This window comes from Mustela putorius, unplaced genomic scaffold, assembly GCF_011764305.1.
Source record: "Mustela putorius furo isolate JIRA1106 unplaced genomic scaffold, ASM1176430v1.1 tig00003942_pilon_pilon_pilon, whole genome shotgun sequence".
In the NCBI taxonomy this organism is placed as follows: domain Eukaryota; kingdom Metazoa; phylum Chordata; class Mammalia; order Carnivora; family Mustelidae; genus Mustela; species Mustela putorius.
Window position 1 is genome coordinate 1,816,261 of NW_025422087.1, and position 72,089 is coordinate 1,888,349.

General features: G+C 42.1%; 2 pseudogenes; both read right to left on the minus strand.

Moving 5' to 3' along the window:
* Positions 1-12,646: 12,646 nt before the first annotated feature.
* Positions 12,647-14,484, minus strand: LOC123389014 (annotated as a pseudogene).
* A 3-nt stretch (positions 14,485-14,487) lies between these two features.
* On the minus strand, positions 14,488-51,070 carry LOC123389042 (annotated as a pseudogene).
* Positions 51,071-72,089: the final 21,019 nt, after the last annotated feature.

Here is a 72,089-nt window from a genome sequence, read left to right on the forward strand (position 1 = left end):
ATATATCAAAGTCCCCTAATTCTTCAGCCTGCCTCAGCAGACCCCTTTCTGGATGGCATTCTGTTGGGTGGTCTTTCTAGTCTTCTTAGGAAATGCCACACCCCAACTCTATCCATCCATCCATCCATCCATCTGTCCATCCATCCATCCAACCATCCACCCACAATGCATTCAGGCTTCCTTCTAGAGTCAATTAACCCATGAGAGGGAAAACTGCAAAATCTGAGCCATCCCCTCGCATAGGATCCTACAACTGTACCTGACAGAAGAATCTGTCTCTCTTTCTCCAGGCGGCCAATCTGGTGTGGAAGTTGTTGGCCACTTTCATTTGCAGTTCTGGAGTCTGAGAGACAGAGAAGGTGGATCTGAGAGAGACAGATGAAGCAAATCACAGAGGGAAGCTGAGACAAGGACCAGAGGGTTGACAGTCCCACTCCCACATGATTCCACCTCCAGTTTTATTTCTTGGGATCCTCATCAACCTGCTCTTGGCTTCCATGGATAGCCTAGAATTCATGGGTTTCCCAGGTCATGGTGGGGTTCCATTCTTTGCAGCTTGAAAAGTCCTGGTGAACTCCGGTCTCAGCACAAGGTCTTTTGGTGGCCCCTTTGCCCTGACATTGGGACCCAGCCCTGTAGCAGGGATTGGGGCTCTGTTATAGGGTTCCCAGATGCGCTGAGCTAACGATTTGCCTTTTCTTACCCTAGACATGTGGCTTGATCTTACCACTTCCAGCTGGCTTCGCTGGGGGTGACCGCTGGGCCTTGGCCTCCACTGTTGGGTGCTCAGCCTCTAGGCTCTGCCCACCTGTGGGAACACCAACTCTTTGTCTAGTCCTACCTCACCTACTTCTGTGTCCCATGAACCTCACACTCTACTACCTCAAACCTACTTTTAGCACCTGGTTTTGGATCAGTTTCCCCAGGTGTTTCTGGAAAGTCTCTCCACTGTCCAGACCATGATATAAATCTGGGGGTCAAAGTCTTGTGCAGTCCAAAAATCAACAATCTGCCTCTCTGTGTTTTATGTTTCTTTACAATTAGGAGGAAGTTTGTTACTCAGTCCTTGAAACGGTAATAGAGGATCATAAGGAGTACCAAAGGCCTGGCAATGTTAAAGAAATGGGTGGAAACACTGAGCTCAACCCACCATAGACCCACAGTAGACCCAAGGGGCAGCAGCTCTGCTGAGTTCCATCTAATGCAAAGGCTCCATCCAGTGCACCTGCTGTGGGATCCAGGATAGTGTCTCCCCTTCGGCCAGAGGGCGGGGGCAGCATAAATAAGCCTGGAAACTCAGCAAGGCACTGATGGGACAGAAAGGGGAGGAGCCCCGGGTTCCCGGTTCTGCCTCGAAGTGACCATAGCTCCTCTGTCTCATTGCAACCCAGAGAATTGGAGCCAGCCTGACCCAGAGGAGGCAGGCATCCTAATATTGGCAAAACCTAAACCATGGAGGTAAAGAAATGGCACTTGTTTTAACTTTTTATTTGGATGTAATGTCAAATTTACTGAAAAATTGCAAACATAAGAATAGAACAAAAAGGGGCACCTGGGTGGCTCAGTGGGTTAAAGTCCCTGCCTTCAGCTCAGGTGGTCATCCTAGGGTCCTGGAGTCAAGGCCCGCATTGGGTTCTCTGTTCAATGGGGGGCCTGCTTCCTCCCTGCCTGCATACTTGTGATCTCTCTCTCTCTCTGTCAAATAAATACATAAAATCTTTAAAAAAAAAAAAAGAACAGAACAAAGAACATTTTATAAACCTATGTAGATTCACCTGTTAACATTTAACCCACCTGTTGTACTGTCTCTTTTCTTTGTCCCCCAGCCTCCTTCTATTGCTTTCTCTCAATTTTTTGCTGAACCACTTGGGAGTAAGTGATATACATCAAGGAACTTGGCTCCTAGATACTTCTATGTGTGTTTTCTAAGAACATGGATTTTCTTTTACATAAAACCAGAGTCATCAACTTTGTGCATTGATGTTGATTCATACTTTTAACTTAATCTACTGTTCATTCCCCAAATTTTGTCCGCTGACTGAATAATGGGCTGTATGACACTTCTTGCACTCCCGGACAGACTCCAGCTGAGGGACAGATTTTATATTTAGCTGTTGTGTCTCTTTAGCTTCCTTTAATCTAGAATGTCTCCTCAGCCTTTACCTTTTATGACAGCAACATTTTTAAAGAAGTCAATTCCTCAGGGTACCTGGGTGACTCAAATGGGTAAGCATCTCCATTTGGCGCAGGTCCTGATCCCAGGGTCCTGGGGTCAAGCCCAGCGTCAGACTCCCAGCTCAGCAGGGAGTCTGCTTCTCCCTCTGCCTCCACCTCTCCCCCACTGCTCATGCTCTTTCCCTGTCTCTCTCCAATGAATAAATAAAATCTAAAAAAAAGAAAGAAAGAAAGAAAGAAAATGCAATTCCTCATCATTGCCTCCCTCCCCACCTTTTAAATAGAATGCCACTCATTTTGGGTTTGTTCAGTGTTTCTTCATGATTAGATCGAGGTTATACACCCTCCCTTGGAGACAGTGTACGTGACAGGAGGTCCTTGAAGTCTCACGGCTGAAGGCACGTGAGTTCTGTCTGCTCCAAGCGGGGATGCTAAATCTGATCTCTTGGACATGGTGCTGCCTGAGTTAGCCACAGGCTAATGACTATATTTAAACAAAAAGGCTTTTTGAATGCTTGTATATTTGTGGCGTATCAGGAGACCTTCTAAACTATACACACACAGGCCAGCGTACCTTATTCTTTGCCCCCTAAAACTTCTTCTTGGCAATGCTGTGCACCCATGAGCTTTGTGGTTTTCTGATCCTGCATGGTCAGGGGTGACTTGCAGAGGACAGACCCTCTGGAATGACTTTCTTCATAAAGGGCTGCCATGAAGGATATGAGCTCCGGGGCACCTTGAAAGCTGTGGATTATGAATTGGGTCACAGCCCAGGACTGGTCTTCCAGAGAGCCGACAGCGTCTAGCTTCAAGTTGTGGGTCTAGATCCCATCAGAAAGCCGCCCCTCGGCTCGTTCTTGAATCACCGTGCCCTGCCCCCGTCTCTGCCCAGCGCCCTGTCTCTCTGGACACTCCGAGGCCCATGACCAGACGCTGCAGCTGCGGCCACCTCTGCTCACACTGGGGCAGGAAAGCCCAGCCTCTCATGGCCCTGCTTGAGGCCAGGCACGCCGGGCACCCGGAGAGCTGCCTGCCTCCTCTCCCTCTGCAAACGGTCTGACCCAACTGGACCCACATTCACAACCTCGGCTGCAAGGAGTCTGTCACGCTCCAGCCTCTGCTGTCCTGGGGGGCACCGTGGCAGGAGGGTGGAGTGGGTGCTGAGCGCTGGTCTATCCCCTCCCCCTGACTCCCTGGGCTTCTTAAGTTGCTTAGGCAGCAACCCTCCAAGAATTCGGATATGCCTCTGTCCCACGGTGCTGCTCTCCTTGAGCAAATCAAAGCAAATCCTTCTTGTAGGGAAATTTCTGAGTGTCAGAAGGGAGCTGGCTTTGCAATCTTCCTCACTGCTCTGGCCCTGGGGGCAGCTTCGCACTAGATGTTACATATGTAGCTTTTGATTTTGCACTCCTGCTGAGCTCACTGTTGGGGAGGGTAAAGCTAACCGGAAAATCCAGGGTGGGTAGATGAAAGTATCCTTCTTCCAAGTTCCTTGAACTCCCAGTTTCAGGCTTATTGCTGCACATGAGAATATCGAAAAAACCATCTCTGGGAGATGACGGGATGCCCCACAGGTCTGCAGGTGAGGATGGAAGAGTTACAATGTCCATCAACAGTAGACCCAGGGAGGGTGGAAGGCATCTGGCTCTGCATCAAAGCCTGGGATTGGGCTGGGGGTTACGGTGGCAGAAGCATTTCTGGGGCTCTGGAATGGACTGCACAATAGTGCAGAGGGGCGGCAGGGGGGGGAGCCATCGGACCACACAGGAATGCCCCTGCTGACAGATTTCTCAAGGGCCAGCCTCTGCCTTTTTGGAATTCTCCAGACCAGCTTCTGGTCTCCGCCCTTCCTCATCTGTCTTCTGCCTCTCACCATCTGCACCACCATCCTCCTGCATGTTGGTGAGAAAGGGATTCACCCCAGTCACGTCAACCTGTGCCAGCCGCAGTCCACAGTTCTGGAGCGGCACAGGTCTTGAGGCTAACCATCGTCGTGGTCATCACCAAGACGAACAATGCTTCTCCTGGAATGACTCTGACCTTCAGGCAGGCAGCCAATAGGAATTTTTGCAGGGTACAACACACGTAGCCCTTGCTGGCCTTCTCTTAGAAGTTCTGTTCCACCTATTTATTTCTTGTCTTCCTTTCCAAAGTATGATCAGTTACCCCGTCTTCCAACTCTGTTGTGCTTGAAGGCGACAAGTATCACCGTACAATAGAATCGAGTCGATTTTTACCCTAGGCTAGTTCTCTTCTCAGGTCATGAACAAATGAACCTCAGTGAGACAGGAGTTGGGTAGAGTTTAACCTTTGCAGGTTCTTTTCATTACATACGACAGTGTTTGGGGTGGATTCACTGGAGGGTGGTTAATGCCTGGAGAAAGGACCATTGCTCCAGCTCCTTCTTTCCCTGAGCAATCGGGGAGAGGTGACAGAACTCCCAGCCCTGTAGCTTGGGAAGCTGGTAGGAGGCACAGGTTTTAGTGCAGAAGGTTCTCATATAGCCTCAGAAGGGTTGAGTTTGATGTGACGTAGTAACGTCATAGAGCAAAGCCCAGGAAGCTACTATGTCTACAAGTCTGTCACTTGGGATGGGGCTGAACTGGAGATGGTGATTGGCATTTTAAAAAGGAGGTGGATCTTCATGTCACCATGGCAATAGCAAGGAGGGCTCCAGTATGGGGGGTTGGGTGGGGGAAGTCTGTGACTTCCATTAGATGGCAGGTTGGAGCTGCCTTCTCTCGAAGCAGGTTTGAACCCTGGCTGGGCTGTTTGAGCCAGCCACTTAACTGCACAACCTGTAAATGCAGGGGAAACCAAACCTTAAACCATAAACTGCAAATAGGAGCTGTTATTGTTATTATAATTGATTTTGAACTTTTTATGGCTTCACTTAACACCAAATGCACTATAAGTGGGTAATAAATATTAAACAGAAAACCCTTAATGGCATGACAATACATTTTCGGAGGAATATTACTTAATGCATCCGTTGCTAGTCTTTGCGTGGGGCTGGAGTGGCCCTCCTCCTCAGGAACTCTCCGGCAAAAATTCAGGGACACTGAGGAGTCTGGAAAAGAGAGCTGAGTCATTGCCCTCAGTTTCACCCTTTCAAGTTCTTATCTAGGGAAAAACCAGGCGTGGAAAGAGAAAGGAAATGAATAATTACAAGGAATTGAAGAGATGCAAATTTCCCTTGGCTGCCAAGCTGCTGGTGGATCAAGATGTCTCTTTACAGAGGATTTTCATCCGGTTTAATTTGCTTTACTTTCAAGTGAAGAAAGGAGAGGATGTCGGAACACAGGAAACCATAAAGAGACAAACCCAAGGAATAAGAGGAAAAGAAAGAAAAACTTCTTGCTACTAAAAATACAAGTTACTGCTGTTCTATCAGCAAAAAGAAACTGCACAAAATTACCATGGGAAGAAATCCTTTAGGGGAACCCCGGTGGCCACGGGGAAGTGTGTCCTTAGGTCCCCTGTCATGTGAATTCTACCTTTGCACCCCCACTTCCCCTAAGCCCATCTTAGGACTGTTTCAAATGACTACCCACTATCAGACAAGCCCCATATCATTGGCTAAAAGCCTGTAAATAAGAAAAAACAAGTTCCCTTTTCTCTTTCACCAACTTGTTCTGAGCCAGGCGCTGTGCTGGGCTCTATGCACCGGCATTTGAGTGTCTGGGTCGAGCTCACCTAGTTCTTCCCCAGGACAGAGGGCTGTCCGACTTGCCCACAGGACCCATGAAGTGCCCTGCAAAGAGTCTGTTGGTGGGGGTCTCTTGAAGAGGGCCTCCCAGAGGTGAGAGAGCTGCTATTCAAGTTTTGAATAGGCTTCCTCTGGGAAGCCTTCCTTGGCCTCGCAGTGCCCAGTATCTAAGACAGAGCACCCTATATTTCCTATCAGAGCATTTACCACGCTGGCTGTCCACTGTCCCCCAGCAGCCTGTGAGCTCCATAAGTTCAAGGGCTGCCCTGATTTTGTTCACCATTGTATCCCTGGGGCAGACCCCCAATGCCTGCTAAGTAGTTGGGACTGGAGATGTAGCTGCTGGATAAGTGAATGAATGGGTCAGGGTCGGGAGAGGAGGAGTGTGTCCTAGAACTACTGAGATCTATCACCTGTCATCTTCCTGCCCCCCTGAACATAGCCTCAGTAGAAGATGGTACAATGAAATAACCAATGGGAACAGAAAGAAGTGCCCCTTACAATTCAGAGGATGGTCTCAACAGGCTCCATGGGTCCAGCAATTTCAGCAGCCACAGGAAGGGGCACCTGTGTGCTCATCATCATTGGATTTCATTTAGGTTTCTTCTGTGGCTTCAGTTTTGTGCATCCCCAAGGCTCTGGGGCAAGGATCATGGGCCTCGTGTTCCCATTCCACTGAAGTAGGCCATGATAAAGGGCAGGAGTTGGCCAACACCAGGCCATAGCTGGGGTGCTGATCATGAGCACATGAGGGTCCCTGATGGAGAGGGAACACCCTCATAGACCATTCCTTGGAAATGCCAAGGGATGCTGTTTGGGGGGGCTTAACATAAGACTTAGCTGGCACGGCCTGGAGAAACCCAGATCTAACAATTATTTCTAATTTTTCAAGGTAGGCTTTCCTTTATTAACCTCATTCTGCTAGTGAGGAAATGGAGCGGAAAAGGCTAGGTTGCTCGCCCTGGGTCATAGAGGTGATGTCCGACTCAGGGTCTGGTGCTGGGCCCCTCACTGGCTGCCTCTGTCAGTGCTGCTGGTGCAGCTGCCCAGGTTCCACTTAGCCTCGTGGCCCCGAAAGAAAACCTGGCCTGGGGGAGACATAGGGGAAATGGGAGAGCCCGCCAAGGAGGCAACTGCATCAACTGAGGGCTGTGTCCTGGGAAGAGAGTACCATCATCGCCCAGAGGTGGAATTTGTTCTGGAAAGCAGACGCTGTCGGCTGGCCCTGGCATTGTAGGCTGTGGGCAAGGTCTTGGTCAGAGGAGAGTATCTGGCCACTGGCAAGGCAAATAGGGCATCCATCTCACACACCAAAGGAGATTTGTGCCAGCTTCTCCCTTGCACAGAAATGGGGAAAGCGAAGGAACGATTTCAGTAATAAGCATCCCGGCTTCAGGTATTACCAACAGAAGCCATAAAATGGGTGCTTGGATGAGTTATCAGGGCACAAAGAGGCAAAAACCCAATTTAGGAGATGATCAAGTGGAATAAATCCAAAGTAATTGGCGTGCTGAGCCTTAACCACTGTAAAGGGAAATCATAACAGATCTTTGTTAAAAAATATGTGGAAGATAAACAAGTTGACTTACCAGCTGGGGAAATCATGATTACTTTTCCAGAGAGCTGCAGTCAAGGCCTGTGCCTTCAGTGTACTGGATTTAATAAATATTTGCTCAGAGTCCTTAGGTTTTGCGTGTTTGTGATGCTCCCGAGCCTATGGCGGGCTGTGGATGGGCTCAGCCTCAGGCGTCCCCTTGGCTGGTTAACACCCCGGTCTCGTATTCATATTGTTCAGCTTGAAAATGCGAATAAGGTCAGTGATGTTCAGGAGGAGCAGGGGTGAACGAGACATCTCTCACGGAAAGACATGGATTTGGGGCGCATGACTCCAGCCTTTCAAGGACAAGGTCACGGACAGGTCTTCTGGGCCCTCGTCAAATGCTGGGGTCAATGGAGGAAAGCCACTGCCAGAGATTCCTGTTTGGTAACAGTCAGAGAGAAACCACTTTGCACGTCTGCTTAAAACCTCACTGTGTTCCATTTAAGAGGTTATGTTCTGGGTTGAAAGAGATACACCATTCTGTTCAGTCGTTTCTTGGCCGCATACAAAACAGCCTCATCCCCGCCGTGGAGAGAACACTCAGAGGCAGGAGCTAGCAAGAAAGGTTCGCACGGGAGGGAAGAACAGCTCCCTTCCGGAATGCTGTCAAGTGTTCTGTTAAGGGTTTTCAGGACACTGTCCCCGGGTTGGGGGGTGGGGTGAGGGGTGTTAGGATTACCTTAGACTGACATATGACAATGCCGCAGCTCAGAGAGGTTAAGTACCTTGTCCAAAGCGACACAGCCAACGATTAGCAGAGCTGGGATGGCGCTGATCCCTCCGCCCTTCTCCCGAGCAGGGGGGGCTTCAGAGCCAAGTCACTGGGGAAACAGGTCACATCCAGTCCTGGAGTTTTCTTCTTTATGGTGCTCTGCTTCTTTCCAGAGAAGGAAGAGTTTCGGAAGTTTGCTGTGATTCCCAGGGCTCCAAGAGCGTCCCTCGGACAAAGCGCAGGTAGTGGTACATGCAGACATCGGTGTCACCAAAGGTGTTGAGGCGAACCCCTAGCTCACTTCTTTCTTTCTTTTTTTTAAGATTTTATTTATTTATTTATTTATTTGACAGAGAGAGAGAGATCACAAGTAGGCAGAGAGTCAGGCAGAGAGAGGAGGAAGCAGGCTCCCCACTGAGCAGAGAGCCTGACGTGGGTCTCCATCCCAAGACCCCGAGATCATGACCCTAGCTGAAGGCAGAGGCTTTAACTCACTGAGCCACCCAGGCGCCCCCTATCATGCCTTTCTTATTGAGTGTCAAGATAGCTTAAGACTCATTTTAACAAAGTCTTTAAAAATATCCCACCTTTTGGAGACATATCAAATGGTAAGAAAAAATTATTAATCATACAAAATATCATCACATTGTACATCTGAATCCGTAATATTGCATAGTGAGAAGTAGAAATTACAACACATGCACAGAACAAAAAAGCTATTCGAGCCCCAAGTTCATGACTAAACAGTCGTCTTGTCTTTTCCATTTGCTCTATTGTTTGCTGCTGCCTTCCACAGCTATTTATTTTAATCCAGTCCTCTAAAGAGATATTAAGAAACTTTAGAACTTCCGTTGTGCCCTTTGCCTTGACACAAGCAAAACAAGTTTATTTTCTTATGCTATGATAGATTGATTTTCCCATTATTCGAGTTTGCTTTTCATGAGGGGCATGGGAGGCACAGAATGTTGCAGGATGTACAGTTTAGCCATTTGGGTTTCATCTGTATCTCCGGGACCACACCACATAGGCATGTTAATTAAATCATGCTGCAGTTTCAGAACAGAATTCTAACAAAGCCTCGACCAGAAGGAGGATGAGCGGTGGCTGTGGAGATGGAGACAGGGGTGGGGGGGTAGGGTGGTCTCAGAAACAGAGGCAGGAGGTGGCGGAGGGGGCACAGACGGAGGAGGGGCCGTGAGGATGGAGAGGACACTGGGGATGACACTGCAGAGGGAAGGTGAAACTGTGATAAAGATCTGGGGATATTCTTACCCACCTGCCCACCTTTCCAATCTCCTGCCCAATGAGCTGTGACCCACCCAGGGCTCTGATGGCTCTGCCCACCCCACTTCTGCAGGAAGGGGAAGTGGGCTCAGAGCTAAGCTTCCTCAAAGGGCTTCCTCAGCATCCAGTCAAGCCCAAATCCTCAGACCCTCTTTCCTACCTGCAAATCTGACAGCTTTCCACCCTAACTGCCTCCTGGTAACTCCAGGCTCCCCTCCCCCATCTCCAGGGCCACTATCCCAGGGCTCCTTCCAGATGCATCCCACGCACCTCACCCCCATCAGCAGGAGGCCTGGGGAACGGGAACTGGGGTCCTTCTGACACCAGAGCTCCAGTATGTATGTTGGGTCTGTTCTGGGGACCAGAAATAAAGGAAGCTTTGAGGCCCCGGGAGGAGATCAGTTATTTGTGATGCTGAGGACAGGAAAAAATACCATGGGGAGTGCTTTCCACTTGACCTTCCAGCCTGCCTGAGCCCCAAGAGGCTGCTACCCCCTTTAGAATGCCCTGTGACTCATCTTTTGACCCTTCTGGTCCCCACTGTGCTCCCCGCTGGAGAGCTCAAGGGTACTTCCTGTCCTTACCATTCTCACTTGGAACTTCATCACAGGCTGCCTTGGGACATCTCTCATATTGTTCTTTTTAGCTTTTCCATGATGACTTTTCCCATGGGATGTTCAAAACTCTTTCCCATGGGATGTCTGATCTCCACTCCTTAGAGGAAAAGGAGCCCTGGGCACTGGGTGGCAGTCTGGGCATGCTGGGGGTGTGGCAATGATTGGGTCAGCCTGTTGCTTCCTGTCCTCTCCTACGAAGTTAAGATGTATGGTAACAGAAGATACTGATGATAGAAGAACTGCTTTTGTTTTGAGGAAGAAGAATTAGGCACTCTTTCAAAGATAATAGATTCAAAATCGTATTTTTCCTTAATTATTTGGACACTGCTTTAAACGTGAATTATCTCATTTTTGTAATCCTTTATGCCATTTTGCACAGTACACACTCATCAACCATAGGGAAAAATGGTGTTAACAGCATGAACATGGACACAGGTGTCCTTGGAAGGTGGGGGTAATGGTCCACAATGGCCAGAAGCTAGATATGTGTCATTTCCTCTCTGTCACTGCTCAAGTACTTTAACTACTCAGAGTATCTCGTCCTTGTTCTGCAGATGTGACAAGTTGTTTCATGCAACCTCCTGTTACTGTCCCTTGGCACCAAAAAATAACGCATTCAGCTATCATATTATTCATTGAATATTTACTGGAAACCTACCACTCGGTGCAAGCACTAGGCCGGAAGCCTAAGTACAAAGTCATGAAATGCAGCTACAGGGGCACCTGGGTGGCTCAGTCATTAAGTGTCTGCCTTTGGATCAGGTCATGATCCCAGGATCCTGGGATCGAGACCCACACTGGGCTCTTTGCTCGATGGGATGCCTGGTTTTCCCTCTCCCACTCCCCTTGCTTGTGCTCCCTCTCCCATTATGTCTCTGTCAAATAAATAAATAAAATCTTAAAAAAAAAAAAAAGAATGAAGTGCGGTTACAGCCACAAGCAGTGGTCCTTCCACCAGGGGTGACAACTAGCTCCGTGACATGGGTCAAGTGTCCCAGAAATGCTGCAGGTGTAGAAGAGGCCTCAGAGTGGGCAGCCCGGGGGCTGAACAGAGCATATGACTTGGGTCCTGAAAAATGAGTTAGTGATCTTTTAGGAGATAAAAATATTGCAGGCACAGGGAATAGTTCCGGCGAAGGCAGGAAGGCCCGCAAGAACCTGGCATATATGGAGAATAGCAGAATGTTCTGCTGAATGGGCCTTCAGCCCCACTGTGTGAGGTGGTGTGTAAACCTGTGTGAGTGTGTGTGTTGGAGGGGATGATAAGGCTGGAGAGGTGGTCAAGAATCTTTTAGTTTTTAAGATTTTATTTATTTATTTGACAGAGAGAGAGAGAAAGATTAACAGCAAGAGAGGGAATACAAGCAGGGGGAGTGGGAGAGGGAGAAGCAGGCTTCCCGCTGAGCAGGGAGCCCAATGCAGGACTCAATCCCAGGACCCTGGGATCATGATCTAAGCTGAAGGCAGATGCTTAACCAGAGCCACCCAGGCACTCTGAGGTAGTAAAGAATCTTGATGCCATGCCTCATTTATATTTTATCTGGCAGCTAAGGGGAACACAGCTGAGGTTTTTCAACCTATGGAAATAAATGATTAGGGTTGGTTTTTGTCAGGTTGTTCTGGTGTAAAGAAAGAATTAGAGGGGTGTCAGTCCAGAGGCCAAGAAACCGGTCTCACCTCCACTTGCCTGCCAGTCTAGGCAAGAGAGCTATACAGGCCTGGACTTTGGCAGAGTGATGCTTCAGAGAAAAACAGGAGAGAGAATTGATCAGATTCGAGGGTCAGGGAGAAAGAGCAGGAAGGAGAAATTGGGGGGTGGGGGAGGGGAGAAGGAACACAGAGAGAGGGAGACTCTTAAGCAGGTTCCATGCCCAGCACGGAGCCCAATACAGGTTCCAATGTGGGGCTCAATCCCACTACCCTGAAATCATGACCGGAGCCAAAATCAAGAGTCCAACTCTTAAGGGACTGAGCCACCCCGGCACCCCGGGAAGGAGAATGTTTAAGCAACTCTAGGTAGGGTGTACTTACTGACATGAGGAATTTCTGTTTTCTAATGCAGGTAGAGAGGGTAGACTTCCATTTGCACCATAAATAAAACAGCCATTCATGTTTCCAACTTGTTAACACCAGCATACTATGAACCCCTTTCCTTGAAAATCACATGGTATCAATTTCATGCCGGTGGCAAAGTGCCCTAGTTGACAGACATCCTGCAGTTGCTCAAATCTTTTCTCCTCCACATTCTTTCTTCCACAACAGATTCCCTCTACATCAGCCCCCCCTAGTACCACAAGACACGGAGAGGAGTTCAGACTGAGGGCAAGCATGGAGCCGTTCTGGGCTCTAGTGCAAGTCTGATTTCTATAAAAAGGCATTTAGAAAACAAGGAGCAATGTTGCCATTTTGCCTTTAATGGAAAAGTGGCTAGTGGTTACAGTAAAAAAAAAATCATTTTATTTAAAAAAAATCTCTACCAACTTCTAGGCAATCACTGGGTTTTCAGAAATACACGTATACTTGAAAACCAATAGTCTGTATAAAAATAAACTTTGAATGTGCAATTAAAAAGGGAGGTGCCCTGTCCTTTTCAGGTGCACAAATGCACAGTAAAAAGGAGGCAAGTTGGTGTGAGATGGGTTTACCCCAGTGCAGAGGGGGATTTCACTTTGGAAGACAAAGCCTGTTTGAAGTGCCCTTGAGGTCTTGCATGTTGGGAGAGCGCGGCTGGGGAATGATGGAGGCCCTCCTCCTCTCCCCGCTGAGGCTGTGCAGCTTGCTCACCTCTTTACAGAGATGCTGAAACACATCACAGACGTCCTCATAGTTTTCACTGGTGGAAATTTCAAGGAACAGGCTGCCCAGTTCATTGGCCAGTTGAATGCCATCATGCGTTTGCACCTGACGGGCATGGAGAAGGTCTCCCTTGTTGCCCATGATGATGACAGGGGCCCTAGAGTCAGGGTGGACCTTCCGGATGTGGTGGTAAAGGGGGCAGATGGACTGGTAGCTGTCGTAGTCTGTGATGGAGTAGACCAGCAGAAAGCCTTCTGCCCACTGCACGCACTTGGACAGGGAATCAACTATTTGGGTCAGGTTGTCTTGGACCTGAGAAAGATCAAAATGAGTCTGGATCAAGGAAGCCCTCAGTGGGAGAGGACTCAAAATAACATCAGAAAAACACTTGCAAAAACGCGCTCAAAAGAGAAATCTTAAATACAGTTTGTAGATGCTACCTAACTTCTGCAGGAGGAGGCTTTGGATGCAGGAAGAGCAAGCTCCCTGCCTGGGTTATTTTATGGCTGTTGCCAATGCATTATCCTTAAACCCCCGCTTGGCGGATATTCTGTGGCAAGCCCTGGCTGACTGCAGAATGACTTCACTGAGAACTTTCAAAGAAGAATGGCACAATCTTTAGGGAACTGAAAATAAAACTTTGAAAATAAGCCAAGATAAATATCTTGGCTCTCCCATCAAAAAACTAAGCTCTAAGACCCTACATGAATCCATTTCCCTTTCAGTTTGTAGAATCTCTTAATCTAACACCTATTTCCTCTCCCAGGGCCTGAGCTTTGATAAAGGAAAGAGGCTGCATGAGGCTGGCTGAGGACTTTGAGGGGTGAAGAGCCCAAGCTCTGGAGAGAGAGTCCTGGGTGTGAACCTCTGTCAACCTTTTCCAGCTACTTGACTGGCGGCAAGTTTCTTAATCTTTCTAAGACTTAAGTTATCTCATGCATCAAACAGGAATAACAATGACAACACTTACCTTACAGGGCTATTAAGATTCAATACTACAATCCCAAGCACTTAGCATTGTGCCTGGCAGCTCTCACATCCATTCATCAAATATTTACTGAGACCTTACTCTGAACACAAGGCACTGTTATGGCGGCCGCCAGGAATGTACAGTAAATGCAACAGGCCCCCCACACCCACCCTTTCACGGAGTTTGCATAAATATCGTGTTAGGTAGACATAAGTGCTGCAGAGGAAAAATAGAGCAGAGCCATCTAATGACAGGACTGGACTCAAGGGGTGTGTGTGGAATGGATGTTCAGAGCCAGCTGTCATCTCCTTGTGTTGAACTGGATGACTCTGGTCTGGTCCCTGTCATTAGAGTAACAAAACAGAGCTATCAGCGGCGAGATGGTCAAAGGGATGCTTCAGTCGAGATCTGGCTGGTACATGCCCAGTTAGTAAACAAGTATTTCAGTTTCTGTGCGCCACACAGCCTCTGTCACAGTGACTCAACACTGCCACCGGGGCTCACAGGCAGCCACGGAGGGGGTGCAAACAGAAGAATGCAGCCACGTTCCAGGGAGACTTGATTTACGAGAGAGGACAAAGATTGGGTTTGGAGCTGACCTCTGGTCAAGATCGTGTCCATCACAATTAACATGAATCATATTATCTGATCTCCCAAGACTCACTTTAATCTTCCATCATAATAAGCAGGAGTTCCCAAGACGATGGTTTTAATGAAGAAAGGCTGATTGGTGTGGTTCTCTTCATATACACCAACAATACTAAAGCCCCAACTTCCCAAGTAGCTTCTTCGTAAAACAATATCATGGCAGCTATGAAGGGCACTATCACAAACACAAAAGGTCAAGAAAAAGTTAGTGGGGCGGCTTTTATAGCCTGTTCACCTTTGCTTCATTCCATACTTACCCTTATCACTGCTGGGAAACAAAAAAGGGCTTTTTTATTTCCTTCTGAACACATTATTCTGACAGCCCATTTTCCAGCACAGACTCAGTCCTACGTAGACTGGAATTTGTCCAACACTGTCCCGCCTTCTTTTCCCAAATGAACACACACACACACACACACACACACACACACACAGCTAAACACACCTGGTTACAAGTCACACCACAGAAAGTCGTATAAAATGGCTCTGTGCCTGCGTTTTCTCTCTGCACTGTCAACAATGTCCTCAATTTGGATATCCACCTGTATCTACAGAGTTTGTATCTACAAAAAGGTGGTACACAAGGGATCTAGTCCTGCTAATCTCAGCACTTAAATGAAAGAAAGATAGAAAACGTTCTTTCTTCTTCATCTACGTGAGGAGTTATTTGTTGTTTTTTCCTCTTTCACTTACAATGCACTCATTTTAAGGGAGATTGATTGACAAAATAGAGAACTCAATCTAGAAAACACTAATGAAAATCATCTTTCTTTCTCCATACAGCTTTTTTTTTTTTTTTTTACTTTTTTTTAACCAGGGACTCTGAAATGCTTCAGTTAAAATGCCACTGTCAGTTGGCAAATATGACATCAGAGCTCAATTAATAAAAACTTAAAAATAGAAGAAAACCCCACCTAAAGGATACAGAAAAAATATCTCCTTGTAAGATCGAAGTATTTTTCATTTTTAGATGAAACTGGACCTAGTCATCTAAGGTAAGGTTTCCTGTTTTTAATCTATTAAAAAGACTTCTTAATAAAGCCAATTCTTTAAGCGATATATGAAATGTTAGAACTTTTAATCTGGTCCAGTTTCTTAGCTCATCAATAAGAAAGGACTTTTAAAAAGTCTTCTGGCATAGAGCAGGGTCCCAGGGTCCCCTGGTATTTTAGAGACGATATAGGTTATTTTCATTATTCTGAATCTTCTGCAAAAAACAAACAACAAAACAGCACAACACAAAACAAATAATTGTTTTGTCTGGTACACCACAAGCCAACTGCAGAGAAAGACCCTCCCTTTTGAGAAAGAGCAGAGCTGCTACCCTGTGTGTTGTGCGACCTGCTGGAAAGAGCCGCCGGTACCCACAGAGCAGTGGCCCTCCCAATACCTGGTTGTGTATACTGGTCTGCACACAACACACAACCCCCAGGAGTCCACAGAATAGTGACCTTGGACTGATAGACACCCTTTCGATACAGGCAGACCCCCCAAATAGATTTCATTATCCCGTGTACTGTTCATCTGAAATATCATTGTTCTTTGTGATTCACCTGAAAATGCTCCGAACATAAGCGGTAAAGAGCTGACTGCAGAGCTGGCCCGGAACACCAGGTAACAAGAACTAAAGGAGCGCCAGCAGTGGTGTGCGCATGCTCAGCCCCTGCGCAGCCCAGGAGACCACTTCTCCCCCACTGGTGTGGGACCGGGCCTTTCTGACATGCTGGGTTTCAAGTGACAGGTCAGTGTATCAGGCTGAGTACTCAAGAGGATAAATGAGTTCCCTCTGCTGGCTGAGCCCTCACCATTAGGTAGAATGGCCATGGTTTCATAGCAACCATTCCAATCTATGCCTACAGGGCCCTGAGATACGAATTCTGTTACTGTTTCAGGCCTTTTTGGTCTTTTTCACTACCACAAGGACAAGTCAGTAAGTTAGATGATAGACAAATGAATTCCATTCATCCTGGTTTTTTCTGCTATTCTTTACATGAAAGTACTTTTAATATATATAATATATATATATATTATATATATTAATATATATATGAAGTATAAATATATATATATAAAGTGATATATATATATCACACAGCACTATACAAATGCTAGTTATTACAAATTACATCCAAATGAAGCTAGATGTCTCAGAAACTGGCATTCTTATTGTTTATTTTTATTTAAAAAAATCGGTCATTTTCCTACTTGGCTCAGAATCAGAATGTTTCATCATAGTTCAGTTTTAGGTTTCCTCTAAAGTGATCTAGAAACAAAGACAGTAATACACATTCTTCCAACTTCAATACCGAAGTATATACAACACTCATCAGGAGCTGAAACACTTTCATGACCAGACAATGACCAACTACAGAATGTCCTGGTGGGTTACAGTCCCGAAGGTGGTGAGAAGACCTACTCTCGGACACCAGTGGTTTGGCTGAAAGAGTCTCTCATGTCCAATAAAAACTGAGTTCTGACATCCTGCTTTTTTAGAGAGAGGTAACAAGATTAAGAAACGGGTTTTAGAAAAGCTTCTCAAAAGGCCCCACACTTTGACCTGTTTTATTCTGGTGAAAAATGCACACGAAGTCTAAGCATGTACACGTGTGGTAAATGACAGCTTTTCTAAAGCAAGAGCATGAACATCCAAATCTCATGGCTGGTCCACTTGAGAACCTTCTTAATAGTCATGGACAGAATGGCTTTATTCATTTTTATAAACAGATACACCAAGTCTTTTTAGCTTAGTTATTACTATTAAATTTACCTTTAATAAGGTAAAGGGTTTATTTTTTAAGAATGTTTTAATTTTTTAAAAATTAAAAAAAAATCTTTTTTACAAACTCATGGCCTGGAGATCAAGACCTGAGCTGAGATCCAGAGTTGGATGCTTAACCAACTGAGCCACCTAGATGCCCCTTAAATTTATCTTTTAAAATATAATAACCTAAGAAAAAAAATACCCTTTTCTTCTATAACTTGATATGCCATTGCCACTTTCATCTGTGACAAGGACCTTCCCCCCTCACACCCTGGACTAATGAATTTACTGTGTTCCATACTGAGAAATGTTGTCACTACGATTATTCCATGAAACTGCTGAAACGCTGTCAGTACCTTGGAAGCCCAAGCCACATGACCCACGACGGGGACCAGCTGGAGTCCTACTCATTCTCGCTGAAGGTGCCTGGCTGCTCTTCGGTAGCCTGGGCTGCCTCCTCGACAGTCTAGACCTCAAGTGCTTTCAGGACAATAGCAGGGGACACGGCACTGGCTTTTAGCATAGCCATGGCCTCACTGTGACTTCAATTGGTCAAATCAATGCCATTGATATTCAGCAATATATCACCTGTCCAAAGGAATAAACAAGAAAATGAGATGAGCTACCAAGTCATTATCTTCCCCATGCATCCTGTTATTTGTAATTTTTTCACATCTCTGTCATTCTTACGATATCAAGGGAAAAATCCAATTCATGGAAAATATTCCAAAACAACTCAAAACTTTAAGATAATTTAATCATATATAGGAAAAAATGTGGCTTGAGGCACTGTGATTCAACTGGAAGTCCAAGTCATTAGACCTCGTTTTGCTAATGTGCAGGACCTGGGCATGTTCATTTCTCTTCTTTGGGCTTCAGTGATTTCTATAGTTCTTTTCTGCTCAAAAATTATTTGATCTTTTGCTCTTAGAAATGAATTTTTAACATATCCTGTTTTAGAGTTACACAGTTTTATAGATAAAGATAGTCCTACAGAGTTTGCTCAGTGTGAATGTATCGGAATACTTAAAGAGAAGAGATCCTTGGGTCTACACAAAGAAATGAAACTTGTGATTTGAGCATCTTTTGCTTAAGGAAGGAAAAAAAGTGCTTGTTGCCCTGCCAAGTAATATAATAATAATTTTTAAAAAAGGGCAATGAGGATTATATAAAAGGTTAGGAAGGAAAAGATGAGTGTTCTATTTTTTAGAGGGTTTTTTCCAACATAAAATAATGCAATGATCTAAATAAACATTAGAAAATAACGGAAAGGGCGCCTGGGTGGCTCAGTGGGTTAAAGCCTCTGCCTGCAGCTCAGGTCATGATCCCAGGTCCTAGGATCGGGCTCTGCTCAGCCGGAAGCCTGCTTCCCCCCCAACCCCTCGCCTGCCTCTCTGCCTACTTGTAATCTCTATCTGTGAAATAAATAAATAAAATCTTTTTTAAAAAATAATGGAAACATCATCAAACTGCAGCAATTTTCCTTCCCATTAGGCATTTTTCTAACCTTAGAGAGAGGTTTTACACTTATATATGAAGGGACATTTTAAAATATTTTTTTAAAGATTTTATTTATTTATTTGATAGAGAGAGATCACAAGTAGATGGAGAGGCAGGTAGAGAGAGAGAGATGGAAGCAGGCTCCCTGCTGAGCAGAGAGCCCGATGCGGGACTCAATCCCAGGACCTTGAGATCATGACCTGAGCCGAAGGCAGCAGCTTAACCCACTGAGCCACCCAGGTGCCCTAAAATATTTTTTAAAAATCATATTTAATAGAAAATTTGGGGAATATTTGTTACTTTTTTCAAACATGAGTGGCATGCAGGGAGAAGATGGGAGAGTTTCACTGTTCCCAGCCCTCCCTATCTTACCTCTCTTGATGCGGCCATCACGTGCCAGACAGCCATGAGCTGGCACACTGGTTACAAGGATGGGCAGTTCACCACTCTTGCTTCCTCTGCCCCCCGCCACTGTCATTCCCAGGGACCCATGTGGTTCCTTCTTTACGGTAATGTGTTTTTCTTGGCATGTAACACACTGGGTAAGATCCTAACAATTGAGAAGAAAATTCATTGCAAAATAAATAATACATAGCTGAAGTAAAGTAAGGAAACTGAAGGAAAAAATACCATGGCAATGATAAAGTCACTGTTAAAATCAATTACTGTAGAAATAATACACAGTTCTTCATGGTACAAACATGACACCGAACACTGGGGATCACAATGTCAGACTTTGGACGGCTGTATTTTCATATGACTATGTATGGAACAGAAAAAACTCAGGACTGTTGACATATGGAAGTCAAAATAGGGCCAATTCTACAAAAGTAAATAATGCATTTGAGTTTTAAGATTCTGAAGACAAGCTAATTAATTTTATTTCTCTCTCTCTCCTCTATTCTTTGAAAGAAATGTTGACAGAATAGTACAAAAGTAAAGTGCAGATTTTGTTAACTGCCAGAAAAAAGCTATAGATCTATCTTCTGTTTCTTACTCATGAGAATGCTCGGTCATGAAATGGGTGCAAACTCATCTTCACAACCTTCACGGAAAGCTATAAGGATATGAAATAACTGAATTTTTGAAAAAGTTAAGGAAGAGAAAAAATTTCAAACAAACTGTCTTCTCAGGAAAAAGCAATTTTTACCGATATTGATTGTTTCTATTTATTACCGATATTTATTGACACTCCTAGAAGAAAAGCAAAATTTAAAACATCACCTTTTTAAAATTAGAATGCTATAAAAAACAAGGTGTACCTATGCAATATTAATATTAAAATAGCAATAGTAACTAACATTTATTGAAGATTTACTATGTGTAAAGCAAATGGCTTCACATGTATTATTTCATTTTAATGGTTTCATTAAATTTCATTACAATGGTCCTGAGTGTAAATCCTATGGTTGGCCCCATTTTATAAACAAGGGAATAGCCTTATTAGAAAGGTCATGTAATTTGCTCCAAATTATATTGCTATGCATGATCACACTGGGATTTGAAGTGATTCAAGTTAAAAAAAATACACATATACACACTTAGTGTATATACATAAACATGTATTCATATGTAGTTGTGTATGTTCATACAGCATGATGCTATATGCATCCACACTACAAGGGTGCTATCCCATTAAGTGTAATAATGGAAGCTGATATCTCAAAAGGTTCCTTAACGCTTATACTATAAGAGCATACTGTAGATAACAAGATAACTATTACCACGACTAACAATATCAACAGCAGAACTAGATGAATTCTTTTGCTAGAACTGTAACATTTCCTTTAGTGACACTGCTTCAGAGCGGACAGGTACGACGTGTCAGTCAAGCCCTGGACCTGCAGGGGTGTCTGCTCTTCTCTGCTCCTGAAACCCACACTCTGAAATTTTCTTGAGGGCACTACTTAGAGTTCCTTGAATTTTGTCCTCATAGAAAACCTGTAAATGTCTACAGGTGGTATCATAGTATATGACATCTATGTTCTCATCCTTCAAAACTGGGCAAGACCCACGTTATTATGAAGACAATCCAGGTAAACTCAGCTGGGAGCATACTGACTTCAATGCTTGTGTCTGTCAGGTTTTGAGTCAATCAGAGGTGGTTGTTTTATTCCTCGATATGGCTGAGATGTATGCATTTTAGCCAAACTTCACAGATTACTCTTGGTATACTTCATGGAAACTTCTTTTTTTTTTTTTAATTTTTATTTTTTATAAACATATATTTTTATCCCCAGGGGTACAGGTCTGTGAATCACCAGGTTTACACACTTCACAGCACACACCAAATCACATACCCTCCCCAATGTCCATAATCCCACCCCCTTCTCCCAAACCCCCTCCCCCCGGCAACCCTCAGTTTGTTTTGTGAGATTAAGAGTCACTTATGGTTTGTCTCCCTCCCAATCCCATCTTGTTTCATTTATTCTTCTTCTACCCACTTAAGCCTCCATGTTGCATCACCACTTCCTCATATCAGGGAGATCATATGATAGTTGTCTTTCTCTGCTTGACTTATTTCGCTAAGCATGATACGCTCTAGTTCCATCCATGTTGTTGCAAATGGCAAGATTTCATTTCTTTTGATGGCTGCATAGTATTCCATTGTGTATATATACCACATCTTCTTGATCCATTCATCTGTTGATGGACATCTAGGTTCTTTCCATAGTTTGGCTATTGTGGACATTGCTGCTATAAACATTCGGGTGCATGTGTCCCTTTGGATCACTACATTTGTATCTTTAGGGTAAATACCCAATAGTGCAATTGCTGGGTCATAGGGCAGTTCTATTTTCAACATTTTGAGGAACCTCCATGCTGTTTTCCAGAGTGGCTGCACCAGCTTGCATTCCCACCAACAGTGTAGGAGGGTTCCCCTTTCTCCGCATCCTCGCCAGCATCTGTCATTTCCTGACTTGTTGATTTTAGCCATTCTGACTGGTGTGAGGTGATATCGCATTGTGGTTTTGATTTGTATTTCCCTGATGCCGAGTGATATGGAGCACTTTTTCATGTGTCTGTTGGCCATCTGGATGTCTTCTTTGCAGAAATGTCTGTTCATGTCTTCTGCCCATTTCTTGATTGGATTATTTGTTCTTTGGGTGTTGAGTTTGCTAAGTTCTTTATAGATTCTGGACACTAGTCCTTTATCTGATATGTCGTTTGCAAATATCTTCTCCCATTCTGTCAGTTGTCTTTTGATTTTGTTAACTGTTTCCTTTGCTGTGCAAAAGCTTTTGATCTTGATGAAATCCCAGTAGTTCATTTTTTCCCTTGCTTCCCTTGCCTTTTGCGTTGTTCCTAGGAAGATGTTGCTGCGGCAGAGGTCGAAGAGGTTGCTGCCCGTGTTCTCCTCAAGGATTTTGATGGATTCCTTTCGTACATTGAGGTCCTTCATCCATTTTGAGTCTATTTTTGTGTGTGGTGTAAGGAAATGGTCCAATTTCATTTTTCTGCATGTGGCTGTCCAATTTTCCCAGCACCATTTATTGAAAAGGCTGTCTTTTTTCCATTGGACATTCTTTCCTGCTTTGTCGAAGATTAGATGACCATAGATTTGAGGGTCTATTTCTGGGCTCTCTATTCTGTTCCATTGATCTATATGTCTGTTTTTGTGCCAGTACCAGGCTGTCTTGATGATGACAGTTTTGTAATAGAGCTTGAAGTCCGGAATTGTGATGCCACCAACGTTGGCTTTCTTTTTCAATATCCCTTTGGCTATTCGAGGTCTTTTCTGGTTCCATATAAATTTTAGAATTATTTGTTCCATTTCTTTGAAAAAGATGGATGGTACTTTGATAGGAATTGCATTAAATGTGTAGATTGCTTTAGGTAGCATAGACATTTTCACAATATTTATTCTTCCAATCCAGGAGCATGGAACATTTTTCCATTTCTTTGTGTCTTCCTCAATTTCTTTCATGAGTACTTTATAGTTTTCTGAGTATAGATTCTGTGTCTCTTTGGTTAGGTTTATTCCTAGGTATCTTATGGTTTTGGATGCAATTGTAAATGGGATTGACTCCTTAATATCTCTTTCTTCTGTCTTGCTGTTGGTGTAGAGAAATGCAACTGATTTCTGTGCATTGATTTTATATCCTGACACTTTACTGAATTCCTGTATAAGTTCTAGCAGTTTTGGAGTGGAGTCTTTTGGGTTTTCCACATATAGTATCATATCATCTGCGAAGAGTGATAATTTGACTTCTTCTTTGCCGATTTGGATGCCTTTAATTTCCTTTTGTTGTCTGATTGCTGAGGCTAGGACCTCTAGTACGATGTTGAATAGCAGTGGTGATAATGGACATCCCTGCCGTGTTCCTGACCTTAGCGGAAAAGCTTTCAGTTTTTCTCCATGGAAACTTCTAAGGGCTTAACACTGTATGAATGTTTCCAAGCAGCTACGCAGAGGCTTAGTAATAGAATAATGTGTGCTTTAATTTTTAACAATGATTATCCTCTGAACAGGTTGTTTTGATGAATTTGTATTTGTTTTCCCTAGGAGATCGTTATTTTTTTAAATTAGGATTTGACATCACAAATGCTGTATGTTAATGGTAAATTGCTAAATTAATGCTTAAAATTACATTTCATGTGGCTGTTCTAACAATCAGGTTTACAGAGCACCTAGAGTAAGAATTCAGCATTGCTATTTAAAACACCACCACTTAAAATTAAGGAATAGAAACTAGTAAAAAGAAAAATATATGTGCCCAAAACAAACAAAAGGACATAAATAGTCCTCTATATGGATGCTGAAATGGTTAAGTAGTTCTTAAAACAGTCTTAAAATTGTAGTGTTGTCTTTGAGCACCCATATTTCAACTTTCTGTAGAATTCATGGATTCAGTTACCAACTTTTGCCTTAATTATGATACTTTAGGAATATGTATATATATGTAACTTGTAAAGCAAGGACCAGCGATATGAACAACTCCTAATCAAATTCCTTTTCGAAACAATAACTGCTTTTCGTAGTCATCATTGTGAAAGCAAAATTATCGGTTCCCTTCACACATTTTGTTTTCTGTTCAAAAATAAGAATAAGTTTGTGCTTATAATTTCTTAAAAGTTTTAACTGACCAAAGACCAGTGACAAGTCTATACTTCAGCTCAGAATACCAGATAAACCTGATGGGCCAAAAATACTTGTGCCTTTAAATGATGCTTTCTTGGGCTCCTGTGACATTACAGAGTTATTCTCTCAAATTGTACTTACATTAAGAAGCCACTTTAAGCTAAACATGTGTTTCTCAAGTCATTCTCCTTAAGTAAAATTAAATTGCTTTGCTAAATAAAAACTTATTTACTGGTCTACTTAAAAACTATAGGAAGTAAAAACAAACAGACAAAAAACTATAGGAAGTTTCCTATGTGTGATTTTCACACAGTTGGTAAATAGCATCATTTCAAAAATTCTGGCCTATCACATGTTGAGTTCTGATGAAAGATCAAATGAAGTAAATAATACTGAGAACACACTAAAGTGCCACTGTTTTTTGATTTCTACTGATTTCTGCATCTAAAGTGAGACAGCATCAGAATTTTTGGCACAGATAAATGACCTAGTAATATATTTTAAAAGCGCTGAAATATGAAAGATGCAGCAAAAAGCTCAACATACGGGAATTTAAAATGATCTGGGGTAGTATTCCTATAAACTGTAACATAGAAAGAATTGCTTTATGTGTTTTGCATGTACCTATCAGAAAGTATGATTTATGCTTCATATTCACATAGAGAATTCTGTTGTTGTAGGCAACCTGCCCAACCGCTAAGTATGGACTTGTTGGTCATTGTCTTTTTTTCAGTTACATAACACCTGTTACAACGGAATGAGCAAACCAAGATAAATCCCACTTTCAAGCAGGACCAAACAAAGAAGTCTTTCTAGAAGATCAAACACTTCTCATCAATCTGGCAGAGGGACCTTCTTACTCAGAAACCACCCCTACTGGCTGAGGAACAGACTGTACAGGGACTCTCAAGGTAGCCAAACACACATTCCACACCCCCAAACACCTTGTGTTCACCTTTTCCAACAGAGTAACAGCCCTCATTTAAATCTTACCAGTTTGTCACAAGAATTCCCTGAGGGCAGATGAATGAAAACATGCAAACTCGAGGCCTCACCTTGTGTGAGCTGGGTCTGTTGTGGTACAGCGGCTGTGCATGCTGCTGGCTGCTACTCTGAGCTCCTGTGTCCTGGACAGGGTTACCAGGCTGGGATTTCCCCGGCCTATCAATTGTTAAATCCACCCTCTCGCCACTAGCCTGGAGAAAACACACATATATAACCACCAGTCATTAATGATGCTTCTCACTTAAAAAATTTATAGGGAGGGTAATTTTCTTTTTTTTTAAGATTTTATTTATTTATTTGACAGAGAGAGAGATCATAAATAGGCAGAGAGACAGACAGAGAGATGAGGAGAAGCAGGCTCCCTGCTGAGCAGAGAGCCCCATGTGGGACTCGATCCCAGGACCCTGGGATCATGACCTGAGCCAAAGGTAGAGGCCCAACCCACTGAGCCACCCAGGTGCCCCTAGGGAGGGTCATTTTCAATGCACTTATCATTGCTGTATCAGAGCCTCACCTGAGTGGGGACTGCAGGCCCCTGTTGGGGGTGGGGCAGACGAGGGAGTTCATTTTGGGAGCTAATACTTTAAAACTTCTGCAGGTAAAAGAGCCACACACAGACCTCTTGGGTAAGCCTTCCCTAACCCTGGAAAGGACATAACCAAAGCAAAGCCTGGGTTCTGATCTCCCCATGATTTCTTGAAGAGTAACTGTCTTTTTATACTTCCCTCCCCTGCAAAACTGGCCTTGGCACTGAGAGAAAGAGAGCAAAGAAGATTAAAGGATGAACGGATTCCAAACTGGATTACAATCCTTTATGATTTCTGAAATAAATTCCAAGATGGCTACTTTGAGAGTGATAATCAATGAAACTACATGTAGCTCTGTTACCACACACTACAGCTTCAAATCGAAAATAGGGATCAGCTTAAACAGTCCTGAAAAGAATGATAACAAAGGTCCTGTAAAACAGGATTAGTATTTATATACATTACATATTGTGTGCGTATATATGCCATATGTGCACTCACACATAAATGTAATTTTAGAGGTGATGACAACCACGTTGAATTTAGAGGTCCATTATCTGTATTTATAGATCTAGATCTGAAACACAGATTCACATCTATTACACTTTTTAAAGCTATTTTATCTTTGCTTTTAACGTACAGGCCTGGTCTACTTGATGCTGATTCTTGGTCAAGACTACAACTTTCCAAGTTTACTATCATTTCTATGGGAAAATTTGACAGCCTGCTTTCAAGAAGCTGTGCTGGAAAGTAGAACCCTCCCCCATGACTGCAGTCAGTAATGTTAAGAAACCACTCCAGTTTCAGTTCTCAAGTTGGAAAAGGAGTGAAAACAATAATTTTTTAAAAAGATTTTATTTATTTGAGAGCGAAAGCGAGAGAGCAGGGTGGAGGGGCAAAGGAAGAGGGAGAAGCCGACTCCTCGCAGAGCAGAGAGCCCGATGTAGGATCTGAGCCGAAGGCAGATGCTGAACCGCGGAGCCAAAACATTAAGATGTTTTTCACAAAGTAACAACTTGAGCAATATATTATATTTGGTATCATATATAAGTATCTGTATCCAATTTTTTTAAACATCTAGTCTGGGACAAGAGATCAATGCCTGAATCTCCCTCCTAATGCAAGATGGCTACGGGTGTGTGTGTTCCCATAGTTATAATGAACCAAACATTTGTGAAAAAGAGTAACTTAAATGGGATTTAAATTTGGGTTTTCTTACACAGTAGCTTAAATCTTCATTGTTACTCAATTCTGTTTACTATACACATTTCTCAGTGACTATCAACCTACCTTAATTCCTGATGCTTGATTATGTTACTGCTTGGTTTCCTTTATGTCAGAGTGTTTTCTTGTGCTTACTTAAAACAAAACAAAACAAAACACCATACACATCTTTGTTTCACCCCTATCACTGTAGGAGATACACATATCATTAAATGCTCTGGTAGGTTATAGAACCAGAAGGTCTGCTCTGGATGATTTTCTACTTTTCTATCTTTTTTTTTTTTTAATTTTAAAGCTGTTTTCTTTTTTTAAAGATTTATTTATTTATTTATTTATTTGACAGAAAGCAAGAGAAGGAACACAAGCAGGGTGAGTGGGAGAGGGAGAAGCAGATTCCTGGCTGAGCAGAGAGCCCCGATGTGAGACTGGATGCCAGGACCCTGGGATCATGCCTGAGCTGAAGGCAGATGCTTAATGACTGAGCCACCCAGGTGCCCCTCTACTTTACCTATTTTAATGCTCTTATTGAAAATTTTTTTTCTCTAATAATAACCATCTTTACTTCACAGGGCTACTGTAAGAACACAAGTTATGATGTGTTTGAAATGCTCTGAATGCTTTATAAAAAAGGCACTACAGAGATAATGAGTTCTCAATAAAAGTTGACTTTCCCCACTTGTATGGAGCTGAAGCAGAGAGTGAACGTTACAAGAGCAGAGAAGTCAAAACATTGGAACCACAGCTCCTTCAAGCTTTGCTTGTCTCACCTGTTAAATGTGGACATAAATGTGTTTTTTATGTGTGGGCTTAGGTGGAGCCCATGGAGCAAATGAAAAACCCATGTGAAAATATAGAGCCTTCACTCTATAAAGAGCAAGGCTAAATGTTCACAGGGATACAGTTTTCCGGACAGGATTTTATCTGTAATGATAAAATCATCTCTTGTGCATTTTGAAGGATTTGGGGAGCCATGTTTGATTTCCCCCATGAAATATCAAATATCCCTCAGGTTCTCATGTTACGAAAACATCGGCATAAAGGCTGAGCACGTGGAATGAATATCCGCGTGTACCTGAATGATCTGGGCGGCAAGCTCAGGGGTTCCGAGCTTCAGGTCGTGTCCATTGATGGCGAGCACTCGGTCATTGCTGCTCAGCCTTCCATCCTGTGCAGCTAGCCAGGCCCTCTTCCAACAGATCAAGGATAAAAACTCCTGGCTCATCGGTCCTTCGAATGAATTTAATGCCAAGTTGTTCACCAGAGTCCTGTTTGTGAAGGACCACGTGGAAGACCTCTTCCCGGGAAGAGCTACAGTTGAAGTGGCTGTAGGTCCGGCCCCCAAAGCACCGCTCTCGCAGCACGGTCAGGTGCAGCGTGGTCCAGGGCTGGCAAAGGGCGGCTCTGGCATAGTTGTGAGACACATTGCTGGTGTTACAGTTGTTGACCTGGAAGAAAAGAATTATGACCGAGGTGGGACAATCTTTTATCCTCTCAACTGGTAAACATTTATATGCCATTTCCAAAAGAAACTGACTTTGGAAAATGATATACAGTCATTATTTACAAAGAAAAGCCCTGAAGATGTTTTAAAATGCACAGTTCCTAAGCTTCACTCACAATGACTAGCACGAAGTAGAGAATGGCAGTTAGGATCTCAGGCTTCAGTGAGGGTGCTGAATCAGAGTCCCTGGTCCTGCCAGTAGTGGGATGTCTGAGTGTGTCCCCCTGAGTGGTGAGATGAGTTTACTCTCTGCTTCACGGGACCAGGAGGAGAATGCAGAGACAGCAGCAGCATGTGGCAAGTGCCAACAAATTACTAGTTCTAGTAGAACAGAAACTGAAGATCTACTGGATTGATGTGGCTTTTCCAAATGAAAAACACTTACGCTGGAAAAAATACACCAAGTTTTAATCTAAGAAAAGGGACACAGTCCAGATACACAATCTGATCTCAGATCAGTCATTTTTACTTTAAAGAAATGCAGGTAATTACAGTTTCACTCTGTTTAGCACTCAAGTGTAACATCTATCTAATACAACAAGCTTAACTCAGTACTCACAGAACATTTACTTACTATACCTTATGGCCCTGAAAGGAGTATAGTGACTGATCTTGGGACAGGAACAGGACTAAGAAAATACACCCAGCTTAAGTTATTCACCTAGTCAGAGGAAGAGGTTGGCACAATTCTGAGTATTTATCACAATTAGAATTCCTCTCCTCATCAGTCTGCACCAACAGCAAGCAGAAATGGACATTCTCTTGGATGCATTATGTGGCAGGCTCTGGGTTAGGTGCTTTTGATTACCCAAACCCTTCAATCTTTTTCACGTGAGTCTATCTTAAGGAAAGCCTTCCCCCTTCCCACTCATCTCGGGATGACAGTTTTGAGCACCACTAACTTGAATTTTATTGATTCGGGCCTGTTGACATCTTTTAAAATTCAGGCATCAAATGCCATAGATCTCACACATAAACTTGCTCTTCTCCCAACTTTGCAACATCTGTGCATTTGGTTGCCATCCAAATCCTTGATGAAAAAGTTGAGTAACATAGGGTCAAGAACAGAACTTTAAGGCAGCTTCTAAAAAACCAGCCTGACGTGGATTTGTTAGTCAAAGCTCATCATTTCTGGTTATTCAGCTAAAAAGCCACTTATCTCTAGGTTCTTATTTTTCCGTCTTAAATTCACATCTATCACAAATGACTTTACAAACATCTGGCTGGAATCCAGCGCTAGCCACGTGCGAGTATGTAGCCTCACACCATCTTCGTGATGTGGATTGTGGAATATCCTACAATCAGAGATTTTCCCTTCACAAATGTGTGGTTGTCAGTGAAACACAGAGAAAGCAGAGACCAAATAAAATACTGTTGCTAGATGTTGTAGAAATAGCACCAGAAGAGTAAACTTTACCACATCTTTAGCTAAACATATTTCGTACCAATGCAGTCAAGACACGACTGCAATTATTTTCCTTCAAAACCAAAAGTGAATAAATCACTGATGACTCAGATTGCACTGTAAATTCGTACTCTTAATCATGTTCTGAAATTTGTATTATTTTTAATAGTAATATTGATGTAATCTCTTACACTATTTTATTCTTCAAACTGCTCAAAATGCTGCACTGTGAAAGGCCCTGAGGGTATATGGTTCTCCTTTTCAAATAGGTTATTTAATAGAATAACATGGATGTGTGGGTATATATATAAAACATACACACACACATACGCACATATATAATCAGTGTGGGGAAACCAAAGCCACACACTGTTACTACATCTAGTTTGCTAAACTAAAAACACAGGCTAGCTAGCCCTTTGGTCTGTAAATAAACGATCTTAACGACTCTAAGGTCTTTTCAAATTGGCTCACGGTATTATTTATGCAGCTCACAAAAAGTGGAAGATAACCAGGTAGTAAAAATATACTAAGGAGCCTTCTTTCCAAGTGTTTCCTTTTGAATGGCCATAAATACTACTCTGTATTTGGGCAAGTAGTGTGGCTTTACTTATTGGCTCCAGCATACCAGCCAAGGCCAATGAGAAGTCAGGCCCACAAGAGGAAAGACCCTTTGTGATTTCAATAATCAGGTTATGTGCTCATATTTTTTGTATCAATTTGAAATCATTAAACTGCATTTAAGATTGCCATTATTAGGGTTATTAATATGTATGCTTCCATAAACAATAATAATGCACTGGAATGTCTACAATGCTGATTTAAAGCTTTGAGTTATTTCCCCAAATTATAGCCAGTATTTCAGATAATTAGATTTTTATTTGAGGTATACAGATTCAGTTATGTTATTAAACAATTCTCCAAAGCAGACCAGTAAAACTGTAGATGAAATATATTAGCAAACAAAACCCTATAGCAAACAAAACTATATATTAAATATATTTTATACATTTTTATATTTTTTGCTAATATATTAGCAAACTATATGTTAAATACATTAGTAAATCTGAGGTTACAGATTTAACCTCAATTATACTCAAAGAAATGCAAATAAGAACAAAGCATTTGTTTTTACCTTTAAAATTTAGAAAAAGCATGAGAAATATGTAAAATGAAAATATGTAAAAAAATATGAAATATGTAAAATATGTAAAAAGAAAAATATGTAAAAAATTTAATATCCAAAGCTGGCACACTGCTGGTAGCAAAGAGCAAAAGATGAAAATAAATGTATACTCAATTATAGCTAGAAAGGCCAGAAGTGGAGAAGTAAAGAACACTGTGTAAGCTGCAGAAAAGGGCAATCTGGCTCTTTTGCTTTTGGCCACAAAGGTGTCAAAATGTCAAAACCAGCTACAAGAGTTCCTCCACGGAGAATCAGTTTAGGAGCTGGGGTAGAAGGAATACAGGGTAAGGTGTCCAGAGAGCTGTGCCAACCTCATGCAACCAGAGTACTACTAATATCATAAAAGGACAGCAAACACAGGAATGCGGTAAATAGCTAGCTATGGTAGGATCAGAAACTGGATTTTACATAAGCTGGATTAGTTATGCTTCCTGTATTCTCCTATTTCCTCTCCGGATTTAGTCAAGGACAAAACACTGGAAGTTCAGTCTGTGTCAGCCAGGCCAAGTGCAATGAAGGAGGGGTTTTGGGCCCAAGTGTCGAAGTGGAAATCACAAACTACAAGAGGCAGAATACGGATGGGCGTGGAAACCAAAGCCAGGAACCCCCAGTGGAAAGGTCAATCCTTGCTGCTCTTGGAGCCTAGTTTGTCTGTCTTTCCCTCTGGACATTTCTCTTGAAGAACTAAAAATCCTAGAGGTTCTAAGTTTTGTTTTAATGAAGAAGACAGCTATTCCCAACATGATATCATAACCAAATCCACTCTTTTATTGACGCAGCAATGGGTCCTGGGTACCGACTCCAGGCACAGCTCTGTGAGAAGCCTGTCCCATAGTACGTAATAATGGCGGCTGCCATCCCCAAAGGAAGACACTGAATTTGAATAACTCTCTGTGACCAATTATGTATTCAGTGGTGAAGAGAAGGAATGTCTTCAGCACTTATTGTGAGAAGAGGTCTGAATGGGTGAAAATGGCAGGGCAGGGCTTTCTGGATGCAGGTGGGGAAGCTGTAGCACAATGGGGACAGGCTGGAACATGGAGGGAAGCAAGGAGACTGCTATGTCTGGCTTTTCTGCTACATTATACATTCTATGAGGGCAGGGCTTGCTTTTTGCTCTTAACTATACCCTCAGCTCTGACCACCATGCCTATGATGTTTCAGTAATACACCAATGGCTACAGCTGAAAGAAAAAGCAAGGGTGAAGGCTGAGGGGACAGGTTGTGTAAGAGTCCACAGAGGACCCGGACTGTTAGATTAATCAGTATGGACTTGATTCTCTGGTCCACCTTCCCAGGGAAAGCAGAGTCACAGATGAATTAACCTGACAATGGTCGTACCGGATTTCAGAGCAGAGTAGGAAGGCGGGGTATTGATTCTACTGGGTTAGACGTGAAGCAGTGAAGGCACAGACCAGAGAGGTGGCAGGGAAAAGGGAAGGGGTGAATACCTACAGACCGTGGGGAAGGACCGAGCAGTGAAATCGAGGAGGCAAGAGTCCTTGAGCTTGGGTTCCTAGAAGACATCTTTTCTCATTCATGCCTATTTCTTCTCTCCTAAATATCCATTCTTTTAGCTTCAAGTACCACTTACACTCATATGGGTCATATATCCAGGTCAATTTTCACATACACTCTAGAATTCACATGAACTGTGGAATTCTGGCCATCTCATGCTCATCAGTATGCCCTCTAACACAATATCATCTTGCCTGAAGCTAGTTCGTTAGTTGGAGTAGCTCTTTATCTTTAAAGAGAAGAGGGAGAGGGTAGCACCAAGGATTAGTGCAGAGTCAGGCTGTTTGTGGACGAGAGTGCATTTGAGAGCCAACAAGAGGTGGTCATGATTTCCGAATTCTATCTTAAATTCAATGGTATAAGTTTTAAGTAACTTGTGCTGTGTGATCTGTCTTTTCTAGATTATAGTAATCCGTGTAGAGAAGGATGAATCAGACAACGAAGGTAACTGATGGATGGTACCCTGGGACTAGGGATAGAGCCAATGGGACAAGAGAATTTAGCAGTGAAGGTGGCCCCGAAATAGCCAACCATGGAGTACAAGCCAGGAGGAATCCAGCTGGCCTGGAGAGCCACGCACTGAGGCACATGTGGGATCAAATTTAAGATAGGGGGTAAAAACACATTCCATGTGTTTGGGGGAAATCAGAGAAATTACAGATAAATTCTGATTTGTTTTGCATAAAAAAACAGTAAAACTTATCTTTTTATAAGTCAGATTCCACAGTACCATAATTTCCTAAGTTTTAAATTGATGAATAAGAGCAAAAAAAAAAAAGAGGCAAGTTAACAAAATAATTTAAAAAATTGATACCTGAAGAATTTGGTCTCCAGTAAAAAGTCTTCCATCTTTGGTGATCACCCCATCCCAATAGACTTCCTGGATAACAATGTTGATCAGTGGCATTTCATTGCTGCCACAATGCTAATTCCTAGCATTGTGGAATATAAGGATTAGACCGGTGAATTTCAATTGTAGTAATTTCAACTTCCGGTAAGCTAACTGGCTGTTGCATAGCTGCCAAGTTAAAAATGAGAGAGAGAAAAATAGGTGGAAAGAAAAAACGTTTTATATTTTTATTATCTTCAGGTAAGTAAGTTATCGTCTATCATTAATGATGACCTTATGTTAATAGATGATTAATAACAAAGCAATACCACGGGATAAGAAAAAAAGAATGACAAAAACACCAATAGGTAAGATTAGCAAAACACCTCCTCTTCGAAAGGTGATCAGTAAATGATCAACAAATAACTACTATGCATCAGATCACTAGGGACCACACAATGATCTGATAAAGAAATATACAGAAAATATCATCTTGTCCCAATTGATCAGAGAAAGTTTGACCCATGAAACAGCTGTAAACAGTGCAAGGCAGTACATATGAAATAAAAAAGACAAACTCTGTGACATACAATCACCATAGTGGTTGACAAAGTAACCACATTAAGCAAGAAGAGGAGGGTCTTGATCTGAGCAGTAGGAGATAGAAGAATTGTTATAGCCATGGCTGGGAAAACTGGGATTTGTAGAAAAATTGGAATTTTCATAAGAGATAAACCTATTTAAAAGTAAGACAAAGGGCCAACTACTAAGATATGCCCAAGATGTATGACTAGAGGTTTTCTGCCTGTTTCCTGGTGGGTCATGTAGACAGATCAGTGGCTGCTACCAGAGGACAGCAATAGTCAGACACATGGCCTTGGGATTCAGATACATACCTAGCCATTTCGTGGCTCTCAGACTTTGACCAATGACTCCCTGACTAAGTTTCCTCATCATTAAAAAAAAGCCAGTATTGGTACAAGCATTTAATAAGTTAATATATGTAAAATGCTTGGCACAGTGCTGACACAGAATAAGCACTTAGGCTGAGGTATTATTTCTGTTCTTCTTGATGCTGTGGATTTCTTAGTCAAGACGCAACAGACTTCAAAACAAACAAACAAAAGAAGCCTGCTGATGACCAGTGAATTTGTGGACTACAACAGAAGAGGGGGAGGGGGAAGGATAAGCCTCAAGGTAAGACTCGCTTTCTGTTTCTAAACTGCGAACTGTTAGACTTGGACACTTAAAGGGTGAATATGTGATATGTGAAGCATATCTCAGTAAAATTATTTGTTGAAGAGAAAAACAACAACAATAACACCCCATGTAGGGAATGTAATAGGGAGTACTGAGAAGAAAGGAAATATCTGATTTGAAAACAGATGAAAAGCAAAAGCAAGGTGAAGAGCACATACTGTCAGTGGCCGTGTTCTCCTCGAAGGTGGGATTGTCCAGGCCAGGCTCCTCAGGCAACGCGGGCAGAGACGCTGACGTCAAGCTGCGCTCAGCAGGTGCTGTGCCTGTCCATGAACAGTCCGTTTCAAGGGATAAAGTACCTGGAAGATCTATTACAGTGGTTCCGTTCTCATTCTCAATCTCTGTCTGAGCTTTATCACTTTTCCGCCTTTCTAGGGCAAGTCTCCGATGAGAAGCTCCAGGACATCTAGAAAGAGAGCTTTAGGGGGTTCCTAGATGATTTGAAAGGGAAAATGATTGACAGCTTGTGCCCCAACAACAGAATAGCCACTGCTTCAGTGCCAAACTCACCTAGAGGTAATCCACAAGTGGTATGTAATTCTGATTTTAACCTCTGCTCAAACTAAGTTCCTACCACACTGTGTAGCAAACTTTAAAAAGGCGTTGGCACAAATAGTGGCTTCGTGTGTGTCTCAAAAAATACTTCAATAAAAACCTGTATTCAGATACATACTAGTCCCAGAAATACACCAGCACAGTTGACGGTACCCTGCAAATACTATTCTGAGATCCTGATTGCATAACCCCCTTTTCACAGTGACGGCTCAACTCCTTAACAGGAGTGGAAACAGCAGTCTTCTTCCACAATGTGCTCCTGCATCCAGACTTGGACCCTGAGTGACACTGTTCCTTTCCAATCTCAGGGCCAAGGGTACACATTCATTTATTAGTGAGAAGCAATACATCTGAGGCTCTGCCACTTGCAGAAAAGCAGAGCAAAGGCTCAAGAGGCTGCGTATGGTGGGTGGCGGTCTTATGTCTAGGGCTGCAGACTTCATTCAATGATAGTGTTTTTTAAAATCTCGAATTTCATGAAAAATCAAGTATAGGATTAATTTATTGAAAACTGGAAGCTATCCCTTAGCTGTAAAAGTAATAAATTTCACCTCACAAACTAAAGATAAGTTGTGGGCTTCAAGTTCTTGAAAAGGATTGCTATGGAATTTCTTTATTCAGCTTTTTCTCATTCCCGGTTTCCTCATCACCTTATTAAGAAAAAGGACAAAGGATTTCCCTTCTGCACTGTTGTGCCGCACTCCAGGAAATGTTCCTGCAAGGACCTGACAAGTAACTTGGAATATTGTATCACTGAGAAAAATGATTGTTGTCAAGTAAGTAGATTTCATGAGAAATGCATTTTAAAACTATTTCATTCAATAAAAAAATGGTGACAAAAAGTGGATCATAAAAAAATACTTGAGACTAAAAATATAGGGAAAGATTCAATTTTCCAAATGCATATCACACACTGGTATCCATATGCGTAACAGCCAGTCTTCCATGGAGAAACAGACTAGGAACAGGAAGTGGGAAGGAAACATAAGCAGAATGTGCACAGCTGGGAAAGAGCCTAGCTAACAACGACAAAATCCTACAAACTAAGTAACTCTAAAGCCCCTCTTCTCTTATCCAAGAATAAATTTAAAACTGGAACCCTGAAGTTGTTAGAGAGGTAAAGAACCAGGTATACTTACATCCCAATGGGACAGCAAATTGCTAAGAGGGACTAAAGGCAGGTATTTCATGCGATATCACAGAGAACTATGGAAGAACCCATTCATCCAGCACTCAGGAAGGTTACAGAGGACTGCGCAACACCCACCTTTAAACAGATGGGCAGCTGCGCACACAGAGACTGAACAGCTAGCCAGGAGGAGACGATGAGAGAAAGACTTCAAACTACACAAGGGAGGCAAGAGTGTCAACAAAGAAAAAATGACCAGTAGTGCAAATACCATGAAAGAGGCCAATGAGATAAGACCCAAAAAGCATTACTTTGCTTTGGCAGTTAAAAGGTCATGGTAACCTCAGAGAGAACACCTTCAGTGACGAGGGCGGAAGCCCAGACTATGGTACAAGCATTTCTGTTCACACCGTGTATGCCTTCTATTAAAAACTGCACACTAAAACTTACTGGGCTTGAGGGGAAATGAGGATTGGGACAGACCATTCACAACCTGGGCATCTAGGGCATAGCTGCAATGGGAACGGGCTTGCTCTGAAAATGTTCTAAAAATTCGATTGTGATGATGCCTGCAAACTTCAGGGAGTATCCTCAATAACACTGACTTGCACATCTTAAAAACAGATGAGTTGTATGGTGGGCGAAATATACCTCAAAAGAAATGTTTTAAAAGACAATTAGGGAATGAGTAAATCAGAGCAGGCCTGGAAAAAAGCTCTTGGCCACAGACAGCTCAAAGCCATGGTTCCTCCAGTCTGTAAACATTTGGAACTAAAAGAGAAAGGAAGACTCATTTGTTGAGTGTCTAATCTGTGCCAGTAACAGTGGAAAGACCTCTACATACCACATTTCACTGAATCCTCACAACCACTCTGTTAGCCCAGATGGGAAACTTGACACTTAACTAAGACAATGTCCCACAGCTATTAAGTTGCAAAGTCAAAATACACACAAACTCAGAGCTGATGCCAAAGACATCTGCTCTTTCCACTACATCATGCTAAATTCATTCTTTTTTTCTCTTTAAGATTATTTATTTGAGAGAGAGAGAGAGAGCAAAGAGAGAGCAGGGGAGGGGCAGACAGAGTGGGGCAGAGACAGAGGGAAAGAGAATCTTTAGCAGACTTCTGTGCTGAGTGTGGAGCCCGATGAGGGGCTGATCCCAGGACCCTGAGATCTGGACCTGAGCCGAAACCAAGAGGTGAAAATTTAATTGACTGAGGCAACCAGGTGCGCCTTTCCTAAATTCATTCTTATGGAGTTCTTTTTCTAAGGCAAAGTGAATTTGTTCCACAAAGTGGAGTCCAGAAGCACAATCAGAGAATATGAGAAAGTTCTTAGTGAAAATTAAAACAAAAATCACAAATAACAAAATCAATGCTTCTTTTTAAATGGAGTATTTAACAACAACACCACAAACCACAACTGGCATTGGGGGTATAACTTGGATCATTCAAGCAGGTAGGTCAATGTAGCAGGAGGCTAGTACAGGAAATATTAACAATGAATAGAACCAGGATGGCTGGTAATCACTGGAAGGCTGGTGGCAGGGGGCGCAGAGCTCCGGTGTCTGGTTGTGAGCGAGCACTGAAACCACACTGCCGTCAACAAGACTTTGAAAATTACCTATTTCCAGTCTTGAAGGGGGCCATGCTATGGCCACGAGGCATAACAGCCAATTACTCATAGTTTGAGGACTCTGACAGTGGTGATGGTTTTGGTTCTGCAACTGCACTTTTAAATAAGAAGCCTAGAACACTACCAGAGGAGTTAAAACGAGAAACATCAAAACCTAAACTGAAGAGTCTCCAGAAAGAAGACATTCCACTATAAGAGAAACCCCTAGAAAAGGATGGCATTGGATGACAAGCTCTGCTGGGAAGACTTAAGAGCCACGCTGGCTATATCAGTGAAGCAACTTGAAATGTCACCATGGGACGCAGAAGAAGCTCAAGATAAACGCAAAGGAAAATGGGGCAACAGTGAACAGAACAGTGACTAAGTCTCCCCACAGCTCCAACTGCTGCGTAGCCAGTGGTTATTTAGATCTGGGTAAGATTCTGGAGGAAGGGGATTTTCACTGTGTTTCAGGGACATGAAAAGCAGCAGTGCACGCTGCAATACGAAAGAGGAAGACCCACAGCGGCGGCAGTGCAGATGGCTCTGATCTAGACTCTGCATCCGGTGAAGAATCTGAGGGTGATTCTGATTTTAGTGAGAGTGAAAACATGATGTAGATTTCCCTATGAGAAAAAGTTAAGTTAAAAACATTAAAAAGAAGTGAACCTAAAATCCCCAATAGGGAAAAACAAAAACAAAGAAACAAACAAACAAACAACAACAACAAAAAAAGAAGAAACCGAAATTCAAGTGTAGTACTTGGAAGGCCTGTAGGAAACCATTATCATACTCAGTGTGTCAGCAGGAAGCAGAAAACCCGGGTGGGTCCCACCAGCAGTGTGCAGCAGTGTCCTGGGTCCCACCCAGGAGCCCAGGGACAGGAGTATCTGCTAAGACTCCAGATCAGTCCCCACCTGGGCTTGTCCAGATTAGCATGAGTTAAACCTTTGCATCCAAATGCAGCCTTGAACTGTGTGGTAGTAAAGAAAGGTTTCATTCAGAGGATCAGTTCTACAAGTGTTGATACTTGTGTGTTTCTATTTACGGAGGGTATCTAAAATAAAGGAATCCTTTAACATCATAGAAATGATCTCTGCCCATTCTGTGATAATGTTCTCTGAAGTTATTCAAGACTTCGATAAGAGATTTGCTTAAAAGAATTATCTTGGAATATCATTTCCTTCTGAAGAACATATTCTACTTTTCTTACGTATGATAAGTCATTGTCATTACGTGGTTGTCAGTTTGACATGGAAGAAGTGCACATTACATGCTGTTCTTTTCTAGTAACACGAAGCTCCTTTCTAGCCTTGTCTAATTTATGGCATCTTAACTTGAACTGTTTAGAGTTCATCTGGCAAAAGGAAACATTCCCATTTTTTTTTCTCAGGGGACTCTTCTGAAATCTTATTTAAGCTACATTGCCAATTTTGTTGCAAAGGTGTTTCATATTTTAGCTAAACATTTTTTAAAAAGATTTTATTTATTTATTTGACAGACGGAGATCACAAGTAGGCAGAGAAGCAGGCAGAGAGAGAGGAGGAAGCAGGCTCCCCACTGAGCAGAAAGCCCTATGAGGGGCTTGATCCCAGGACCCTGGGATCATGACCTGAGCTGAAGACAGAGGCTTTAACCCACTGAGCCACCTAGGCACCCCACCAAACATTTTTATAGAAAGAATTCAGAATTATTTTACACATTAAGATGGTTGCTGTAAATGGCCTATGTCTCCTACTTAGAAGTAGAGGTTTATGGTATAACATATAGAAGGTACTGACATTTTATAAAGATCTCATTTTCAAAATCTTTTTAATAAAAGTGAAAAGGTTTTGATTCACTCTTTTTCTTGATTCTACCGTATCCATGTCTGTTTCATGATTAAATGAATGCGGTGCTGCCCCTTAAAAAGGACACTGTGACTTGCCATAGGCTGAGGGCTATACTGCCCTATGGAGGTATCTCTGTATACTGGTGTGTCTTTTAACTTTCTTAAATAAAGCCAGAAGGTTTGTACAGCAAGCAGAGCCAAATTTCCCTTTCCTCCTGAAGGTTATGCTTCTATTCCCACTATTCTGGCTCTCTTCAGGAAGAAAATTACATTGAACTAATTTGATTTAAGATATAATAGTGTCAGATTAAAAGATTTCACTCATAGGGGATTTAAGAAACAAAACATAGAGGAGCATATGGAAAGGGAAAAAAAAAAAAGAGAAGGAGGTGAAACACAGGAGACTTAATGACAGAGAACAAACTGAGGGTTGATGGAGAGAGGTGAGTGGGGGATTGGTTAAATGGGTGATGAGGATTAAGGAGGGCATTTGCTGTGTTGAGTGCTGTATGTTATATGTAAGTGATGAATCACTAAATTGTACTCTGAAACCAATGATTACACTACATGTTAACTAACTAGAAATTAAATAAAAAATAAATAAGTGATGGGTACTGAAAGGGCATTTGCGATAAGCACAGGGTGTTGTATTGAAGTGCCGAATCACTATATTGTACACCTGAAATTAAAATTACACTATATCTTAACTAACTAGAATTCCAATAAAAATGCACACACACACACACACACACACACACACACACACACATACACAAAGTATGTCTGAAAAGCCTCTTTTCCATAAAGTAAAGAGGACTCTGGCAAAAATCATCAGAACCAACTCTTTCTGAGCTCTGGAAATTAGTCAAAGTTCTGTAGCAATCTGGAGTGCATTTATTCAAAGAAAATGATGAAATCTCTATGTTCAGAGACCTTATTAAAAATGTCTAGCATTCAGTTCAAACTTAAGAGACATGCAAAGAAACAAGGAAGTATGGCCCATATATAGGAAAAAAATAGCAGAAACCTTATTCCTGTAGAAGCCTAGACATTGATCTTAGTAGACAATGACTTATACAAGGCATTACAAATATGTTCCAAGAACATACAAAATCATTCCTAAAGGAAATTCCTAAAGGAAAACATATGAATGACGTCTCACCAAATAAAAATGTCAATAAAGAAATGTAAGTTATAGTAAAGAACCAAATAGAAATCCTGGAGTTTAAAAGTATGATAAATAAAATGAATTCACAACACATTTGAACAGGCAGAAGACAGAATCCATGAACTCGAAGATATGTCAATTGAGATTACCCAGTCTCAGGAACAAAAAGAATAACAATGAGGATTAAAAAAAAAGGATACACTCTCAAGGACCTCTGAGATACTAACAAGACTATTAATATATGGAGAATTGGAACCCCACAAAAATGGCATATGTCATTTTTGAGAGAGAAGAGGGCAGAAAGAATATCTAAAGACATAACCAAAATCTTGCTGAATTTGATGAATCTTGAAAGCAGCAAGAGAAAAATACCTCATATCACATACATCTGAACCTCAGTAAGACTGACAACTGATTTCTCTTCAGAAACCATGGATGCTAGGAGGCTGTGGTAAACACAAAGTGCTAAACAAACACTGTCCAAGAAGCCTATAACCAGAAAAAACATCCTTCAAAAACAGGAGAAACGAAGACATTCCCATATGAAAAGTTTGTTGCTATCAGACCTGCCCTACAATAAAACACTAAAGGAAGTCTTTCAGGCTGCTATGGAAGGTACTTAGTACCTCATATCCACATGAAGAAATGAGCACTGGTAAGGATAACTACACAAACATAAAAGCATACAAGTAGTTTTGGGGAGCGTCTGGGTGGCTCAGTGTTAAACGGCTGCCTTCGGGCTCAGGTCATGATCTCAGAGTCCCAAATCCAGCCCCACATGGGGCTGCTCAGCGGGAAGCCTGCTTCTCCCTCTCCCACTCCCCGTGCTTGTGTTCCCTCTCTCACTGTCTCTGTCAAATAAATAAATAAAATCTTGAAAAAAAAAGTAGTTTTGGTTTCATGACTCCTTTTTTATTGTATCTGATTTAAAAGACAACTGCAAAAAGAAATAATTATATTGTTTTGATGGGTATATAATGTATAAAGATGTAATTTGTATAACATCAACAGCACAAAAAATGGGGAAGGAACAAGCTATCTATGAGCTAAGTTTCTGTACTCTAGTGATATTTTGTATTAATCTAAACTAGACTGTTACAAATTAAGATGTTAATTATAATCCCAGGGCTACCATTAAGAAAACAATTAAAAATATATATGTAAACAGAAATGATAAAGGAATTAAAAGGGAATACTAGAAAATACATAAAAATACAAAAGAAGGAAGTAATGGAAGAACAGAGAAACAAAAAACGACAGAATAGCTAAATGGCAGACATAAATCCTGCCTGATCAGTAATATAAATAAATACAATAAATTTATAAATATAAATAGCATAATAAATATATTTAAATATAAATTAAATACTCCACTGAAAAGTTAATGACTGGCAGAATGCATAAAAAAATAAAAGATCCAACTGTGTGTCTACAAGAGACACACACATAGACACATATAGGTCAAAATTAAAAGAAGAAAAAAAGGTATACCATGCAAATAATAACCTAAAGACAGCTGAGTAGGTATACTAATTTTAGACAAAACAGACTTTGAGACAAAAAATTGTTTCTAGGGGTGCCTGGGTGGCTCAGTGGGTTAAGCCTCTGCCTTTGGCTCAGGTCATGATCCCAGGGGCCTGGGATGGAGCCCAGCATCAGACTCTCTGCTCAGCAGGGAGTCTGCTTTCCCCTCTCCTACTCTGCCTGCCTCCCTGCCTACTTGTAATGTCTCTGTCTGCCAAATAAACAAACAAACAAAAAATCTTAAAAAAAAAAAACCTGTTTCTACCAACCAACATTTTACAGTGATGAAAATGTTCAATCTATCAAGAAGCTGTAACAAATATAAATGTAACTAACAAAAGACACACAAAGTCCATAAAGGAAAAAAATGACAGAATTAAAGGAGAAATAGAAAATTCAACAATAATAGTTTAGGACTTCAATGCCACACTTGCAATAATGGATTGAACCCTTATGGCCAGATAAGAACAGGGAAAGAAGAACAGGGAAAGACTTTAAGAACACTATGAATCAACCAGACCTAACGGGACATCTATAGAACACTCCGCCCATCAAGAGCATAAATACATTCTTCCTCAGTAAACATGGAGCATTTTCAAGGGTAGACCATGTGCTAGGTCATAAAAAAAAAAAAAGCCTTATTTAAATTTAAAGGACTGAATTACACATAGCATGTTCTCTAATCACAATTAATTAAAAATGGATCAAAGACCATAAAAGTCTTAGAAGAAAACAGGTATAAATCTTTGTAACCTTGGATTAGGCATTGATTTCTTGGCCATGATACCAAAAGCATAAGCAAACAAAGAAAACACAGGGAAACTGGACTTCATAAGTTTAAACCCATCTGTCCTTCAAAGAGCATAGGAAAGTGAAAGGACAATCAACAGAACAAAGGAAAGCATTTGCAAATGATATATTTAATAAGGTTCTAGTATCCAAATATATACAGGATGCTTACAACTTCCAAAAAAAAAAAAACCATTAAGAAAATCAACTACTGATGCTAAGCATTTATTTACATGTTTATTGGCCATTTAAATAATCTTCTTTGGAGAAATATCTATTCAAATTTTTCACCCATTTAAAATTGTGGGTTACTTGCTTTTTCATTGAGTTGTAAAAATTCTTTATATATTCTGGATACTCATACTCTCAAATGATTTGCAAATATATATCTATATCTATCTATCTATCTATCTATCTATCTATCTATCTATATCCTTTTTACATTCTACATAAGAAAAGAATGCTGGCAAGAATGTTTGAAACACAAACCCGAACCAAAGGCAGATGCTTAACCAACTGAGCCACCCAGGTGCCCCTGAAATTTTATAAATTGATAAGAAACTTCTCAATTTCTTTCAAATGAGTGAGACTGTGTGCAGAGATGGCACAGTCAGAATAATCATATTCTGTGACTCATGGTATCACTCGGTTGCCTGTCTGGGTTGGTTTGAAAACATGGCTGCAAATGCTCGGCCTCCTTCCATCACAAAGTGAAGCCCAGGTCCCCTGCCCCATTGAATCTGAGTGGACTGCTTCAAACAGAGTGACAGCACAAGGGGTAATATGTGCCTTCAAGATTAGTTCATACAAAGCCCTCTAGCTTCTGCCACACTGAATGCCACATAAAAACTTGAAATACCCCGAGGCTGCCATGCTGGAAAGGCCACCTGCAGGCTTTCCTAGCTGAGCCAGCACCTCTGGTTTTCTCCATCTCCACCAGGGTGCCAGAAGTGTGAATGAAGAAACCATCTTGGAAGTAGATTCTCTAGTTCCAAATGTTTTTGGTCCTTGGCTTTCAGTTCTTCCCCGCTGTGGTCCAGATTACACATAACAGGGACAAGTCATCCCTGCTGTGCCCTGTCTGAATTCCTGACTCACAGAATGCATGAGCAGAATCAAATGCTTGTTTTGTGTCACTACATTTGGGGTGGCTAGTTTCTCAGCAACTGATACTAGAACATAGATTAACCATTTAAATGAAGAAACGTTAGCTGAATGTCAGTTTTTAGCAAAGGGATTCAAAGACTAGTAAAGACAATTCACAAGCCGTCATTAGATTCTAATTTGCGCTCCACTTGCAGAGAACATCAACATTTTTAACTGAAAACTAGAGAAAGGTCGGGCTGTTCCATCCATGTCTACTCCAATGGGATAGAAAAATCATACTTTGTAATTTGCTGTTTTATTCTACATAGTCAATAATAATTTTTGGCTGTTTATATCAAGCCAGTCACTCACCTTTTCAAATCATTCACCTTTTTCAATGTATTGTTCACTATATAGGCCTGAGAAGCTTTGGAAATGACAAAATGAGTAGCTCAAATATTAACAAGCTTACTTGGAAAATGCAACTTGCAACTGGACATGAATGCTGAGCCTTTACCAATCTGCAAATGAAAGGACAGTGTGCTGTTCCCAAGTTTTTACATCACCAACATAAACTGCTTGATCCAAAATACTAATGATACGTCAATTACACATTAAATTCTTGTAGGCATATTAGTTAAGTGAATATTCCTAAAAATTTGTGCAACGTTTACCTCACTGCTCTCAAAATAATTGGTAACTGAACTGAGACTTTGTTCAGTTCTTCTAACATCCTCTAACTGATATTCATAAGAGTAAAAGAAAACTATTCCCTAAAAGGAATAGCCCAACTGAGAGAAATAAGGCAAGCCCAACATATTCCTCAACCTCAGTAAGCAGAACCCACCCAGAACACCACATTCAAAAGTCTGGTGTCGATTTCTACAAGGTCTCTGCTGTCCAACTCAGATCCTACACCTGCTGGTGACTGAGGACACAAGGAAACCTAAGGCCATAAGCACTTTTACAAGTCTCTGTATCTACCCTACATTTTTTCTTAGCTCTTACTAGATAATACAGCTTAGATCTAAACAATTTTTCTATAAATCTTCACGTTTCTGACACGGTAAAAACATCTTGTTCTTTCTCATATATCTTAACTATTTCTAATGAGTATCCTCATTTTATAACACTGATATTTAGGAATAGAAGGACCACATATACACATGTCTACAGGAAACTTACTACCACGTAGTAGTAAGGAACATGATTAGACCTGTGGTCAAGTCAGCACAGTGTATCAGAATTGTAAATAAGAGTATTAGAAGTTTAGGCCTAACTATACCATTAACTAGCTCTAAATCTTTGTGATTCAGTTTCCTGATTTGTAAAGTGAGGGGATGAAGTTAGATAATCTCCATCAATTCTATGATAGTGACTTTTTCACAGCAATCCTAGCTTTCTATTGCACAAATGGCTGAACTCTGAAATCCAGAAATCAATACATTTATTTCTGTCATATTATGGGATTCTTCATACATAAGGCATAGAGATATATTTTAACCTTTCCTAAGGGTATAAATAATTCTAAAATCCAAGTCTTTCAATAATGTCAAAATATAAAACTCACTAATTGGCTCAATAAATTACTTAAGCTTTTAATAAAAAGCTTTATTAGAATAAAAATCCCCATTGAATGCTTTAAATTTTCCAACCCCTGGCTCTTATTCAGGCTAGTCCTTGAACACAGATTCTTTATAAGATCCTAGCAAATAAAATAATGTGGCCTCATTTCCATGTTGCAACCAAATTACTGTTTCTGCTGTCTGCATAATATCCCATGGAGTTGATGTACTATGGTAGTTTTAACCCTTGCCTACTGTGAATTAGATCAACTCCGATTTATTGAACTATGCACAATGCTGCAGTGAACACATCTTTATACATAATTTTTCCTTCATTTGGATTATTTCCTTAGGATAATAAGGTACATCAAAGGATACTCACATTCACTTTTTGAAACAAACTGCTAAACTGCCTTGGAAAAAAGTCTATCACTACACCCTGCTGCCCACATGAATGTAATCGCTTCATGTTATACCAGCAAAAATATTAGTAGGGACTTCTTCACTGTAGTTTCTGTATCTATGTTTTTGATATATTGTCATGTAAAAATGTTGTTCCACAGAACTTATTTGTGTGTCTCTTGTATCTGATTTTTCCATTTACTTACTGATGTCTTGGTACTCTTCAGCAAGTTTTGGTTTGACCAACCTTTTTATAAACCCTAGACTTTACTTCTCTTCCCTTTATATTTTGTGCTTACCTGTTTTTAAGATGTGCCTCCAGATCACAGCGTTGCATGACATCTTGGCACACTGAAGAAAATGGACATAACACTAATAATTTGTCTAGAAGCTTATGAACTAGAATACTGGACTTCTTACACAACTTAAAGTGGAGTCTTTTCCGGTCCAATGGACAAAAATCCTTCTCCTGTAAGAAGTTTGTGAGGCACTTGCAGCAGCACGTGTGTCCACAGGGGGTGTCTGGTGGCTGCAACAGAGGCTGAAGGCAAATATGGCAGACCAGGTCGTCATCTACTTCATTCTGGTAATTGTATAAATGGTTCTCTCTTGTCCAGTGCTGCTGGCCACATTCAAAACACAGAGGATTGAAGGAGGAGGAGGAGGTCTGCTCCACAGACACCATCTCATCACTTGTTGTTCCCATTTTGAATCAACCAAAGCAGTTTCTGTATCTTCACACGTTAGACTTTCACTTCATGTATGGTTTCCTTTGATGAGCAATGAAGTATCTGACTAAAGTCAAGGTTTTTCTAAATAAACAAAACAAACCACAACTGTAATTAGCATCAGTGAAGAGGGGCTAAAAGTCATCGATATCACATTACTTAGTTAACTTCTTTTTTAGGTTAAAAAATAAAATAAAATTTAGATCAGGTGATAAATTAGTCATAAAATCTTAATAAATTAACTAATTTGCTAGCTGGTTTAGCTTGAAAAGCTTAACTGCTACAAACCTGCTACAACTTGGCTACAACATTGCCAAGTTCTTGGTGAAAGAAGAACTTGTGATTAAAAGCAAAGATGCTGCATATGCTGTGACATAAGAGAATCAATCCGTTTTACAGACTGAAATCCTCCAACACTTCGCTGCTCAATGGTAGTTTTTAAAGCCAATTAATCTACATAGCATGCTAATAATGCAAATTGAGGTATATTATGCAATACATTTGCATCTGTCATCCCAGTCATGGTTCTTTGCTTCTCATTTTATGCATTTACATTGCCATACCAAAGGCTGTGTCTTTGAAATGTTGTCTCAAGGATAATTCAGTGTCTATTTAAAAAAATGACCTTCGCCCTGTACTATGTTTGGAAAAAATGGATTTCAAAATATGTATGATTTAAATATTCTCTATGTAGCCCAGATTATAGAAAGATAAACTACACAGCATATATAGATAACATCTGTGCAAACTCCGTAAAGTGCAGTACTACTTTATAGCATTAGGGAAAAAGCCCACTGTCATTCAATTAAATTGGTAGAATGTGTTATAAATTATAATTCCACCTCGTATTGTTCGACACTTTGATCTGTTCTTGCTTACTCAAAACGGCAGTTTGTGTGTGCGTGTGTGTCTGTCTCCTGTCCAACTACAGAAGGCTCTCAACGCCACACCCCCCCACCCCCAGGTCATGCACCTCTAGCAAGGAATGCTGCCCTCAGGTTCCCCAGCAGCACCAGGGCTTAAAAATCAACTCCAGAGGCAGGAGCTGTCTATAGTCACCCTTCAGTAAATATTTACAGTCTCTAGTATGACTCTACATTGAATAAGGAGACAGGAGAGGTAGGGAGAGGACAATTAAGAAAACCCAATATTTAAAATTCAGCGTACTCCAAGAAAGCCCTGCACAGGAGGCTGTTAGGTGAATACAGAGAAAGATGAGGAGAACTGGTCATCTAACTCAAGTTTGGCTTTATAGTCAGAAATACTTTCAAAAGGGGAAAAGCACTCACTGCTGTGTGGTGTGACAGGGCGTCGGCCAGATGGAACCAGACAAGGGCCCCTCTGTGGAGCCTCAAGGGCTTCAGAGCACCTGGCACGCTTCCCTAGTATGCAGCAGGTCAAAATATCTGAGGCACAACACCTTCAGGCTGCAGGAATCATCAAACCTGGGCCTCCAGCCACAAGAGCGGATGAGGCAGACACCAAGTCAATGCTCCCAATGGATGTTTCAATGAGAAAATTCTCTTCCCATCAGACATCCATATTTATCACTTTGTTTATCCAGAGTATTTATTAGAAAAACAATATTAACATTTTAACAAAGCTAACAAGAGGTGCCATGACTTATGAGCAGGTGGCCAGGATTCAAATGGGATGGCTGACCTTTGAGACACTGTTTTGAAAAATGACTTCATAAAATAACAAGAGCAGCCTGTGATCTAAACTCCTATTTTACCAACATTAAGAGAGCAACTGTAACTCACAAGCCTTCTTCTATACCCTCTGGCATCATAACTTTTCAGACTTCAGTGCAAGGCATGTGAGATTAAGGAGAGAAACAGCATTTATCCCAGACAAAGTATTTTAATACAGAATGTCTGCAGACTCTAATTCCAGTCCGCAAGAAAACTCACATATCCTTTGCTCTTCCTACTTTGTGATAGTGTTTATTCTAATTTCTCTTTTCCTCAAGAAAATATACTGCAATTCAAGCCTCCCACATAATGACTAAGAAAGCATTTCTCTTGACTATTTTGTTTTAGCTATTTTTTAAATCTCTAAATAACTTTGAGTTCTTTATCAGAAAATCTTTTCATGAGGAAAAATAACATGTTCCCAGTTAAAATACCAAATAACAACTGCATTATTTTCCACCCCCGAGATACCTCTGTTACCATGACACAAACATTAAGTGAAAAATCACCCTGTGTAGCTCACTAGCATGTGCTCGTGCGTACTGACTGCAGAACTGCCAGGCTGTGCAGCGCAAGTACTGAAGAACACATACTCTGGAGGAAGTCTGGGAGGGTTCGAACCTTCACTCTGCCACTTAAGGAGCTCTGTGACCTTTTTAAATGTCTCTGTTTCCTCCTCGTGTGTAAAATGTAAAATGGGGGTAACCATGGTGCCTATTTCAAAGGGTTGACATAAAGAATAAGTGACCATATATAATAATAAATGAGTGTATAAAATAGTGCCTAGCACATCGTAGGTGCTGTGTAAGAATTAGCTATTATTATCATTATTAAAGATAAACAGAAGTTCAGACCGATGTTATGATTTGAGAAATGCCAAACAACGTATAATTACTTGGTAAGAGATAAGGGTGATAAATCTAGTTCTTTCTTGCTTCAAAATAACCCAAGAGCAAATTAAGTAATTACAAGAAAGAGGAGAGGTATTTGATGAAAGCCTTAGTTGTAGAATTTTGTCAGGACTAAGGGCGCCTGATCCTGTCTTTCCAACCACGAACCCTTCCCCCTACTCCCAACCCAGGCGGACACCGTCGTTCCTTCTCAGTGTGCAAGTCTAACTGCTGCACCTCATACGTCTTCTCATGCTAAACTGAGCTCCTTAAGAGCGGGACCTCCCACAGAAGAGCAGCTCAGTGAATGCTGCGTGGCCACAGAGATGACAATTTACTTGTGCACTCTTACTGCATTTAGGCGGCCATAAGTACATCTATGTTTATAGGAGGATATGCCCATGTTTAGATATAATTTTGAGTTCAGATATTCTATGAGCACAATCTGAAATATCAAAATGCAAATTAAGCAAGTCCTAAATATTTTTCATAATATAAAGATAGGTATACATTGTATGATATGTATCTTCACAAACTACATTGTATGTTTAGCTAATATTCCAGGAAGAGTAAAGAGATGGAAGTTATTAAGTTGGCTGAGAATATTACAACACATTTTATTATTATTATTTTAAAGATTTTATTTATTCACATGAGAGAAAAAGAGAAAGCGAAAGAGAAGCAGGCAAGCAGGCAAGCACAGTAGGAGCAGAGGCAGAGGGAGAGGGAAGGGCAGACTCTGTGCTGAGCAGGAAGCCCTCCGTGGGGCTGGATCCCAGGACCCAGAGATCATGACCTGAGCCCAAGGCAGATGCTTAATCATCTGAGCCACCCAGGTGCCTTTTACAATATATTGTAAATAATATCTTGAAAAATCCCCAGTACACTGGAGAGGAAGTGAGAAGACATTGTTTCCTACCTAACTCTAGTTAGGAATAACAGGCTTGCCCCTCTTGGTTTATGAGACAAGAACACCCTGGTGCATCAGAGACTCTCAGGAAGAGCTAATTTCATAGTTAATTTGAAAACTTCAAAACTACATGTTATTCAGATCATTTCTCTTGAGGTTATTTTTTTTTTAAGATTTATTTATCTATTTGAGAGACAGCATGCATGAGAGAGAGAGAATGGGGGAGGAGGAGAGGGGGAGAGAGAGCAGGGGGAGGGGGAAAGGGAGAGAGAGTTCCTTTTCAAATTACTCTGTAGAACCCACCAGCCCCACTGAGTGTGGAGCCTGACTACGGGCTCAATCTCAGCCCCTGAGATCATGACCTGAGCCAAACTCAAGTCAGATGCTTAACGAACTGTGCCATCCAGGTGCCCCTCTGTAGATTATTTTTAATTCAGAAAGAGTCCTCACAGTCCTTAACTTTGGAGATCCAGCCCAGAAAAAAAGAGGCCATGAACTAAAGATTCCCACCAAAGTACGGTTAGATGGGAAATCCCTAGGGCTCCTTTGACTCATCAACTTCAAGAGTCTCGGGCTACTCTCTCCTCAAGTGTCCTCCTGGCAAGTTCCTACTCAAACTCTACTTGCTCTGCAGAACCCCCCAGCCCCACTCCTACTCCTGAGTACATCCCCATTCCCTCTTGCCCTTGCTGCTCTTACACATACCTTCATTTCAACAATTACTACATTTGCCTTCTTGCTAATCTGTCTTCTCAGCTCTTTGAGGGTGAAGATAGCATCTTCTTTATTGTCTGTATTCGCCATTCTTGGCACATATTACACACTAAAAATTTTTTTGTCCTCAGGCTCATATTTGGGTCTGAAATGTTAAGAGTGCTGAAATGGGGGGGGGGGAGAAATGAAATGAAAATGAAAAAAAAAGTGAAAAAATATCACTTTATAAACATATAGGAGAAGACCTTGCAATTTATGGCACTGCCAAGCAGCCGATATACTGGACCCTGCTCTATGATTACAAAGAATAAGATATAACTTCTTTTAGTTGTCAAAAGTCTGAGAATTTTGAATGTTTTTTACCTGATATGAATACAAGAAATCTCTCTTACTGTCTATGTGACACATCAGCTTTGATAATGCCTTTGGGTGTCAAACTTTTACACCTAAGGATCCCTTTATCCACTTGGGATAACTGTGGCAGTTCCTTTAAAAACTAGCATGCTACTACCATGCAATTCAGCTACTGTGCTCCTGGATATTTATTCCAGAGAAGTGAAAGTCTCACATATATCTACAGCTTTATTTTCAATGGCCCCAAACTAGAAATAACCCAGACAACCTTTAGTGGGTGAGTGGGTAAACAAACCAAGGAACATCTGTACTGTAGAATAGTACTCAGCAATAAAAAAAGAATGAATTATTGCTGCACATAACCTGGACGAATCTCCAGAGAATTCTGCTCAGTGAAAAAAGCCAATCCTAAAAGGCTCCTCACTACACTATGCCATTCAGAGAACGTTTCTGAAGTGACAATGGGATTGTTTAAATATTCATTTGTTAATAAAACAATAAACCCATTACACACCAGGATTTTTATGAAAAAGTTTTTTATGGGAAAAAAAAAACATTTCTTTTTCCAAAATAAGAAATATAGTGAGAAGAGAGGCCATTGTTTTATATCTTTACAAACCTGGAGCCTCAAATCTGTACATTTTCAATCTGTGGTGAGGTCACATGTATCCTCTGGAAACTCCACTGGACACTCATGATAGAATGACAGTGAGAGGCAGATAACATCTTAGCATTAGTGGGAAAACAGTGTTGACCTTGCGGACCCAACAGGAGAGAATAAGGGACCCTGGGTCATACTTTGAGAATAGCTGGTACAGAGCACTAAAGGTATCTGATATGCTTTTTTCACAAGAAGTACCAGTTAATAACTAACACTACTGTTAAAAAAGACAGACTAAAAAAGGTCAAATGCTGAGATGAGCCCACAACTGGAAGAGTCTGTCTTTCATGGAATAAAGCTCTCTCCACAGAGATTTTTTCCTTCTGGAAGATGCATGTCTGGGTATTTAGCTGTATAGAAATGCTTAGCATGCTAGATGACGGTCTTAAATGGATTCTTTTTTTTTTTAAGATTTTATTTATTTGACAGAGAGAGAGAGCTCACAAGCATGGGGAGCAGGAGTGGGAGAAGCACGCAGCCTGATGAGGGGCTAGATCCTACAACCCTGGGATCATGACCTGAGCTGAAGGCAGATGCTTAACCAACTGAGCCACCCAGGTGCCCCAAATAAATTCTATTCTTAATCAAAACGTACTTCCTATTGCATGTCAGTAAGAAAACTACAAAAGTGCAGTTTTCAACAATTCCACACATACAATTCTCTCATTTTTCTACATAAAACTGTAATTCAGCACACTTAAATATTTGTCTATCCCTTCTTATGATGTTGAAAAGCCATTTTAAAATTCTTAAGATGCTACTTGTAATAACATGTACCCTATTTAATAATCTAGAAAATTATTAAGCTAAGCAAAAACTTCTAGAAGCGATGAAACTTAGGTTCTAAGCTCATGCCAGCTGGGTAACTAGGTCACTATGCAATTAATTCTTTCATTCACCAAATGTTTATCCAATGTCTACTACGTGCTAGTATATCATATATATTCTGATGCCTTGGTTTCCTGTGTATAAACTATCAGCTTTGTCTAGATACTAAGTGATCTCTCGCTCTCTCACTCTCTCTCTCTCACACACACACACACACATACATACATGGAGTTAAATGTAGCTCTAAAATTCTTATGATTCTGTCTTTTTATACCTAATAAAATGCTCAGTGATATGACATATTTACCTATCAGTCCCAAAATTTGTTATTGTTTTCGATAACTTCAGGATCTTAAATTTCTACAAAGTGGAGGTTAAACTGTGGTGAGCAGAGAAATAACCATCTGAAATGCCCTTCTACCACTAAGCCTTCCAATTTGAACCACTATGCTATGATGAAAAACTATTTTAAATGCAAAGAGATAAAGGCCAAAACCAAACTGAATTACCTCCCCAAGTCTTATAGGTTCAGATAGTGATACTAAAGCTGTATTTTTAAAAATCATACTGTATTATGTTACCTTAGAGTAATTTAAAAATAGAATTGATATAAAACTATTTCGAAAAAGAAACATACCATATGGAATGTTAAACATGTCTAGACAGTTAAGTATCCAGACAAACCTCTGCCAATCATTAAAGACCTCTGTGGAAAGAACTCTATTCCAGGAAAGACAGGTTCCGGCAGCACGTGGGCTCTTCCCAGCAGCAATCCTTACCAGCCAGCTGAGCCGGGGCAATTTCTATCATCTTAGAGAGTGTCACAAATTCCAAAGTATTGCATATACCTAGAAGATGCAGGGTGAGTGGCGGGAGGGAACTACAGTTTTCATTGGTTCGGTTTTATTGCGGATGTTTACCAGCTGGCTATTATTTAAATGCTTCTCTCTATTACGCTCAAAGGCAAGGGCTCTCATCTTAATAAATTAAATTATGTTTTCTTCTAAAGGATGAAAACATTCTTTAACTTCTTGCACAGGACATACAGAAAACATTTGTTTCCAAGTGACTGATAAGTTCTTAATTTTAAGGTCTTTTCAAAAATCTCTAATTTCAATGATTACAACTCCTAACTCTCAATTACCCATGGAGTGAAAAGAGCCCCTGGAGTTTGAGTTCGTAGAGTTTGAGACCTGGGTTCAAAATCTGGTCCTGCCCCTATTTCACTAACAATGCGATATCGTGATGTGCACAGCGCTTAAATGTCTATAAATCTCAGTTTCCTTGTGTGTAAAGTAACAATGGTTTCTTGCTTATATATAGGATTACTGTGAAGCTAAAAACATTACATGGCTGGAAAGAAAAAGAAAGTAAGACAGGGGAAGCAGTACGCAGAGAAGGGAAGATTTTTAAGTAAGTAAGGTGATCAGGAAAAGGCTCACTATCACGGGACACTTCAGTTAAAACCAAAAAGTGACTAAAAAGACACACAGGTACCTGGTATAAAAATGTCTGTTCCAGACAAGTGCAATTATAAGTATAAAGGCCCGGAGGAGGGAATGTGCCTGGTGTGTTCACTGAACAGTGAAGAGGCCAGGGTGGAAGAAGTGTAATATCTAATTTTTCCTTTAGTTGCACCTCTTTAACTAATTTTCTATGATTATTATACTTATTTCTCTGCTGAGCACCTCTATATCCCTGGTCCATTTGTTTTTCTATTAAATTATAGTGTTTTTCTTGACAAGAGGTTAATGTATTAGTTATAAAAGCTCTTTGGCTGATTGAAAAAAAGTCTTTGATTATAATTTGCTCTTTGGCTGATTAAAAAAATGTCTTTGATTATAATTTTCCCCTAGGCATCTTATATGCCTGCATGTCCATTGACATAAAAAAGTTGACCATTTTCATGTAATTAAATACATTCATTTGTTCCTTTAAAAATGCTTCCACTATTCTAGTCCTCCATAACAAGATGATAAGGATGTGCTGTATTTTCTTTATTTGTATAGTTTTTAATAAAATGATTATCACATTGTTCTGGTCAGTATGTAATATGAGTACAGATCTACCTTTATTTTTCTCCCAACAGTTATTAGATAACTGTCCCAGTTCCCATATATGTGACTCACACTTACGTTCAAAAACCATGTCATTATTTCCTTCTAAGGGATCCTATTATAGCACTTCCTAATGGTACTTCTAGACTCCCAGCACCCTTTAACTAGAACCAGAGAAGCCTGTTTCTTTCCCACTCTCTGCCTCGTTTTCCACACCCAGTCACCAAGTTCCCACCGACCCCCCCGCCCCCGGAACACGCTGCTTGTGTGTCCTGCACCCTCCATCCATCCCACCACTGAGACCAAATTAGACTGCAGTTACGTGTTGCACCCGTTCTTTTAGCCACCACCCAAAAGGGTTTTCAGGCATGCTCCTCCTCTCCCAGCTACCTTACAACACTAGGATTCCCCCAAACAGTGATACTATTTTCTTCACATTCTTCTGCAGCCCCCAGTTGCTTCTACAAAAGGAAAGCCACGTTCTCCAACCTGGCACTTAAACCTTCCAGATCTGGCTCCTCTAGTTTCATTTCCTGACACAATTTTACACATTCTACCCTTTGGCTATGCTAAAGTACTTACAACTTTCTGACCTCAGCATGCTAGTCCCTCTGCTTGGAATTTCCTCACCTGCCTTGTTGATCTGCAGATCCCTCTCCATTTAATGGTCAGCTCAAGGGAACCCTCTGCTACAGAACTGGTTCTCATCCACCCAAACAAAATCACTCACTCTGTCCCTTGAGCCACCATTTTATTATTATTTCATTATGCCTTCACTGCTGCAGTGAGCTCTCACTTGCTTAGATGTATCGCCCCTGCTGGGCATCCCTTAAAAGCCAGGTAGCATGTCTTACATTATGCATAGGCCCAGCACCTTGTAGCGCACCTGACACAGCACGTGGTTAATAACAATGTCAAGACTGAAAGAGAAAATGAACAAATGAGTCCTCTGCTTTCACTTGTCTCGCCAACTCTGGATTCTAGCACTGGAATTTTCCCATTGCCTCTGTTCTAAATCAGGCTCCTGTAACTTCTTGATTGCCTCTTGTTTCTCATTTCACCTCCCCATGACAAAAGATGATCTCATGACAAACGACTATGATTCTATCATTTCCCCTTATAGGAAAAAAAAATCTGTTAATAGAAGATAGGCCAGGTATCTTAACAGGATATATCTGACTCTTATTCCCACCTCTAAGGTTCCAAACCCCGGGTTCTAGCCAGATGCTTCTTCAAACCCCCCCTGAACATAGACCTCATACCACTCTGTTTCCAGGGATTGCGGGTTCGTCACTCTTCTTGGATAATATCTTCCTGAGTCTCTTCTTCCTTTTTCTCCCTTACTTCCTCCTCTTCTCACCTATGCTATTCCTCTGCACCCCGCATCACACTCCCCTTACTCTTCCCACCAATTTCCTAGACTTCTTCCCTATTCCATACTTACCTCCTTAAATAGAAAATAAAGATTAATTATGCTCTATATCCATGATTCTTCCACCTAAAGCATTACAACTGAGTCAATTTGTTAGTTTTTCTGCCACCTCCCTTACTGTTTGTCACCTGTTTCTCTCTCTCTCTCTCTGACAAAGATCCCACAGAGAGAGAGAGAACTTGTAGTTTGTTGCTGCTAATCCACTCTAGGCTGGGCATTCACATACCCAAACTTATTAGGAACTTGGAGCCAGGAGCCGGGCTTGGTGAGGCTTGGGGGAAAAAAAAATCACAAGGTGTGTGGCTTCCGTGAAGCAAATTGGACACAAATGGTTATAGTGCTCGCCAGTCTTTTTCATGCCTGGTATTTCACCATTCACCATTCTTCCTAAACAATGAATTCTAGAGGTGCCTGGGTGGCTCAATCATTAAGCGGCTGCCGTCAGATCAGGTCATGACCCCAGGGTCCTGGGATGGAGCCCGCATCAGACTCCCTGCTCCCACTCCCTCTCCCACTCGCCCTGCTTGTATTCCCTCTCTCACTGTCTCTGTCAAATAAATAAATAAAATCTTAAAAAAAAAAAAAAGAATGAACTCTAAATTAGAGTCCTCGATGGAGTAAAAAGAAGTACAATTGGTCAGGGAATCTAGCTGATCTCAAGAGTGACCCAGTACAATTAAGTTACCAGAGCTGCGTTATAGCTTTGCCAATGTGAAACCTCAAGAATGGTTAGTTCCCCCTCACCCTCTGCCCCTCCCGCTCGTGTTCGCTCTCTCTAATAAATAAATGAATAAAATCTTTAAAGAACAAAAAGAAGAAGAATGGTTGGTTCCAGTGAACTAAATCCCTTTATCCAAATGTGGAAGTGGCTTACTCATAAACCAAAATGTCATCTTAAGATATCATGTGAAATGTAACTGCCAAGCAGATCAGGTGTAAGGGAGCAGATTTTCACTTGCTTGGTGAGCCTCTCACTCTGGATTTTATATGTATGTACATATATCTTATCTGGAATACATATACATGTCTATCCCTTCGGCGGTCACCACGATGGCATCACAATGCATCTCCTCAGCTTACCTTCATTTTACACTTTACACATAAACAGGTTTTACTTAGAAATTTGACCTATGAGGGGTGCCTGTGTGGCAGAGCTGCTTAAGCGTTAGAATCTTGGTTTCAGCTCAGGTTGTGATCTCAGGGTCCTGAGACTAGGGAGCACTAGTGGGGCTCTGTGCTCATCAGAAAATCTGCTTGAGACTCTCCCCCTCCCCTGTCCTTCCCCCCACTCACACTCACTCCCTCTCTCACATAAATAAATCTTTTTAAAAAACTTACTTACCTATGAGATTTAGACTAAAATCTGAGATTTTAACTGAGATTTTAATCTGAGATTTAAAACAGATTTAAACTAAACTAAACTTACTTACCTATGAGATGTACCATTTTCAACTATAATCTAGGGAGAGGAATTATGAAATGAAAAAAAGAATTAAGTCATACTATAGAACAGGGTTACTTCTGGAACATTGTTTTGTAGAATACCTATTCTTAAATATTTGATGTTCAGATTCCTTTTCAATTTCTTAAAGAATGACAGTTCTTGAATGTGTTTTTAAATACTGTAATTTTCTGTCCTGTTAGAGCCTCTAACTTAAGATAAATATTATGAGAAGCTTTTGAAAAATGGCAATAATTACTACTAGGTATTTCAATGGTTTTATTATTAATATTAAAAGACAGACAATTTAAGAAACAAGAAGAAATGGATGCATTCCTAGAAACATATAAACTACCACAACTGAACCAGGAAGAAATAGAAAGCCTGAACAGACCCATAACCAGTAAGGAGATTGAAACAGTCATTAAAAATCTCCAAACAAACAAAAGCCCAGGGCCAGACGGCTTCCCGGGGGAATTCTACCAAACATTTAAAGAAGAACTAATTCCTATTCTCCTAAAACTGTTCCAAAAAATAGAAATGGAAGGAAAACTTCCAAACTCATTTTATGAGGCCAGCATCACCTTGATCCCCAAACCAGACAAGGATCCCACCAAAAAAGAGAGTTATAGACCAATATCCTTGATGAACACAGATGCGAAAATACTCAACAAAATACTAGCCAATAGGATTCAACAGTACATTAAAAAGATTATTCACCACGACCAAGTGGGATTTATTCCAGGGCTGCAAGGTTGGTTCAACATCCGCAAATCAGTCAATGTGATACAACACATCAATAAAAGTAAGAACAAGAACCATATGATACTCTCAATAGATGCTGAAAAAGCATTTGACAAAGTACAGCATCCCTTCCTGATCAAAACTCTTCAAAGTGTAGGGATAAAGGGCACATACCTCAATATCATCAAAGCCATCTATGAAAAACCCACCGCAAATATCATTCTCAATGGAGAAAAACTGAAAGCTTTTCCACTAAGGTCAGGAACACGGCAGGGATGTCCATTATCACCACTGCTATTCAACATAGTACTAGAGGTCCTAGCCTCAGCAATCAGACAACAAAAGGAAATTAAAGGCATCCAAATCGGCAAAGAAGAAGTCAAATTATCACTCTTCGCAGATGATATGATACTATATGTGGAAAACCCAAAGACTCCACTCCAAAACTGCTAGAACTTATACAGGAATTCAGTAAAGTGTCAGGATATAAAATCAATGCACAGAAATCAGTTGCATTTCTCTACACCAACAGCAAGAAATTTTACAATTCTTATTGGTTCCTATATCTTAGTCCTAAGTAATACCTCCACAAAAATCTAATGGTTTTGTTGAAAAAAAAAAAAAAACCTTAAACTTAGAATTATATACATATAATTCTAAATTTTACATATATAATTCTAAATTTTAAAGTTTTTTTCAAAAAAATGGAATATTTTCATTTCAAAAAATATATATATACACATACATATAATATGCCACTATTTGACATAGTCATTTTCTACTCCAACATTTTATATTGTTGTTTCTTTTCTCAAATTTATTTATTAAGAGAGTGGACTTACAATTTTCTACTTTAAAATATCTGTTGCTTAGCAGTCCAGTATGAGAACTTATCCTGTTTCTAGAAGCCATCTAATTGAATCTGAAATAATCTATGAACTACGCCATATACACATACATAAATCTTAACACTTTCAGAAAAGAAAACCATAATTAGGATAGATGTTCAGCATAAGCTAATACAAAATAAAAAAGCAGAACAATAATTTTTCCACAATTATGGAGGCTTATATCATTTCTCTTGATGTACTAAATATATTCGGAGTTCATCATAACACCTTAGAATGTTTCCTCACTTTTAAGAATGCCTATAGTGGGGTGCCAGGGTGGCTCAGTGGGTTAAAGCCTCTGCCTTTGGCTCAGGTCATGGTCTCAGGGTCCTGGGATCGAGCCCCACATTGGGCTCTCTCCTCAGCAGGGAACCTGCTTCCTCCTCTCTCTCTGCCTGCCTCTCTGACTACTTGTAATCTCTATCAAATAAATAAATAAAATCTTTAAAAAAAAAAAAACAGAATGCCTATAGTGTCTGACCAGTAGGAAACAGAGCTTAAGGAATGTGAACAATATCCTTAATTCCTAGGTTTTTTTGCTTAAATACAGAAATTTAAAAATATTTCCTTTTCATTTAAATGAATTCACATAAACAATTAAGCAATTATAAGATAGTTATCAATTACCTTATATTTACAACATTTCTTAAGTACATGTTACCATATGGTATAAACAACTCAGTAACATATGCTTATTAACCTTCTGAATGACGAACGTGTCTTTCTAACTATATTTCTGCAACAGTTGGAGAAGTACAATAATACACACGAAAAGTGCTGTGTTGCAATGTACCTATAATGTACGTGGGGAAGTGAAATGTATGATACGTAAAATATTATTTAATCATAAAACAACTTATAGTCAGGCTTAGTAAAATTACATTAAGGATATGTATACTATTTTTAATATAGAAGAAATACTATTAACTACTCAAATATTAGCAATATTAGCTGTAGCATGCTTAATAATTGAAAAGAGCAGTTAGATGAGTCAGTCTTTATACTATATAATTTACAAATGCCCCACACTTGTAATACCAAATTTCAGAGTTAAAGGAGGAATGAAAAAGATATTACTGAGTATATTAACTTCTGATAGAAAAGAGTTAATATAAGTTAATTACTGATTTTAAAAATATTTTCACCCAAACACTATTATCTTCTAACTACCATCTGCCCAGGCAATTGCCTTTCTTTTTTGGCAGGGGTTGGTGGTGGGGGAGAATAAGTATTTTTATCATTTAAAAATATTCACTTAAAAATTTGTAAGCCATATATTATAATAACTTATATAAGTAAATTATAAATCATTGGCCAACTGGTCAAATAAAAAGTAGTTACATTAGACTTAATATATTTGTTCTTTAACTTAAAACATAACATGCAGAGCATTAACAGCAGTACTAACTGGGATGGGGATCACAAGTGACTACTTTCTTCTTACGTTTATCTGTGTTTTCTAAAATGGCCATGAGCAACTTGTATAACAAAAATCAAGTTCAGGGGCACCTGGGTGGCTCAGTGGGTTAAAGCCTCTGCCTTCAGCTCAGGTCATGATCCCCGGGTCCTGGGACCGAGCCCCCGCATCGGGCTCTCTGCTCAGCAGGGAGCCTGATTCCTCCTCTCTCTCTGCCTGCCTCTCTGCCTGCTTGTGATCTCTGTCTGTCAAATAAATAAATAAAATCTTTAAAAATAAATAAATAAATAAATAAATAAATAATCTTTTAAAACAATAAAAATAAAAATGGAAGAAGAAGCTGTAAATTTCCAATGCTTACAAGTAGAGGAAGGGAGAGGATAAGCCACAGGAGGCAAGGATAAAGGTCGACTTGTTTCCTACACCAGGTTCTAGCTCATTTATTTTGGAGCCATAAGTATTTTACGTAATTTTACTGAACAAAATTAAATCAAAAAGCAGTGCTGATAAACTGTGAGTGGAAGGAAACAAATGGACTGAAGGATGTGCCCTGCTGCCCTCGACTATGAAGAACTGCCACTTGATGGTACATTCTCAGTGGGCTTACTCCCAGCACAGAAAGAACTAGAAACAGAGCCATAAATAGCTCTCAGGAATCTAGAGCTATTGGTAATGGTCATGATGCACGGTTATTCTGAGACTCGTGTCTGTGTGGTGGGCTAAGTCAAATGCGTAACTACACTGTGTGTTTTCAGGGACTTTTCTCTGTGGCTGATGAAGTCAAATCCCTGTGGTCCCAGGTGTGAGGTCAAGTATCAGAAAATCACCTTGTGATTAATCTTACAGAGCAAGTGGTCCAGCTCTGTCCATGGGAAAGGCCTGGACACAATGACCTTCCCGGTGGGAATTAGCACTCCCAACACTGAGACTGCGATCTCCAGGAAGCATCGTCCTCTAAAAATAATCAGGAATCCTTGAAGAAATGGCCCATTGCAGGGGTGGGGCCTCCAACATAGCCGGTTTCCTCATATCATGAAGCAAGGAAGCTATCTTTCTACTCAGGTGACCTCAAAGTTCTCGAACCAAACTTGAAAAGCTCTTGTCAGCAAAAAATAAGACCATTTAAATACCTTTGGTAAGGACGAAAAGTGCGGTGGATTGAAGTAAGTCCCACACGTCTGAGCTCCCAGAGATAGAAAAGGCCACCAAAGAGAAAACTACTCAAGTCACCACCTTTGGGTGATGTTAAGGAACCAAATCTCTATTCACCTTTGAACTGGGAAAGAACCAAGCAGGGACACCTGGATGGCTCAGTCAGTTAAGCATCTGAGTAACTCAGGTCATGATCTCAGGGTGACATGGAGCCCCACGTTGAGCCCTGCATGGGGCTATGTGCTCAGCGGGGAGTCTTGAGACTTGACCCTGCAGAATCTTGAGATTCTCCCTCCCTCCCTCTCCCCTTGCCACCCCCCCGACAGCTCGCCCTCCCCACCCCTCTCTAAAATAAATAAATAAATAAACAAATCTTTTAAAAAGAGAAAGAAAAAAATCAAGCATTTGTCCTTTATTCCTCCCCCCCCTTTTTTTGGGTCTTGTACTAATCATATTTATTATTTTCTGTATCTTATGATGTTTTGACATCTCAGGAGGACATTACAGACCTGGAGAGAGACTGCACATTTCAGGACTGGCTAATTCCTTTTTCTTTTTCTTTTTTTTTTTTTTTCCATCTTTATTTCCTAGTGATCTGGACCTCAGGATAACCAAAGAGTAGATGAGAGAGGTTTTACTTTGTAATATGCCAGCTAATAGATGAAGAAGGAAGGATAGAATTAGAATATCATCATCTTGCCACTCCCAATAAATAAATAAATCTGGCTAGTGGTCATCAATGGTTAGTAACATTTCACGAGGAAAGGAACCTGGGCATCATACACTTGCTGTTAGAAATACACCCACCTTTAAAGCAGTCTTGCATGCAAACACTAACCGCCCAACCAAGACTCCAGATCTGCAAATATGAGGGATAGAGAGCAGGTTAAATTTCATTACAAGAATCCCATCGGCAAGATTCAGCCTGTAGGCAACTCTAAAGAAGGGACAACTTAATTTCTGAGGGGTTGTAGGAACCTACAGATTAAAAGATACTCAAGAGACATATGTCAATGCATTGATCTCTTGTAGACCGCAAATTGAACAAGCAAAGTATAAAAGAATTATTAGGAAATCAGAGAAACATGAACATTGACTCTATATTTGATATTGGGGGATCATTAGTCATTTCTTAGGTGCACTATTATTGTAGCTATATTTTTTGAAAGCCTTTATCATTACTAAAATATTTACGAACTATGAGCTACCTGGGATTTGCTTCAGAACAATCTGGGTGGCGGTCATGGAGGGGTTGTCCAAGAAGACAAAACAAGTTTGGCCATATGGAAGCTGGGGGATGGGTAGATGGGGGTCGTTATCCTATTCTCTGTGCTTAAGAATATCCCAGTTTGTTCAATGAAGACCCTATCTGCCCTCCCACTCAAGAGCCTCCGTAACTCAAGCTAGGCAGACAGTAGTCCCTGAAAGAGGAGTTTAGACAGAACAAGGGGATGGTCCATCTACTTCCCTTTGGTTGCAAAAGGGAGTCTCTGTGGCTACCTGGGGCCCAGCACAGATAAGCATAAGTGGAATGAAGGAATGACCAAGTATCAAGGTGGGGGGGGAGATGGGGGAAGGGGATGGGAAACCCACTTAGCATACTCCAGTCAAGAGATAACAGATTGTTAAGTGTCTGGATAACAATCTTAGTGTAGCTGAGATGCATGATTCAGATCGCCAGAGCCAATTACAGATGAGGTAAAGTAGGTCAAAGTTGCCTTAAGAATGAAGAGATGCCAAAAACTCAGGTTCCTTTTTTATCTGCTAGAAACAGCACTTCTTGCCTCTGCTCTGGGCCATGCTTCCTGCCTCCCCTCTCCCACTCGCCCCGCTCCTCCTTCCCCTCCTCTCCCCACTCCCAGTCCCTCCCCCTCCGCCTGAGCATCTCCCCTCCCCTCCTCTTCCCCTTCTCTTGCTCCCTCCCACTATTCCCTTGTCCTCAAGTCTCCCTCGCTCCCTCCATGCCCCCCACTCATAGTCACATCCCCTTCCCTAGGCAGTGAGGGTCCATAGCCCAGCCCCCCTCCCTCCTTCCTCCACATCCTGGTCCTGAGCAAGGTGGGAGCAGGAGGAAATGTTCAAGAGCCTGTCATCTTCTCGCTGTGTGTCTGTTTCTCCCTAGAACACCTCAGTGAGAATCCAAGATGAAAGGAATGGCTTCCTCTGTTCAGGAATGACTTGACAACAACCGCTCAGCTCTGGCATCCATTTGTACACGTATCTTAGGCTGTGGGAGATTGAAGCTGGTGCCAGCCAACTCACAGCACCATCTCCTTCTTTCCCTGCTCTCCCTTTTCTTCCTTTTCCCTTTTTATTTTATTTTATTTACTGAAGTTTATGCATTTGTGATTGTCATCTCTACACCCAACGTGGGGTTTGAACTCACCACCCTGGGATCAAGAATTGTATATTCCTCTGACTGAGCCAGCCATGCACCCCTCCCTTTACTTTTTAAAGCTGCTGGCATTTGGGGGGCCCTTGGGTGGTGGCTCAATTAATTAAGCATCTGCCTTGGGCTCAGGTCATGATCTCAGGGTTGTGGGATCAAGCCCCATATCGGGCTCCCTGCTCAGTGGGGAGACTGCTTCTCCCTCTCCCTCTGCCCCAACCCCACCCATGATTCTCTCTCTCTCAAATGAATAAAATAAAATCTTAAAAAAAAAAATCAAGCTCTGGTGTCACTGTAGCTGGGCTGGGCATGTTACAAATGATCAGAAAAGCCACCCTGAGAAGCTTCAAGACCTAAAATGGAACTGTGTGGACTCCAAGGGAGCCGTGTGAGGCCCGTGAGGTTGTGGCCGCAGAAGGAGCCTGGCCAGGCCACGTGGAGGTAGAGAGCAGCTGCAATCACACTTCCCTCCCCCTTTCCTGCCCCAGCTCCCTGAGCTTCACACACCGGCGGCTGCAATCCACAGAGCTTACGGTGACATGCGCTGACTTGTGTCCCCCCAAAACCCATATCCCCAGTATCTCACAATGTGGCTGTATTTGGAGATAAGTCTTTGAGGAGTTGATTAAGTTAAACAAGCTCATGAGTCCCATGGAACTCATCTCTCTAATAAGGGATGAGGGCACAGATGTGAGCAGAGAAGGCCACATGGGACGCAGTGAGAAGACAACCATCTGCAAGCCAGCGAGACAGGTGTCACGTGAACAGAGCGTGCCAGCGCCGTGATCTGGGACTTCCAGCCTCCAGAACGATGTGGAGAGCACATGCCCCATACATAAGTCATCTGGTCAGTGGCGCTGTCTTATGGCAGCCTGAGCAGGGCTGCTACAGTGACCAGCTCCTCATGATTCGGAAGTTGATAGGAGGCAAGTGGCATGTCACATCATTTAGACTACGCCACACTGGAAAAGTCAGTAAACTCCCCATACAGAGTCCAGACCACATTTCTGCTCCCATCTCTCCTGCTGCCTGCCTGCCTCCTGCGCCCGGAACGACACGGAATTACCGACCCACAGAGCCAGGGCCCCTTAGTGACTACTGAATGCATGAGGAAACAAAGGCACAGGGAAGTCCTGGAAGAACAAACAGAAATGGCCAAAAAGTGGCCCAACCAAGATTTGAACTGGCTCTTTTCTCCAGAGTTCGTATTCCTGACACGGCCCTCCCCCAAACCCAACTCCATGCCCAGCTTCCCCACCTTGCCCAGAGCTGTCCCTCTCCCGCACACTGTCCCCTGCAAACAGTCCTTTCTCCACTGCAGCCTGCTTCTGACTGTCCCTGGCACGCACTACACAATGAGAATGCCAGCTTGGACCCAGAGCACCCAGCCCTCCTCTCTGCCCCTCACACTCGATTCCCCTGGGAAGTGCTCTTGTGATTTGCTGGCAGCCCCAGCTGATTGCTCTCCAAAGTTCCCCCCCTCCCCAACCTGGGGTTGCTAATGCTGATCACATCATAGGGTCTGGAGGAAGTCACTTCCCCATCTGATCCCTGAGGATGTGTGAGCCCTTGGGGTACTGAATGGCTATGATCAGAGGTCTCAGAGCTGGGACCACAAAGGCGCTTTGGGTGCAGGGAAGAGCGTAGCCTGCCAGGGCCCCACGCAAAAGTAAAACGTCTTTGGAGATACTGTTTCATTTGTAAATTCCACCTACCTGCTGCATTCTAATCTGTAACATATTCATGTGTGATTTTATATAAAAGTTAAGTTTACTTTAGGTCCCAGAATGAAAAGAGAACCCAAGGCTAACTTTACAAATCTTTCACTGAAATTTACCCCCCATTTGTCGGCTGGGATCTGGGTCCCTGGCATGGTACCTCACGGAGCAGATCTCCTGAAGAACAGGCAGTGCCCTGCTCAGGAAGCCCGGGTGCTGTGCAGAGTCTGCAGGTGGGATCCGGGCTTGACTTCTGGGCTGCTCCTCACATAACAAGTCTTCTCCACCCCCAGCTTCCCCAACCATAGGAGGGACGGCCTCCATCTCCAGGGGACATCACACGTGGCTTGCAGTAGGTAACTGTTGATCTCACGGAATATTGAATCTCTTCCTTTCCCTCTTCCCCCTGGAGCTCATCTTGGGCTGGGCGCCATCAGACTAGGACCCTCCTCAGAGGAGGCTCAGGGAAAGAAATCAATATGCAAAACATGGTAGAAAGTTGACCAAGCTCCAGGAACACCTCTGGGTCACCAAGCCCAGTGGTGTGGCCCTGATGGTCTATAGGTAGGGTCAGCAAAGTGACACTGGCCTGCAGAGAAGGGGGCCCCTAAAATAATGTAGGGGCTCAAAAGCTAGGAGCCTTGTAAATGAAAAGCCATACATTCTCGGGATACCTTATCTGTACTTCTGGCACAGTGCCAACAGCTTTGGTTAAAGTTAGTTCTTCACTTGTTTATTTGAACTCAAGCTTCTTTGAGAAAGAGCCATCATATTATTAATTTTCTGCTACATATCTCCACATCTGGGCAGTTTCAGAAATAGACACCCATAGAAATGAATTCCTATCTGATCTCCCGTGAAGTATTCCTAAGCTACTCCTGCTGATATTTAATTGGCAGACCTTGAAATTCTAGAGATTTATTCTTTATGGAAGGCAACACTTTCTCCAGAAGATTCACCTCGCCAGGAACCCAGTACCCCCCGCCAGTTTCACTCTCAAGCAAGGAGAGTGGTCCTCTGCCACCTTCGTCCAAAATCCTGCATGCCTTTAAAATCATTTGCTTCTCAGATGCCTGGCTCAATAGGTTAAAGCCTCTGCCTTCAGCTCAGGTCATGATCTCAGGGTCCTGGAATCAAGTCCCACACTGGGCTCTCTGCTCAGCAGGGAGCCTGCTCCTCCCCACCCCCCCTTTCTCTGGCTGCCTCTCTGCCTACTTGTGATATCTCTCTGTCAAATAAACAAATAAAATTGTAATAAATAAATAAATAAAAACTTTTGCATCTGTGTTCGTTTGCTTTGTGGTTAGGGACTGTGTCATTCATTTCTGTATCTCCATTGTCTAGATCAGCGCTTAGCACAAGGTAGGTACCAACGTCCCAAACCAACTCCATTCAGAATATATGGGACAGTGACATTTTCTCACTGATGAAGGAATCTGAAGTGTTCATAAATGAGAAGAGCTGATCGGTTGTATTGGGTAACTCTATTTTCATAATTTTTTTTTTCATTTTTCAGAATTTGTGGGGAGTGATACAAAGTTTTCCTCCACTGGGAAGGAGGGAGGGAAGGAGCTAGGGGAAGGGAGGAAGCCATAATGCCCGAGCTTCGCCTATGTCATCGCAAATGATCTGCATAATAGGACCACTGGGTTGGGGAGGAGGCTGGCAGTACCTTCATTTTACAGATGAGAAAACAGAGGCTTGGAGATGTTAAGTAACTCATCTGATTAATAAGTTGAGGGGATGAGATTCAAAACCAACTATCTGATTTCAGAGACCATGCATTTCCCTTGTACCGTGTTCTCCTCTGACAAAGAACTGGTTTGTCAGTGCTGAGGGGGCAAGAGCCCCATGGGTCTTAATTCCCTTAAGATATCCTGAGTCAAGTGAGCTGACCTCCATCAGGTCCTCTTGATGGTGGCAGCCTTTCCTTTTTGGTAACTCTACCTGACAGCCACCTTGGCCTGGATCCCTGGAAGCCCCGATGACCTTCACAGGAAGCCCCAGTGACTCAGCATCATGGGTGAAGGACAAGCATGCCTGCTTCACAGCAGCAAAGGGGGGACCCACAGGAACCACCCTTCAGGGAAGCCAGAAAGACAGTACCCTCAGGAAAGACACCTGCTGCCACCCTTTGGACCTCACAGCTCAGGAAGAGGAAGTCTTGGGGGTGTTGTCCCCCAGGCAGCTGACCTTTCTTTGGCAGAGACCCTTGCTTCTTATGTGTTACCAAATGCCCAGAGGGTGTGAAATGCTTCCTAAAGTTGGACATAATGTGACTTCCTACCAGTACAATTAATCTCGCTCCTTTGTTACTCGGAAAGTTATTTGTCCTGTTTTTTTGTTAGCTAGAAGGGAATGCACAGATCATAATACAAAAAGAGAACAGTCTTAGGAAAACACCAGAGTAACTGAACTTGTATTAGAATGAGCTGGAAATCAAATTACAGAACTTATAGGCATTTGACAGAACGGGCTTCATTGCTAATTTTCTTTCATATTCTCCTAATGAAAGCATCCTGAGTGTTACAGATCAAAGCTCTTCCCTTTTAGCAGCAAGACTGATCTAAGAAGGGAGGGAAAAGTATTGGAGTGTCAGAGGAGACATTTTCAGCTGGGCTTTGCATTTGGGAGGACCCAACTTCAACAAAGTTTGCCTGCTGAAGAGTCATATTACATACTTAAAGGGGAAAAGGTCCCACCTGATGCCTCTTCCATGCACCTCTGATGACTCCTTTTCATTATTAGTATAAACATGACCTTTGTGTGATTTTTTTGGCAAAAAAAAAAATCTGGCAGCCTTTCCTTCTGAGCATGAACAACAGACTAGGCCATATGACCACAGCAGAGCTAACTTCCAAGAATCACTTGGCACTACTGTTTTCCAAAAGTAACAGCACCTGGAATGGATTCTTGGGGAGAATGAAACAGGGGTATGTATGTGTACAGCTTGCCCCACTTAGGATGGGACTGTGTCCCCCACATCTGGCTGGCCCCTGCCTGGTTGCCTGGCCTCCAGTAGGTGCCCATTTGTTGAATGAACAACGAGGAGATGAGGTCCTTGGGACATTTCAGGCATAACCGTCCTCCACCTTAACAAACCTTTATCTTCCTCCTGGCCACCCACAGGCCACAGGACGCTGCCCTGGGGAATGTGGTTCCCTCGGGTGACACTCCCCACCTCACACCTTTCCAGCCTGATAGTTGGGGCCTGAGAGGCATTTCTTCCAGAGACAACTGCCCTGCAGCCCTCTTATTCCAGGAACCTGCTAAAGTCCATTATAAAGGAATTTGTAGAGGAGTGGAAAAGCTGACTGAGCTCTGTGCCCCGGGCCATGACTCTTTGGAGGTCACAAAGCCAGGGGACCCTGCCTTCTCCCCACTTCCTGGAGGTCAGGTCGGAATGTGGGACCAGCACCTGGGGGGGAAGGGGGCACCCTCCCCCTCCTCGCACCCCCTCCTCTTCCTCCCCATCCCCCTCCCCCGCTGCACCCCTTCCCCTGGATCCCAGCTTGTGTGTGTGTGTGTGTGGGTGTGTGTGTGTGTGTTGGGGGGGGTGTTGTGTCCTGGCAGCCACACTGAGAGGAAGCCCCTTCCCTGCACGTGGGCTGCGTCTTCCCCAGGGCTCCTGGTCCAATGAGTCCCCACAGCCCTTCGCTCTCACTCGCTGTAAACACTTTTATTTTCCCTTCAGTTTATGGCCTCCCCTTCCAAGGGATCACAACTTGTTTAAACGAGCTCTAAACAAAGGGCCCTGGTGATTACAGACATGCTGCTGGTTTTATGGTGGTCTTCCTTTGTCTCCTGTTCCCCCCACGGTCTTCCTTCCTCCCCAGCCCCCACCGCCTGGTACCTGGGGCTTCCAAGGGGGAGGCCTGGCCACAGCTGCAGAGGGTGGGGGGGGGGAGGCTGTGGCCTGCTTCCCACCACCTCTGTCTGCTTCCCCTCAGCTGCAGGGGGATTAAAGGACCAGGAATCCAAACATTCCAGGTCAGGCCACAGCCTGCCCAGCCCCCCAGTGAGAGGGGTTTGGGCCTTGGCCTGGGGGTACACCTGGCCTGCCTGTAGGCCCCAGGGTTCCCTCAGAGGGATGTCAACAGACAACCCAACCCTAGACCTTCAGCACCCTCCACTCAGCTGTGTGCCCCAAAGTCAGCTGGGGAGTGTGCCCCTGTGGGCACACTCAGCCTCTGCCACAAACACTGGGAAGGGCTCCCCCCTCAGCAGGGACCCACCCTCCATGGAGTTGGAAAGAGGCTCCAAGCTGGCAGCCTTCTAGTCATTACCTGGGGCTGACTCTTTCTCTCAGGTCAGTGCTAATTCCCTCTGGGGCTTCCTCTCCCTGAGGTGGAAAGGGCAGAAGGTACTGAGGGAGCCTGAGTTCCCGAGGATGTGACAATTCCCTGAGGTTCCTGGGCTCACCAGCCCCTAGGAGAGTGGACTGGGGCTGCTGCAGGTGACATTAGCAGCGGGGGCAGGGGGCGGGCACCGGCCTCTGTGCCCATGGTGGGGGGCCTCCCAGGGCTGCACACACAGCTCACCCTAAATACTGAACGAAGGAGAGACAATGACCCATGAAAAGGAAAGGTTGTAGGACCCCACTGGCTGACCTCCCTTTGTTTCAGCCTGAGCATTTCTCTTTGGCAGAGGGTATCTGTCCAAGGGAGTCCAAAGCAAGCCTTTGAAAGAAGGGTCTAAGGCTGTGACAGAGGGAGGGTGGATACGGAGAGGAGGCTCAGACCCTCGAATTTTCTAAACAAGCTGATTCAAAGAGAAGGAGGATTGTCTCCAGTGTGTGCCCCAGTCATACAAACACACACAAATGGCCTCAACTCAACTCAGAACATGCTCCTGGGAATGGAAGAGGGACAGTCCCGTGGCAAAAGTCCATTCCCCATTGGCAGTGCCTGGTCACATTCTCTCCAGGTGTGACATTCTATATGGAACCAGTGCAAGGGCAGATCTACCCAGAACTGGACCTGGCACAAAGCAGGAGTGTTTGGGAAATACATCATAGTGTGATTCTCTGCTCAGGGTCCAGGCTACAAAGTAAAAGATGTGAGAAGGCAAACACATAGACAACCTGTGGGGGCGGGGGAGGTGTCTGGGCAGGAAAATCTCCGCAGCCCCTCCTCACCCTCTCCCTGAACCCCAGCCTCTTGAGGTAGAAGCCGGAGTCAAAGAAGGAGGAACCCACCCATGACCAGATTCCAGAGTTGCTCCAAACTCTTTAAAATCTGCCATTATAGGCAGATTTTACCCCAGTGCCCATGTGTATTCTTTCTCTCTGTATAATAAAAGTCCTGTTCCTTTAGTTTCTATAGTAGATGCCCCCCCACCCCAGTTTGCAAATACACTGTCTCATGGAATGCTCAGGATTGCTCATTATGGATTTTCATCTTATTTTTTAGAAGAGGGATCAGGCTATAGAAAAGGTAAATGACTTACTCCACAAACTTAACTACAGATCAATATGATCAAAATAAAAATACCAGCAGTCCATTTTGTTTTAGAAATTGGCCACTACATGCTTCCAAAATTGAAGTGGAGATATAAAGGCCCCCCAATAGCTATGACGACCAGAAAAAATGAAATTAAAGTGCCTACCAGGTGTCAAGACTTATTATAAACATACAGTATTTAAGATGATGGGGTATTGATGCAAAGATAGAAAAATAGCCAATGACACAGAACAGTGCATAAATAAGTCCACACGTAAGAAAACACTGGATTTACGCCAAAAGGTCCAGCATGGGGAGTGGAGAGGATGGTCTGCTCAGTAATCAACACTGGGGCAACTGGATATCTATATTAAAAAAAAAAAATCTTGATCCCTGGCTCACACCATATACAAAAATTAGTTCCAGATGGATTGATTGTCTAAATGTAAAAAAATATGGGTGGCTCAGCAGGTTAAGCCTCTGCCTTTGGCTCAGGTCATGATCTCAGGGTCCTGGGATGGAGCCCTGCATCAGGCTCTCTGCTCAGCGGGGAGCCTGCTTCCTCCTCTCTCTGTCTTCCTCTCTGACTACTTGTGATCTCTCTCTCTGTGTCAAATAAATAAATAAAATCTTTTTAAAAAATAAATAAATGT